Raw genomic sequence first — 71878 nt, forward strand, 5'->3', positions numbered from 1 at the left:
CAGAAGAGGACTGGCCACCCCACATAGGCTGGTTCCTCTCTAGGTTTCTTCCTAGGTTTTGGCCTTTCGAGGGAGTTTTTCCTAGCCACCGTGCTTCTACTCCTGCATTGCTTGCTGTTTGGGGTTTTAGGCTGGGTTTCTGTACAGCACTTTGAGATATCAGCTGATGTACGAAGGGTTATATAAATAAATTTGATTTGATTTTGATTTAGTACACCTGTTTTTTACAAAGCATGTGGCAAATAACATTTGACTTAGTAATTAGATATGTTTTTGGCATACATCTCCTTGTCCCTAATGTGGATAAAAAAAACATGTTTTTGTATCCTAAAAAAAAGAATACTGTGTGTAATGTTATTTAGTCGACCCACCAGCCAGCCTGTGTGTGTGTGTATTCTGTATTTACACTGAGTGTACAATACATTAAGAACACCTGCTCTTTTCACTAGGCTGACTGGGTGAATCCAAGTGAAAGTTATACTCCCTTATAGATTTCACTTGTTAAATCCACTTTAATCATTGTATATTAACGGGAGGAGACCGTTTATGGTAGTAGGTGACAGGACCACCAGTTTTAGTGTGTCAAGAACTGCAACGCTGCTGGGTTTTTCACGCTCAACAGTTTCCCTTGTGTATGAAGAATGGTCCACCACCTGTGGGTGTCAACATGAGCCAGCATCACTGTGGAACGGTTTCGACACATTGTAGAGTCAACTCCCTGACGAATTGAGGCTGTTCTGGGGGGAAAGGAGGGAAGGGGTGCAACTCAATATTAGGACGATGTTCATGGTTCGTAGGCTCAGTGTATGTGGATCAGGCGGTCCAATTCAAGGATACCCGATTGGCCGGTTGTTAATAAGACCGCCCCTGTGGTCACCTACTTCCGCTTCTGTGTCAATTCACACCGTTTTGTGGTCCTCCTGTCCTTTCAAATTAAGTCAAACATTACCAGGTGTCCCAACGCTTCAGGTACAGTAATTATATAACAGCATGTGACAGTTCTGTGAGTTTTGTGTATGGACTGTAATGTAACTACGCGCAAACTTTTGCTTCGTCTTCGTTTTTTTATGCTCGCTAGCTAGCTTTCCCCCCCCCCGGAGAGCTCTCGGAGTAGCTTTCCAGCTAGCGTAGCTGGATATGAGCATGCACCACAACACGTTAATAATTTGTTTGATTGTGTAGTTGATAGTAAGCTAGGAAGTACATACAGTGTTATAAAGGTTAACGTCGTATTGATCTAGCTAGCGAATAAATTTTATACCTGCTAGCTAGCATACAACATGGCTAACTAGCCTCTCACCCCGAAACGTCGCGTTAACTAGGTTTCTTAACTAATGTATGCCTTGCATGTTAAATAATCACGAAAGTAAGATGGCTTGTAGAAGATACATTTACCATTGTCTACAACCGACATCGCACTGACTTGTTTAGTGAATTCGAGTTGGAGCATGACAGACTACTCCCTCCAGTTGCCTGTCTATGCTGCGTCTCTGTCAACAAGATACTGAATCATATCTGCTCCATTAGCTAGTAGATAACACAGTATGGGAACGTTATTCTGACCCCTGTTGTTAACCTGGCTTTGTCTTTGATGCTGGAGACAAGCAGACCTGGGTTGATTATTTTAAATTCTTATATTTTGTGTAATTTGTCTATTTTCAAATAATGTGCCTCCCATCAACTCATTCTATTGGCTTATTTGAAAGTATTTTCAAATTTCCTATGAATGGCCTATTGTTTGAGATTATTTTCCAGTACTTTTTGGAAAATCCTTCCAAATTCTATTTTCAAATACCTGGGTTAAATACATGGGGCGGCAGGGTAGCCTAGTGGTTAGAGCGTTGGACTAGTACCCCCGAGCTGACAAGGTACAAATCTGTCGTTCTGCCCCTGAACAGGCAGTTAACCCACTGTTCCTAGGCTGTCATTTGAAAATAAGAATTTGTTCTTAACTGACTTGCCTAGTAAAATTTAAAAAATAAATTAAACATGGGAGTGTATTTGACGATCGTCAAATGCATATTCAACTAATTGTCTTTTCAAATAAAACATAATTCAATTGAAAAGTATGTGAAAGTAATTGAGACATTTGAAATGGTGTTTTTAACCCGGGTCTGGACCCTAGCCTGCTTCATCTTAATTTGAAGTACCAGCATTTTGGCGGAAATCAAGCAAACACCGGGGTCATACAGATGTTGAACAGTGCGTATCCCCTTTCCATCTGTGATGCACAGTTAGAGTAAGGATGAAACCTTGTTGACAGATAATTCCCCATGGGCATAGCCTGCATAGTAAGCCTTGACATTCTCCTGACAACCCAGTCAGGATGATAATTGCCCGCACCAGTCAATTAGCATCTATTTCAACCCAAGAATCTCCCAAAACATGGTGACTTACTAACACAACCTTCAGAGGCCATGCGTGTCAGCACTCTGCTGATCAATGAGGTTAATGCCTGGATGCAAGTCATTACCATTTTCGAGTATGAATGGAAAAGGCTCACCTGTGGTTGGTGCATAGGATATAGAGTTTTGGACTTGAACGCGTCTCTTGTTTGAGTTCAAGGGAGGGTGATGGTCCTCCCAGGTTTCAGGTGACACTACATTGTGCTGACTCACTAACTTTAACTTACTCCGTGGAGGTGTGTATCTGTAGTCAACAGCAGCAGTGTCCTGCCCTGCCTTGGGTTACCTTGTAACAGCAGCAGTGTCCTGCCCTGCCTTGGGTTACCTTGTAACAGCAGCAGTGTCCTGCCCTGCCTTGGGTTACCTTGTAACAGCAGCAGTGTCCTGCCCTGCCTTGGGTTACCTTGTAACAGCAGCAGTGTCCTGCCCTGCCTTGGGTTACCTTGTAACAGCAGCAGTGTCCTGCCCTGCCTTGGGTTACCTTGTAACAGCAGCAGTGTCCTGCCCTGCCTTGGGTTACCTTGTCATCGGTGTTAGAGAGGTTACATTCCTGAAGGCTTTCCTGAGGGGCGCCACGGTGGGACGTATTCACTCCATGTTTTTTCGGAGTATTTGTCCTTTATAGTTTGCCAATGTAGACACATGCATGACGTGTGTTTGTGGTGCCTTTGTCTGTTAGTTTGAATCACAAGAGTACCAGATAAAGCCCCACATTTCCTAGAACTGGAACGATGTAAACCCATGGGACTGTGCCTCACTATTAGTCAAAATCAAATACATTTTTATTTGTCACATGCAGATGTTATTGTGGGTGTAGTGAAATGCTTGTGTTTCTAGCTCCAAAAGTAATACAGTAATATATAACAATTCACAATATACACAACCTAAAAGTAAAATAATGGAATTAGGGAATATATAAATATTAGGAAGAGCAATATCAGTGGCATTGACGAAATACAGTAGAGTAGAATACATTTGAAGTCTGAAGTTTACATGCAATTCGTTTGGAGTCATTAAACCACTCCACAAATATCTTGTTAACAAACTATATTTTTGGCAAGTCGGTTAGGACATCTTCTTTGTGTATGACACAAGTAATTTTTCCAACAATTGTTTACAGACAGATTATTTCACTTATAATTCACTGCATCACAATTCCAGTGGGTCAGAAGTTTACATACATTAAGTTGACTGTGCCTTCCAAAAAATTCCAGAAAATTATGCCATGGCTTTAGAAGCTTCTGATAGGCTAATTGACATAATTTGAGTCAATTGGAGGTGTAGCTGTGGATGTATTTCAAGGCCTTACCTTCAAACTTAGTGCCTCTTTGCTTGACATCATGGGAAAATCAAAATAAATCAGCCAAGATCCCAGAAAAAAATTGTAGACCTCCACAAGTCTGGTTCATCCTTGGGAGCAATTTCCAAATGCATGAAGGTACCATGTTCATCTGTACAAACAATAGTACTCAAGTATAAACACCATGGGACCACGCAGCCGTCATACCGCTCAGGAAGGAGACGTGGCCTGTCTCCTAGAGATGAACGTACTTTGGTGTGAAAAGTGGGGGGGAGGCTTGCAAGCCGAAGAACACCATCCCAACCGTGAAGCACAGGGTGGCAGCATCATGTTGTGGGGGTGCTTTGCTGCAGGAGGGACTGGTGCACTTCACAAAATAGATGGCATCATGAGGAAAGAAAGAAAATGATGTGGATATATTGAAGCAACATCAAGACATCAGTCAGGAAGTTAAAGCTTGGTCGCAAAATGGGTCTTCCAAATGGACAATGACTCCAAGCATACTTCCAAAGTTGTGGCAAAATGGCTTATGGACAACAAAGTTAAGGTATTGGAATGGCCATCACAATGCCCTAACCTCAATCCTATAGAAATCCTATAGAAAATCTGTGGGCAGAACTGAAAAGCATGTGCAAGCAAGGAGGCCTACACACCTGACTCAGTTACACCAGCTCTGTCAGGAGGAATGGGCCAAAATTCACCCAACTTATTGTGGAAGGCTACCTGAAACGTTTGACCCAAATTAAACAATTTAAAGGCAATGCTACCAAATACTAGTTGAGTGTATGTAAACTTCTGACCCACTGGGAATGTGATGAACGAAATTAAAGCTGAAATAAATAAATCCTTCTCTATTATTATTCTGACATTTCACATTCTTAAAATAAAGTGGTGATCCTAACTGACCTAAGAGAGGGAAATGTCAGGAATTGTGAAAAACTGAGTTTAAATGTATTTGGCTAAGGTGTAAGTAAACTTATGACTTCAACTGTACATATGAGATGAGTAAAGCAAAAATATGTAAACATTATTAAAGTGACCAGTGATTTCAAGTCTATGTATATGTGGCAGCAGCCTCTAAGGTGCAGGGTTAAGTAACCGGGTGGAAACCGCCGAGTGATGACTATTTAACAGTCTGATGGCCTTGTGATAGAAGCTGTTTTTCAGTCTCTCGGTCCCAGCTTTGATGCACCTGTACTGACCTCACCTTCTGGATTATAGCAGGGTTAACAGGCAGTGGCTCGGGTGGTTGTCCTTGATGATTATTTTGGCGTTCCTGTGACATCAGGTGCTGTAGGTGTCCTGGATGGCAGGTAGTTTGCGCCCGATGATGCTTTGGGCAGACCGCACCACCCCCTGGAGAGCCCTGCGGTTGTGGGCTGTGTAGATGCTGTACAAGGTGGTGATGTAGCATGACCGGATGCTCTCAATTGTGCACCTCTTATTGTTTGTGAGGATTTTAGGTGCCAAGCCACATTTTCTTTCAGACTCCTGAGGTTGAAGAGGCGTTGTTGTGCCTTTTTCTTCACACTGTCTGTGTTGGTGGACCATTTCAGGTCATCAGTGACGTGTACACCGAGGAACTTGACACTTCACCTGCTCCAGGACGCCGAAGACGTTGATGACGATTTAAGGCAACCCCCCCCCCCGCACCTCTTTGATTCAGAGCGGTTGGGTTAAATACGGAAGACATTTCAGTTGAAGGCATTCTGTTGTACAACTGACTAGGTATCACATTTTCACTGTGGTCCTGTCGGTGTTGATAGGGGCGTGCTCCTTTTGCTGTTTCCTGAAGTCCACAATCAGCTCCTTTGTTTTGTTGGCATTGAGTGAGAGATTATTTTCCCGGCACCACACTCGCAGGGCCCTCACCTCTTCTCTGTAGGCTGTCTCGTCATTATTGGTAATCAAACTTGATGATTGAGTTGGAGGCGTGCATGGCCACGCAATCATGGGTGAACAGGGAGTACAGGAGGGGGCTGAGCACGCACCCTTGTGGGGTCCCTGTGTCGAGGATCAGCGAAGTGGAGGGGTTGTTTCCTACCTTCGCCACCTGGGGGTGGCCGTCAGGAATTCCAGGACCCAGTTGCACAGGGTTGGGTTCAGACTCAGGTCCCCAAGCTTAATGATAAGCTTGGAGGGTACTATGGTCTTGAACGCTCAGCTATAGTCAATGAACAGCATTCTTACATAGTTATTCCTCTTGTCCAGGTGGGATTGGGCAGTGCGATGGCGATTGTGTCGTCTGTGGATCTATTGGGGCTGTAAGAAAGTTGAAGTGGGTCTAGGGTGCAAGGTAGAGGTGATATGATCCTTAACTAGCCTTTCAAAGCACTTCATGATAACCGAAGTGAGTGCTATGGGGCGATAGTCATTTAGTTCAGTTACCGTTGCTTTCTTGGGTACAGGAACAATGGTGGACATATTGAAGCAAGTGTGGACAGCAGACTGGGATAGGGAGAGATTAAATATGTCTGGAAACACTCCAGCCAGCTGGTCTGCGCATGCGCTGAGGACGCAGCTAGGGATGCTGTCTGAGCCGGCAGCGTTGCGAGGGTTTACACGTTTAAATGTCTTACTCACGTTTTGCCACGGAGAAGGAGAGCTCACAGTCCTTGGTAGCGGGCAGTGTCGGTGTCACTGTGTTATCCTCAAAGTGGGCGTAGAAAGTGTTTTGCTTGTCCGGAAGCAAGACGTTGTTGTCCGAGACGTGGCTGGTTTTCCCTTTGTTGTCTGTGATTTTCTGCAGACCCTGCCTCATGCGTACGGCTCTTGTCTGAGCCTTTGAATTGCATCTCCACTTGGTCTCTATGCTGACGTTTTGCCTGTTTGATTGCCTTATGGAGGGAATAACTACACTGTTTCTCCACTTTCAGTTTCGCACGAATGCTGCCATCTATCCACGGTTTATGGTTTGGGTAGGTTTTAATAGTCATGGTGGGTACAACATCCCCCTATAGACTTCCTGATAAACTCAGTCACCATATCGGTGTATTCATTGATGTTATTCTTAGAGGCTACCCGGAACATATCCCAGTCCGCGTGATCAAAACAATCATGAAGCGTGGATTCTGATTGTTCAGACCAGTGTTGAATAGTCCTTAGCACGGTTACTTCCTGTTTTGAGTTTCTGCCTTTTGGAAAGGAAGCCAAAATGGAGTCGTGGTCAGATTTGCCAAAGGGAGGGCGGTCGAGGGCCTTGTAGTCGTTTCAAAAAGCTGAGTAGCAGTGGTCTAACGTTTTCTCAGAGCGAGTGCTACAGTCAATGTGTTGGAAGAACTTCGGTTTTGAGGGTTTCCCTCATCAATGAGGGTTTTCCTCATTTGCTTTGTTAAAATCCCCAGCTACAATAAATGCGGCCTCAGGATATGTGGTACCTACCTATTTTTAACCCACTGTTTTCTCTATCCTGTCTTACTCTGAAGCCATGTGCTGTATGTCCTTTTCCAAGGTTGACTCACTGCTCGCACTATCAATCTCTCCCATTCTCTCTAATTTCCATGTGGATTAGCTTTGTTGAAACTCAGGCTGACCTTTCCCCACTACAGCTGTCAATGGCATTTATTCATATAGTAGGGAAGCCAGGCCTTCACTATTCTCGTCAAATCAATTTTTATTCATACAGCACATTTCAGACATGGAATGCAACACAATGTAGTATACAGGGGGAAAAAACATTAAAACAACGGAGAGAAAAAAAATGTTAATATTTATTACATAAACACAAGGATAAAAAAAAAAAAGAATGACTAAAAAGTTAACAACTTTTAAATATGTCCACAGTTTTGGCCCCACTCTGGTTCTCTGGCAGGCTATTCCAAAGGCTGGGGGCATAGTAATCCAATCCATGTCTCTTGGTCCTAGGCTTTGGGAGGTTAAAAAGAGAAGGCCAGATGACCTGAGGGACATACTGGGTACACAAATTCAAAGCATGTCTGACATGTATTGGGGTGCACAATCGTGGGTTGACTTAAAAACCAATAGAAGATTCTTAAAATTAATTCTAAAACTCACAGGCAGCCAGTGCAGAGACCATAAAACCAGTGTATCGTGTGCTCTCCATCTTGTGTTGGTCAGTACCTGTGCTGCAGCATTCTGTATGTTTTACAGTACAGAGACCATAAAACCAGTGTATCGTGTGCTCTCCATCTTGTCTTGGTCAGTACCTGTGCTGCAGCATTCTGTACGTTTTGCAGTTTACCAATTTACTTTCTTGGGTAGACCAGACATGAGCACATTACTGTAGTCAAGCCTGCTTGTAATAAAAGCATGTTTTTCACACACACAAAAAAAAAGAACGCAGAAACGGTATCTTGCTGCGTTTTGTAAACGTAGTTCTAAAATGCTTCTTATTGTAATTTCTGCTTGGCTTCAGTCACGGCTAGCTCCTAATCCAGAATTTTTAAAAGGACACATTTTGTGCTTGAGTTGCACTTCTCCACTCGGATGAGAAAATATTTGCCGTCTTGATAAATCAGGTTCCCGCATTTGGTCTGCAGGTACTTTTTCAGGTACTTTTCTCCGGTGTAGTTGTTTTTCCTGTAGGTAAAAGGCAAGATGAACTAAAAGCAAATCATTAGGAAATGTAGCTGGCTACATTCTTTCTATGATAAACAATTTAGAAATCTGATGGTCATGCGTAGTTTTTGCAAAAAAAAAAGCTTGATTTTTCAAAGCTAATACGACCCCTTGGCATACGCTTGTCTCAAAGATTAAGCCATGCTAGTCTACGTACACATGGCCGGTACATTGAAACTGTAAATTGTTCACCGGTTATGGTTCCTTTGATCATGTCAACGTTCCTTGTCTAACTGTCAATTCTAGAGCTCGGCCTAATATTTAAGGAATATTGTATCTCATGGAACATGGGACCAACACTTTACATGTTGCGTATATATATATATATATATATATATATATATATTTTTATTTATTTATTTTTTACCTTTATTTTACTAGGCAAGTCAGTTAAGAACAAATTCTTATTTTCAATGACGGCCTAGGAACAGTGGGTTAACTGCCTGTTCAGGGGCAGAACGACAGATTTTGTACCTTGTGCTGACAAGGTACTGGTCTACCCAAAATCGGGGATTTGAACTTGCAACCTTTCGGTTACTAGTCCAATGCTCTAACCACTAGGCTACACTGCCGCCCCATGTTAATCAAACCCAAAACCCATGCGGAGTTCTCTCTGGCACCCCAGTCACTTTGTGACTAAATAACCTCAAGCTGGTCGTGTGCCCTTCAAGGCGGTGACGTCTCATTCTAATGTCTGCCCTATCAACATTAGATTTAACTTGACTTCCTGTGCTTACCATAGTGACCACAGGTACCGGGAAATCGGGGGTTCGATTCTAGAACGGGAACCTGAGAAATGGCTAACATACCCAAGGATTAAGGTGGCAGGTGCATAAATGACCCACTCCCGACTCGGAAGTACTGTGTAAGAAAACTAACAGATCAAGACTCTTTCGAGCTCTATGGACAATTCTTTCGACCTTGTGGCTTGGCTTTTGCACTGACATGCACTGTCAACTGTGGGACCTTATTTAGACAGGTGTGTGCCTTTCCAAATCATGTGCAATCAATTGAATTTACCACAGGTGAATTCTAATGAAGTTGTAGAAACAGCTCATGGATGATCAATGGAAGCCGGATGCACCTGAGCTCAATTTCAAGTCTCATCGCAAAGGGTCTGAATATTTATGTAAATAAGGTATTCCTTTTTTTCTTTTATTATACATTTGCAAACATTCCTAAAAATCTGTTTTTGCGTTGTCATTATGAGGTATTGTTGAGTGTAGATTGAGGAAAACATGTAATTGAATCCATTTGAGAATAAGGCTGTAACGTATCTGGAAAAAGTTGAGGGGTCTGAATACTTTCCGAATGCACTGTGTATATAAGAAAGCATATCGAACACAAGCAAGACACAGGCTGTCAAAATGGCTAAAACCACAGCAAAAGTTAACTTCAGTTTCGAATTGCAAAGTATAAAATGTTTTGGCCATATGGACTACCCAATAGCGTGAGTACACACTGAAACTAGCCTATCATGTGAAAACTTGTTAATGAGGTTGTGCGTGTGGAAAGCTAACTATCTCCTAATGGGGCTCCTGGGTGTGTTGGTCCTCTCCCCTTTGTCATTTTGCTCTCAGCTCACCCTTAAGAAGCCACTCTGCTTGCCAAAAGGGATTCTAATTCAAATTAGCTAGGTTGTTGCTGTAGCTACCGTTTCTCACAGTCCATGACAGACCGACCAAGTCCTCACATGCACACAGAGGTGTGTTTGTGTGTGTCTCGCATGGTAACATCTCTCCCCGGCTTGAGTTCTCTCTTCCCTTCCGGTCTCATCTCTGACTCCCACTGGCTTTGTATGTTGTTTACCAACCACACAGGACAACTATAGAGAATCTGGTAGCTGGTGTCTCCATTATTACCAGTGATGTAAAGTACTGAAGTAAAATTACTTGAAAGTACTACTTATGTAGTTTTTTAGGGTATCTGTACTTTATGCTTTTATTTTGACAACTTTTACTTCACTACATTCCTAAACCAAATGATGTACTTTATATATATATATTTTTTTTTAAAGATTTTTATTTATTTATTTGTGGCGCAGTGGTTAAGGGCGCTGTACTGCAGAGTCAGCTGTGCCAACAGAGGTTCGCGCCCAGGCTCTGTCATAACCGGCCGTGACCGGGAGGTCCGTTGGGCAATGCACAATTGGCCTAGCGTCGTCCGGTTATATGTTGTTTGTCCGGTAGGGATATCCTTGTCTCATCGCGCACCAGCGACTCCTGTGGCAGGCCGGGCGCAGTGCACGCTAACCAAGGTTGCCAGGTGCACGGTGTTTCCTCCGACACATTGGTGCGGCTGGCTTCCGGGTTGGATGTTCTCTGTGTTAAGAAGCAGTGCGGCTTGGTTGGGTTGTGTATCGGAGGACGCATGACTTTCAACCTTCGTCTCTCCCGAGCCCGTACGGGAGTTGTAGCGATGAGACAAGATAGTAGCTACTAACAATTGGTAAAATAAAAAAAATGTAAATTAAAAAAAGTATTTTATTATATTTTTTTTCTGGACTACATCATCTTGTGCCTTATTGCTTAATTACACGCTAGAACACTTTACCAATGTAAGATGATACTAGTAGCTTCCAGCTTTGTAGGCTAGCTTTCCTCGTCAGCTTCCAGCTGACGCTATCAATTCACTACACTGGTACTTTGTGATAATATGTTGACTTCAAAGCTGTTTGTCACCAAAAACCATAGTCATTGGAAAAAATGTTATGCATTCACTTCATCTCCCTCGGCCTAGTCACGTTCATCCTGTCTCTCACTGCCTGTGTAAATGACGTCATTAGGTCCTAAAGAGAGAGACTTTTATGAATGAGATTGCTTATTCTATGCAAATGTTGTTGATAAGTACAATAAAATAAGTCCCAAATGGAAAGAGAAGTGATTGTTTTTCATCAGTATGCCCATGAAATCAGACAAAACAAAACTCACTGACTCAATGCGTGCACACACTCCTACTGAATATGCATTCACCTGACTAGACCGAGGCTACATCTTGATTTTCCCAGGTAATCAATAGATTTACCATTCAAATAAATTATTACCGTTATGTTGTTAAAAACAGTCAGATTTGATGGTTTAATTGACATCGATTTAAGGCAGCCCCCGCAACCCTCTCATTCTTAGTGGTTGGGTTAAATGCGGTTGAACGCATTCAGTTGTACAACTGACTAGGTATCCCCTTTCCTTTACATTCTCAGAACAATGGACACATTTCAAATGTAATGCTGTTGACCTCAAAAGATCTGTCTGGATCAAGTGCCATTCTTTTTTTTTTTGCTGTGGTGTTTTGATGGTATAGAGTATCATAATACTAAACCTGCTATCGGTATTGAAGTTAGTTCTGGTATCGTGACCACTAGTTGGCAGTGGTCACGATCGGCAGCCTTTTAACACTAGGCTACAATATTTTTTTGTAGAATAGGAATCCGACACACACACACACACACACACACACACACACACACACACAGGAAGATTAACTTGGTCAAGAATGTTTGTTCAGAAAGAATGTGTCTAACTGCTTTATGCTAACAAATAGGCTAGTCCTATCACACTTGACTTGAGCCATTCAACATAAGTTTTATTTGAAAGAAAATAGCCCAAACTAATAAATGGAACTATCAAATTAAATAAGTAAAACAAATTAATTAAATAGCTCAGGTCTTGAAAGAGCAGCTCCTCCCCCCCAAAACAAGTGGTCTTTTTTACCCCATAACATGTGCAGATCGCAGTGGGCTCGTTTTCAGAAAGCAAATATGCTGGTTTGTCATAAAATTATATTTTGACACATTTGTTTTGATGAAAGGGGACCGACCCCCTGACCAATCGTTTTAAGATCATTAAATGTGTGAAATTTTGAAGGAATGAAACTCTTTAAACATGTCGGATCCGGTCGTTATTTCACACATTTTCACACAGACCCGAGGTCGGTGGTCACTGAGCGGGAACCAACCTGGGATCCAACCTGAGGGTCAACTACAGAATTTCGGGCCCAACTTCCAAGGGTCAAGGATGGGTTTAGCAGTGGGAGATCGGTTACTCCTCAGAAATTTGACCCAATAATTGGTCACTGTCTGCCGACTTTAGCCCTCCTCACAATTTAGTTCAAGCATAGATGGGCAAAACCATACATTTAATTTGACACGTGATTGTGCGTTGTCATCAGTTGCCTGAACTTTCTTGTCTGAGGTGAGGTGACTGCAACACTTTTTAGTACTTAAATCAAATGTGCTGCCTATCCTAGTACAGCACAAAGGCCTGAAGCTGTAGGCCATGCAAACCACCTGAGATTAAAGTATCCTCCGAGCTAAAGTCCAATCGCCCTTTGGCCTGTAGGATCAGACTGTTTTTGAAGCTTCTTATGATATTTGTAGCTACTTTCTTCAGCTGTTACCTGCAGATGAGTAATCTGTACAGCTGCCATTTCTTCCATGTTCTTCCTACGAGCTGCTTTGTTTTCTCCTCTGTTCTTCTCCCGTCTGCTCCGCGGGTACACATGCGTGCTCTTCTGAAGGAAGGGCAGCATCACAACTTTGTTCATTTGCACAATTTCTCTCTTTCGGTAGCTACTAGCTATGCTTGTGTAACTTAATTAGCCGGATTTGCCTGTCTTTGCAATTGTAGTTACACCTTTAGCTAAATGCTAACGAGCAAAAACTATGAGATTTCACTATTTGTTTGTGCTAATTTTGTTAGCATTCTGGTAATTGAGGCCCAATGGGCGTTTCTTGCGTTTTAGCGCCCCCTATGCCGTTTAATACTGTAAATCATGGGATGAGAGAAGGGCGATATGGCCCAAGCCTAGTCAACACTTATTGTGAATGTACGTGATGTTTTGGGATGCAACACTCCCTTTACTTTAGGTGCTAGTTTCTCTCGTGCAGGTGTAACCCTGTCATATTTGCTATATTTCTGTGAAAATGAGAAGCTGGAGGCGAGACTGCTGTTCGGGTAAGAACAGGTGAAGGATAAGGAGTTTCAGTTATAGTTCAGCTGTGATGTTTGGATACCTGCTACAGAAGAACAGGTGAAGGATAAGGAGTTTCAGTTATAGTTCAGCTGTGATGTTTTGGAATCCGAACTGCTGTTCGGGTAAGAACAGGTGAAGGATAAGGAGTTTCAGTTATAGTTCAGCTGTGATGTTTTGGAATCCGGTGCTCTGTATTTGTGTTGATCATACAACAGTGTGGGGAGGTAGGCCTTAAAATATTTAGAATTTTAAGGTATACCGGTATAGATTTGTACAATACCATATAGATAACGATTTATGTTAATACAGTGCTTCTTCACTGTCAGTTTTGTCGTAGTTTGGTTTTGTATAAAGCAAATCAGAATTGAGAGCCCATTAAAACCACTTAGACTGCCTTTGCCGCCATCTTGCATTATTTTCCGTTCAGCGCCGGCCGTCGGCCAATCAGCCGGGTACAGACTCATTTTCAGACGGCTACTTTTCCACTTCATATTAACTAGGCTACTTTTCATTTAAAAGTTTTAATTCGCCAGTCCGTCGAGCCCTCTCCCGCTAGAATGATTCGATATGCATCTTCTAGCAATCTGTTGATAGGATAGGGGGCTGTCAGTCACAAAGCGAGCGACGAGAGGGAGACGGTCTGCTGTCTGTCCTGCCTCCTGGTACAATTTGCGTGCGCTGTGGTTGGTTGCAAGTCAAATTTCTTTACACAGAGGAGGGAGAGAGCACAATGCTCCTAAATTTACACTTCCTGTGTAATGTAAGTGGGAACGATGAGTTAAAATGAACGACTAATTAGCTTAGTTATTGTTTTCTGTCACATTCATTCATTTTCTTTTAAAGGTCACTTTAGCCAGCCATGTGGAGTCGTGGCGCATTGTAGGCTATTTACTGTGCTTTTGATTGACAACTGAACAGCAAGTGTTGACTAGTTTTTAAAAGTTGTCAAACTGTCTGAATAAAGTCGATCCGCTACATCACTTTGCCATTCATAAATCATGCAACGTGGTTATACAGTGCCTTCAGAAAGTATTTACACGCCTTGACTGATTCATTTTGTTGTGTTACAGCCTGAATTCAAACTGGATTACATTTGAGATTTGTGTCACTGGCCTACACACACACACACACACACACACACCCAACACCCCATAATGTCAAAGTGGCATTGTTTTTAGAATGTTTCACTTAAATCCATGGTATCGCATTGGGACAAGTAAACCAAATGATTATCCTAGGTTTCCTTTCCTAGGATGTCGGGGCTTGCCAGATAGTGTCGCTAAAGTGAGCGACTCTCATCAGTCAGTGTAGCCTACCGACAGAGCGCTGGTCATTTGGCTCCATAATTTGCATATGCTACTGGTAGGCCTAGTCTTTTTGGCGATTTATCTGCAGATAAATTCTAAAAACATTCAATGAAGATGGTGAATCATCATTGTAGGAACAATAGGTAGCGGAGAGCCTCATTCTTGTCCAACTGTAATAATTAGGGCCCTTGCGGAATCCAGGCATTCAAACGGAATATTTCAAAATCTATTGACCTTATTCGGGAATCAACTAAATGTATTGAAAATGTAATTTATTTGCTCTATTTTTATCATAAGACTTGAACAGAATGTGTCAGTGATTTCTGTTTCCTGTAACTTTCTGAAGAGGCAACGAGAATGCCTCTGTCTGTGTGTGTGCAGTCCTCTGTCTGTGTGTGTGCAGTCCTCTGTCTGTGTGTGTGCAGTCCTCGTGTCTACCACTTATGCTACTGACTACCTTTCCTTCTCAATTCATTGTTAACTACAAAGTAGCCTATGCCTACCTGGCAGAATGATATAATGATTATTTGCATCAATCCAGTGGCCATTTTGTTTTGCAAACTCACCAGCCACTGTGGCAGGTAGATTTAAAAATCTGCAAGTGGAGTTGGGCAAAAAATAGAATTGTTCTTCGCAGTCCTTGGATCATGCATCTCATAAGACACATTTAGAACTTTTATTATGTAGAAATGTACATTAAAAAAATGACCGTCAAATACCGCCATACATACTTTCATATGGGGTGGAGCACAGGGCCTACGCCACAGGGCCTACGCCAACACGGCTCCTCCTCGCTTGTTGATCGTTGGTACAGTCCAAAATTCCCCAGTGAGTGTGTTTTTTGAGGCATTCCCTGAGAACAGTCAGTCACCCACCCTAGTCCTCCTACACTCAGATCACCACCCAGAAAAACCTCATGGAGTGGAGGGGCTACCAGAACTTGTTTTTGTCTTCCTTTGCAAATCATTTTGCTACGGCGTGCACTAATGAATACAATCCTGAACTGTTTATAGTATGTGTCCAGCAGGTTTGCTGTGTGAGCTGCTGCCTGTTCTGACGTGGTTGCCGAGGAGGAAGTTGCCGTGCCAGAGACCAGTGAGGCCCGCTATAGGGGCCATGTTCTAGAGGCTCACCTCCCTCTCCGATAGCACCTGGAGGTCCAGCTTTGACCCTGTACAATGAACAACGATGATGAATTCTACGACGCTGTAACAGGTGGGTGTCCCTGTCCACACGGGGGGGGGGTGTACATAATAGAATGACTTACCAGACCTTCAGAGGTAACCGCAAACCTGTAGGAGAACATGCACACAGAGGGAGAGAACATTGACAGTGTTACTCAGCATTTTTTTTAAATCACTATTATCAGGGTCCTGTTGAACAGGTTCAACGTGGAAGTTCTGAAACGGGAGAAGTTACTTGTTTCAGCAACATTCTCAAATAATATATATTTTTTTGGCCTTTTGGTGTTTTGGAACGTTGCTCTGACAACTGTCATGGTCAGGACTCAGGAGGTAGAGGTGTGTCTTTGTACTGTACTTCACACTGTGGCACAGTGCCACACAAAATGCTGTAATCTGAACAGCTTAACTGACACCTTCAACAACGCAGCGGTCTATTCAGCGTCCATGATTTTGGCTTTGCCATCAGCAGCAGCGGGGATGTGTGAGGGACAGGGGATGGAAACGGCGTGCAAGGTGAAAGCACACATTGTGGGGTGAACTGCGGAGCGCACGCTGTGTCGTCACGTTATTGTTCCTGTCCGTCTCGTATCAAATCAATTTGATTTATAAAGCCCTTCTTACATCAGCTGATGTCTCAGTGCTGTACAGAAGCCCAGCCGAAAACACCCAACAGCAAGCAACGCAGGTGTAGAAGGACCCTTATCAATCCCAGATCACATGGCTAGAGGTGTTCCGGTTGACTCGGGGCCCCAATGATTTATTTTTAAAATGTTTAAAACCTTTTCTCTTTTCCACGCCTACGATGCTTAGTTCAGTGTCAGACAGTGGCTGTCATGTCACAATGTGTATCACGTCCATATTGCACTCAGTTCTGCGGCTCCCCCTCATGTAGTCATTGCTTTCACCTGTAGCCCAATTGCAAGACTGTCTACTTTATTATTATCCGAGCATATTATATCATTTCTATATTAGGTAACCTTGTCAGGCAAGGTGAGTTGTGTGCTTTCCCTAATTTGTGGCTGACCGTTTCATGTGTGTTAGGCTTGGACTCTGATGAGTCGTATGAAGGAGCGTCGGAGGCCAGTTTTAAAGACGCAGGGGTGTACGACGTCACCCCGAGGAGCAATGGCTCCACGTCACCGGAGAACGGAATCGGGAAGCGCAGGTACGCTCCGATTCCTGCCGTGTCCTCTCCTCCCGAGGCTTCTCTCTGTCGTCTCTCTCTTGCTTTCTGTCGCTGTCGACACTCTTTCTTCACCTTAGTCTCTCTCCCTCTCACCCCTTCCACATTGTTAATAGCTTTAACCCTGGTAGAAGACTGGCCAGTTCTCATGCTCCTCTTAACTCTAACCCAGTCAGTCCACATGACGACACCCAACAGGTCAGCCTCTACCATCGCACACTGTATTACTGATAGTCATCATAGGGATACTCTCCTTCCCTCGGATTCTCTGCTAGACACTAATGTGTTGTCGCTCTGTGTGTGTTTTTGACTTTCTCCTCCTGACGTCTTTCAGGACAACGCTACCTGCCCCAATGTTCTCCAGGAACAACTTCAGTGTGTGGGGCATTCTGAAGAAATGCATTGGACTGGTAAGGGCTACAGACCATATCTAAAGGACCACTTTTAGACTGTGACGTTCTCTGGGTCTCTACTATTGCCAGTGAGTTTGATTTCATCCCACTTGTGTGAAAGTATTTTGCCTTCTAATCTGGCTCATTTTCTCTCTCTCTGTGTGTGTGTAGGAGCTGTCCAAGATCACCATGCCCATCGTGTTCAACGAGCCCCTGAGCTTCCTCCAGCGGATCACAGAGTACATGGAGCACACATACCTCATCAACAAAGCCTGCTTGCTGTCCGACTCCATAGAGCGCATGCAGGTGAGAGGGCATTCTACGGCATTAAAAAGCTCATTCAAATGCCTATTAAAATTTGGCTAAAACTAATTGAATATGTCATTGAACCAATTGCACTTTATGGCAGTGAGGTGTGGGGTCCACTTGCAAAACAAGATTTCATCAAATGGGACAGACACCCCATTGAAACCCCGCATGCAGAGTTCTGTAAGATTCTCCGACATGTCCAAAGGAAAACTACAAACAGTGCATACAGGGCAGAATTATGCCAATATCCACTAATAATACAAACTCAAAAAAGAGCAAAAGTTTTGGAAGCATCTAAAATACAGTGACCCCCTTTCATATCATTACCAAGCCCTGCAATGCCAAGAGCTGAGCAAAGAAAATAGTCCCCTCATCTAGCTGGTCCTGAGGCTGAGTTCACAAACCTGTTCTACTAACACACTGAAGCCTCAGGACCAGAACATCCAATCAATCAGGATAAACCAAATTACAACACAGTCAAAACAAAACTATATTGCTTATTGGGAAACATAAGCACAAAGCAAAACGCAGTGCTATCTGGCCCTAAATCGACAGTACACTGTGGCGAAATATTTGACCATGGTTACTGATCAAAACCTTGACAAAGTAAAGGCTCAGTGAGCACATCCTTGCCATTGAGAAGGGTAGACACAGGAAAACCTGGCTCCCTGTAGAGGAAAGGCTGTGCAACCACTGCACAACAGCAGAACCTGAGACAGAGCTGCATTTCCTGACAAAATGTAAAAAATATAAAACAATTAGAGAGTGTCATTTTCCCAAATGTGAAACCCTTATTCAAGGTTTCAAAGACCTCTCTGATGGCTACCCGTCCTGTTGGGGGAGGACGCAGAGAGCTGTGGGTTGGCAGCGCACTACATTGCTGCCTGCCATAAGTTGAGGGACAGTGTCTGACAGACCAATCAACCTGCACATGTCCTCTACTGTATGCTTATTGTTATTGTTGAATGTATGGTTATTTTGACCCTTGGTTATTGTTACTGCTGTCCCGTTGACAATTTTGATTCTCATTTTAATTTATTTTTTATATTGTAAATATCCAAAATAAGCTTTGGCAATATGTACATTGTTACGTCATGCCAATAAAGTGAATTGAATTGAAAATTGACTGATTGTAGCTGGATCACAACTAGACTGTGTGTGTGTGTGTGTGTGTGAGCCAGTGAATCCTGTGGCTGACTCCTCCCCTCCGTTCTTCCCAGGCGGTAGCTGCTTTTGCCGTGTCGGCCGTGGCGTCGCAGTGGGACAGGACTGGAAAGCCCTTCAACCCTCTGCTAGGAGAGACCTATGAACTAACGCGGTGAGGGGACAGGGCTGCAACGCTCCCATACAAAGTGACACAGAGAGGAGTTGTAAAAAGCTGTGTATCCCTGGACAGTTCCTTCCTGTCTTTGACTAGACTGCACACGTTATTGGCCTTTTTAATAGGACATCTTTACCTGCCTTCAAGCATGAATTTAACAACACTTGTTTTCCTCTGCTGACCTTATTTTCAGTAGGCTATGATAACAACCTTACTCCTTTTCACTTCCTTCCCCCTCCCAGCGAGGACCAGGGCTACAGGCTGATCTCGGAGCAGGTCAGCCACCACCCCCCTGTCAGTGCCTTCCATGCTGAGAGCCTGGTCGGGGACTTTGTCTTCCATGGCTCCATCTACCCCAAACTCAAGTTCTGGGGCAAGAGTGTGGAGGCTGAGCCCAAGGGAACTATCACACTAGAACTCCTCAAGTGAGTCAAACGTGGGTGGGCGGTAGGGGTTGTGTTTTATTTATTTTTATCTATACCTGGTCATAGGGTTTTGTTTGGTTGTTTTCTCAGTGCTTTGTCAAAGCCATTACACCTTCAGCTTCTGTAATCCTATTTTTCTTTACAAAGTCTCTCTTGTTGTGTGTGAGTCCATTGCATTGAGGCTGTGTTTGCTGCCCCTCCCCTCCTCTCCCCAGGCACGGTGAGGTCTATACGTGGACCAACCCTTTCTGCTGTGTACACAATGTCATCCTGGGCAAACTGTGGATCGAGCAGTATGGCACTGTAGAAATCCTCAACCACAGGTGAGTAAAGGACTGGATATTATAGTTTATCTTATTTTACCTTCAATTCCTGGTTTGGAAGCAGACAGATGTGTATATATCCATCACTTTCAGCATAGCGGACTTAGGGGTTAGTCTTACCTTCCATTTAAGTCAAATGTTCACTTCATCATGCATTGACGTCAATGGGAAACCAAGTGAAAATGTGTCTTAAGTGGTAGTTAGGATTCACCCTTTAATTTGTAAAGAGTAGTTGAGCCATAATGGTATGGAGTGACGACTGTCGTTGAGCCGTAATGGTATGGAGTGACGACTGTCGTTGAGCCGTAATGGTATGGAGTGACGACTGTCGTTGAGCCGTAATGGTATGGAGTGACGACTGTCGTTGAGCCGTAATGGTATGGAGTGACGACTGTCGTTGAGCCGTAATGGTATGGAGTGACGACTGTCGTTGAGCCGTAATGGTATGGAGTGACGACTGTCGTTGAGCCGTAATGGCATGGAGTGACGATGGTCGTTGAGCCGTAATGGTATGGAGTGACGACTGTCGTTGAGCCGTAATGGTATGGAGTGACGACTGTCGAGCCGTAATGGTATGGAGTGACGACTGTCGTTGAGCCGTAATGGCATGGAGTGACGATGGTCGTTGAGCCGTAATGGTATGGAGTGACGACTGTCGTTGAGCCGTAATGGTATGGAGTGACGACTGTCGTTGAGCCGTAATGGTATGGAGTGACGACTGTCGTTGAGCCGTAATGGTATGGAGTGACGACTGTCGTTGAGCCGTAATGGTATGGAGTGACGACTGTCGTTGAGCCGTAATGGTATGGAGTGACGACTGTCGTTGAGCCGTAATGGTATGGAGTGACGACTGTCGTTGAGCCGAATGGTATGGAGTCGTTGAGCCGTAATGGTATGGAGTGACGACTGTCGTTGAGCCGTAATGGTATGGAGTGACGACTGTCGTTGAGCCGTAATGGTATGGAGTGACGACTGTCGTTGAGCCGTAATGGTATGGAGTGACGACTGTCGTTGAGCCGTAATGGTATGGAGTGACGACTGTCGTTGAGCCGTAATGGTATGGAGTGACGACTGTCGTTGAGCCGTAATGGTATGGAGTGACGACTGTCGTTGAGCCGTAATGGTATGGAGTGACGACTGTCGTTGAGCCGTAATGGTATGGAGTGACGACTGTCGTTGAGCCGTAATGGTATGGAGTGACGACTGTCGTTGAGCCGTAATGGTATGGAGTGACGACTGTCGTTGAGCCGTAATGGTATGGAGTGACGACTGTCGTTGAGCCGTAATGGTATGGAGTGACGACTGTCGTTGAGCCATAATGGTATGGGTTTGTCTTTTCTCCTCATTGTTCTCATTCCTTTCCGTCCTGAGCAGTACTGGAGATAAGTGTGTGCTGAACTTCAAGCCGTGTGGCATGTTTGGGAAGGAGCTGCACAGGGTGGAGGGCTACATTCAAGATAAGAGGTATGTGGAGGTATTGGCATCATTCTGATAAACTGACTATGGCTTTCTTTTCTGGTCCAGAATTCACTGGTTCAGTTGTTAGTGTTTTGGTGACACTTTTGCCCGTGTCGTGTTCAGTAAGGTTTCTAAATGTTTTCTCCCTGCTAAACAATGTCCCTGGTGGGTATAATAAATAATATCTTCCATTTAGGAGACTCCAAAGCGACCTAGTCATGCATGCATCTATTTTACGAATGGGTGGCCCTGGGAATCAACCCGCATTCCTGGGGTTGAAAGTGCCATGCTCTACCAACTGAGCCGTACAGGACACACAATGATAGCACAGTGTCATTCTGTCAGTACAGCAGTATTTGGTTGCTGACGTCTCCTCCCGTCTCTGTCCCTGGCAGTAAAAAGAAGCTTTGTGTGATTTATGGGAAGTGGACCGAGTGCATGTGGAGCGTGGACCCCCAGACGTACGAGTCCAACAAGAAGGCTGAGAAGAAGGCAGACTCTAAGAAACAGAAGAGTCCGGTGAGTGGGCATCTCACAACATGGAGCAAATGAGATGTGTTTTTTTACATTTATTTTAGCAGGAAAGATGTAACAAGTCATACATGTCAAAAATGGGCAACCAGTGGGAAAAAAACAAAGACACGCAGACACGCGCATCAACACTTCAGAATCCAGAGAATTCATTTCAGAATACTAACGTAGAGCTTGCTTTACATCTCGCACCCAGTATAGCTTGGTCGCCCCCCAGTGGTCCACCTCCCTGCAAGTTATTTTCGAGGCAGATTGAGCCTAATAGTCTGTTTTTTTTAAATTACACTGAAGAAGGCACAGGGATGCCGAAACGTCGGTGGTTTCTTACCCAATCGATTACTGTGAGGTTATAGATATGGAGTGTGCGGCTCTTTTTGTTTTCATAGCTTGTGTTTTATTGTTTAACACATTGTAAATAGGCCTATACAACATTTACTTCTCTTGATATAACTCTCCTCTGATTTTGATTTCCTGATGATTCTGGCAGCATGCCATGACGTTATGTCAAGGGAAGAAAACAAAAATGTAGTCTATGGTAGGTCACTGTTGGTAGTCTGGAGCCTCTATGTATGTTCTATATATGGGTCTTTCAATGATGGAGCCAATGTGTGACAATGGTTTGAAACAAAAATGAAAAAGATTGCTATGCAGTTCCTCGTGTATTTAGAGAAATAAAGGTGAATTGATGCCAAATTAGCCCGTAACTCCACTGAACAACAACATAGGCCTAGGACTATGTCCTTTTAAAATGTGTCATTTCATAACTTTATCACCAGATTATATCGTGAATAGGGCCTGGCGTCATATCGAGTTAATTCAAATGTATTTAGTAGCGCGGATTTCCAAATGCCTGTATTGCAAGTATCTAGTTTTTTTGTTTTTGTTTTCATGAGTGTTTATGTCCTTGTTCTCATATCTTTTTGGTCTCGTCTCCTTCGCTTTCCGTGCTTTGCAGTATGCACCTTCCAGGACACAACAATCCCCTCCCCCCGAAACTCACAACGACAACAGAGATCGCCTCTCTGCGGTTATCAGCGACCGGTTGGACCAGAATCGTTCCTATGGACACCGAAACACATTGAGACATTATTTTACTGTAACAGAGGAGAACTTAACCTTTCTAACGCCCTCTTTGTCTTGACTCCCAAAATTACGCACAGAGCAGACTACTAAACGGGAGTATTAAGGAACATTGATTCTGGAAAAACGCTCGGTTTCTGTTGGCACAACATTACGGTGCCAAGTAGCCTAAGGCTAGCAGCATTTTAGCCACAAAGTGATATGTGCTAGCTGTTTAGTCTGTGTTTTTATAAATGTATCATGAGCTTAAAAAGCATTTATATGACGAATTGACAACTCGTTCTCATTCTGAGAAATAAGCATATGCTTATCCAGCTAGGTAGACTACTTGATCTCAACATCTAAACAAAGTGAACGGGATAGCATGCTGTTCACAGGTGTATGTTCATGGCAGTTCAACTGTTCTACCTTGTTAGCTAGCTAATATAGATCGATGTTGTCTCAGGGTTGCCATGGCTAGCTACAATTTCTAGCCTAATAACCACTCAAAACCTGCCCACTAGGCCTGAAAACTAGCCCCCCCAAAAATAAAAAAATAAGAAATAAAATAATGTTTTTGCAGCAAGAGAGGAGTTGGCGCATTTATCCCAGTTATCCATCCCTCTGTAGGAAGATGGAAAGGAGAGAGAGAGGAGATCCATCATGCTTCCAGTACATTAAGAGTTTTATTCTACTAATTAATCAATAACTACTATTTAAAATTTGATAGTCAAGTAATGAAGTTAATCTGTAACTCAGACTTCAACTTTCTAGCAAATGTTAGCTATCCTGCTACTACCTACAGGGCTCGAAACTAACTTTTCTTTTCATCACTGTCCCAGAATTGTCCCAAACTTATGATGAACTGTCCCAAATGACATTTTAAATGTTTTGATATGCCAACATGGGTCTACTCTAGGACCTAGGTCATTCAGTGATTTACAACAGAAACTAATGTGAGTAGTCTACTACTGAAATAGATAAAAGAGGACTGTCAATTGAGCCAGAAATTCACATATATATATTTTTTAAAGAAGCCAACATTATAATAATATTTATATACATTTTGCATAAATGTACATACATAATTAGCCTGCATGTAAAAGCCTAGCCTATGTTATGGTTAAATTTGTAACAAAAAGGGCATTTTCATAAAAAGCAAGATCAATGATTACTGCAAAAAGGAAAGTTAAACTATTTTGATAAGTGGGTCTTATGGTTGTGGAAGGCTTATATTTAGCCTAGATATCATTTTACAAGCCCTGAATTAATTTAGATTACTGCAGACTGTTTTTAAATGCTGTATGTTGACCCTAAACCCACTTGGCTACAATGTAATTTGTCATTCTACAATCCAGAATAATGGAAAGGAATATAGCGTTGGGTGTTGTGCAATAGTCTATCCAACACAATTGCACACAGTAGACTGTCATACCTGAGGCACAGAAATGTATGAAAACATTGTCATTACCTTGATGCATTCTCTGTGAAATCGAACAAGATGCTGCTGTAAATCAAGCAGACAACACATAATCAACATCAATTTACTAGGGATATTAGATCAAACGTGGATCACGGTACAACTGTCTTCACCGACGCAATGAATGGGACGCCAAAACTTTCTTTGCAAACACGTTTTCCCCGCACTTTAGCTGTTATTCACCTGGCAAGTATTCTGCATAATTATTGAAGAACCACGTTAATGACCGTATTGATATTGGCTTTAAGTTTAAGGTGACTTTCGGTTAGAAGCATTTGATTTTTACTAACCCAGACATTATTTTGGTTTTGTGTGCCCATGAAAACTGATTTCACGCCGTGACATAAGGACACAAAATATTACGTAGTCACAGCGCAACTCCCCATCCCGGATCCGGGATCGTGACTAAAGCCTCAGGCTCATTAGCATACCGCAACGTTAACGATTTCTGAAAATCGCAAATAAAATGAAAATAATGCGTCTGCTCTCAAGCTTAGCCTTTTCTTAACAACACTGTCATCTCAGATTTTCAAAATATGCTTTTGAACCATAGAAATTGACTAATTTGTGTAAGAGTATGCAAAGCTAGCATAGCATTTTGAGTAGCATTTAGCACGCAACATTTTCACAAAAACCAGATAACCAAATAAATAAAATCATTTACCTTTGAAGAGCTTCTGATGTTTTCAATGAGGAGACTCTCAGTTACATACCAAATGCGCAGTTTTTCCTGAAAGCGTCTGTGTGTAGGAGAAATCGTTCCGTTTTCTACATTGCGTCTGGCTACCGAAACGAACCGAAAATTCAGTCACCTACAACGTAAAACTTTTTCCGGATTAACTACATAATATCGACCGAAACATGGCAAACGTTGTTTGGAATCAATCCTCAAGGTGTTTTTTCACATATCTCTTCATTGATATGCAGTTCGTGGAAGCTTGCTTTCCTCTCTGTATCCCATGGAAAAATACTGGCAGCTGTCTTTTGCGCACCAATTTCGGCGCAGGACACCGGGCGGACACCTGGTAAATGTGGTCTCTTATGGTCAATCTTCCAATGATCTGCCTACAAATACGTCACAATGCTGCAGACACCTTGGGGAAACGACAGAAAGGGCAGGCTCATTCCTCTCGCATTCACAGCCATATAAGGAGACAATGGAAAACAGAGCCTCAAAAATCCTGCTCATTTCCTGGATGCCGTCTCATCTTGGTTTTGCCTGAAGCTCACGTTCTAGGGCACGCACAGAAAATATCTTGGTAGTTCTGGACACGTCAGAGTGTTTTCTTTCGAAAGCTATCAATTATATGCATAGTCGAGCATCTTTTTGTGACAAAATATCTTGTTTAAAACGGGAACGTTTTTCATCCAAAAATGAAATAGCGCCCCCAGAGCATCAACAGGTTAAATTAAAAAATATATATATATTTAACCTTTTATTTAACCAGGCAAGTCAGTTAAGAACAAATTATTATTTACAATGATGGCCTACCCCGGCCAAACTCGAACCCGGACGACGCTGGGCCAATTGTGCGCCGCCCTGTGGCACTCCCAATCACGGCCGGATGTGATATAGCCTGGAATCGAACCAGGGTCTGTAGTCACACCTCTAGCACTCCGGTACAGTACCTTAGACTGCTGCACCACTCGGGAGCCCAAGCATTTGCGAGATCTCGATGCCATAAAAACTGTCCAACGACAAGATCCAGGATTATTTATTTATTTATTTATAGCCCCTTTTTCTCCCCAATTTTGTGATATCCAATTGCGATCCAATTCTGATCTTGTCTCAAACTCACCCGGTCGACGCTGGGCCAATTGTGTGTCGCCCTATGGGAGACTCCTCGTCACGTCCGGTTGTGACAATCTGGCATCGAACCCGGGTCCCTCTCCCCTTAATGTATTGACATTAACAAAATTGGCAGATTATTATCGATGACTTATCAACAGCGGAAACAAGTTGTCCACCGCAGAAAATCCTCGCCGGTACCCTAGTTTCTAGAAAGACCCATATAGTAAACCAGTGAGAAAAGTATGTTCATTTCAGTATTCTGTTTGTAATAGACATGGTATACTCATGGTACACGAAGTAAACATCCCTTGTTTAAGTAGATGTTTTTTGTTGTTGCTTTTATTCATGAGGAAAAATACACATTTGGTTTTGAAAAAGGGGCTATTTATATCAGACGTGTGTCTGCGCGCGCCTGTGTGGTCTGTGTGTACCTGTCTGTATCTGTGTGTACCTGTGTGGTCTGTGTGTACCGGTGTGGTCTGTGTGTACCGGTGTGGTCTGTGTGTACCGGTGTGGTCTGTGTGTACCGGTGTGGTCTGTGTGTACCGGTGTGGTCTGTGTGTACCGGTGTGGTCTGTGTGTACCGGTGTGGTCTGTGTGTACCTGTGTGGTCTGTGTGTACCTGTGTGGTCTGTGTGTACCGGTGTGGTCTGTGTGTACCGGTGTGTGGTCTGTGTGTACCGGTGTGGTCTGTGTGTACCGGTGTGGTCTGTGTGTACCGGTGTGGTCTGTGTGTACCGGTGTGGTCTGTGTGTACCGGTGTGGTCTGTGTGTGTACCGGTGTGGTCTGTGTGTACCGGTGTGGTCTGTGTGTACCGGTGTGGTCTGTGTGTACCGGTGTGGTCTGTGTGTACCGGTGTGGTCTGTGTGTACCGGTGTGGTCTGTGTGTACCGGTGTGGTCTGTGTGTACCGGTGTGGTCTGTGTGTGTACCGGTGTGGTCTGTGTGTACCGGTGTGGTCTGTGTGTACCGGTGTGGTCTGTGTGTACCGGTGTGGTCTGTGTGTACCGGTGTGGTCTGTGTGTGTACTGGTGTGTTCTGTGTGTACCGGTGTGGTCTGTGTGTACCTGTGTGGTCTGTGTGTACCGGTGTGGTCTGTGTGTACCGGTGTGGTCTGTGTGTACCGGTGTGGTCTGTGTGTACCGGTGTGGTCTGTGTGTGTACTGGTGTGTTCTGTGTGTACCGGTGTGGTCTGTGTGTACCGGTGTGGTCTGTGTGTACCGGTGTGGTCTGTGTGTACCGGTGTGGTCTGTGGTCTGTGTACCGGTGTGGTCTGTGTGTGTACTGGTGTGTTCTGTGTGTACCGGTGTGGTCTGTGTGTACCTGTGTGGTCTGTGTGTACCGGTGTGGTCTGTGTGTACCGGTGTGGTCTGTGTGTACCGGTGTGGTCTGTGTGTGTACTGGTGTGTTCTGTGTGTACCGGTGTGGTCTGTGTGTGTACTGGTGTGTTCTGTGTGTACCGGTGTGGTCTGTGTGTACCGGTGTGGTCTGTGTGTACCTGTGTGGTCTGTGTGTACCGGTGTGGTCTGTGTGTGTACCGGTGTGGTCTGTGTGTGTACTGGTGTGTTCTGTGTGTACCGGTGTGGTCTGTGTGTACCTGTGTGGTCTGTGTGTACCGGTGTGGTCTGTGTGTACCGGTGTGGTCTGTGTGGTCTGTGTATACCGGTGTGGTCGGTGTGGTCTGTGTGTACCTGTGTGGTCTGTGTGTACCGGTGTGGTCTGTGTGTACCGGTGTGTTCTGTGTGTACCGGTGTGGTCTGTGTGTACCTGTGTGGTCTGTGTGTACCGGTGTGGTCTGTGTGGTCTGTGTGTGTACTGGTGTGGTCTGTGTGTACCGGTGTGGTCTGTGTGTACCGGTGTGGTCTGTGTGTACCGGTGTGGTCTGTGTGTACCGGTGTGGTCTGTGTGTACCTGTGTGGTCTGTGTGTACCGGTGTGGTCTGTGTGTACCGGTGTGGTCTGTGTGGTCTGTGTATACCGGTGTGGTCGGTGTGGTCTGTGTGTACCTGTGTGGTCTGTGTGTACCGGTGTGGTCTGTGTGTACCGGTGTGGTCTGTGTGTACCGGTGTGGTCTGTGTGTACCGGTGTGGTCTGTGTGTACCGGTGTGGTCTGTGTGTACCGGTGTGGTCTGTGTGTACCGGTGTGGTCTGTGTGTACCGGTGTGGTCTGTGTGTACCGGTGTGGTCTGTGTGTACCGGTGGTGTGGTCTGTGTCTGTGTGTACCGGTGTGGTCTGTGTGTACCGGTGTGGTGTGTGTCTGTGTGTCTGTGTGTACCGGTGTGGTCTGTGTGTACCGGTGTGGTCGGTGTGGTCTGTGTGGTCGGTGTGGTCTGTGTGGTCTGTGTGTGTACCGGTGTGGTCTGTGTGTACCGGTGTGGTCTGTGTGTACCTGTGTGGTCTGTGTGTGTACCGGTGTGGTCTGTGTGTACCTGTGTGGTCTGTGTGTACCGGTGTGGTCTGTGTGTACCGGTGTGGTCTGTGTGTACCGGTGTGGTCTGTGTGTACCGGTGTGGTCTGTGTGTACCGGTGTGGTCTGTGTGTACCTGTGTGTACCTGTGTGTACCGGTGTGGTCTGTGTGTACCGGTGTGGTCTGTGTGTACCGGTGTGGTCTGTGTGTACCGGTGTGGTCTGTGTGGTCGGTGTGGTCTGTGTGTACCGGTGTGGTCTGTGTGTGTACCGGTGTGGTCTGTGTGTACCGGTGTGGTCTGTGTGGTCTGTGTGTACCTGTGTGGTCTGTGTGTGTACCGGTGTGGTCTGTGTGTACCTGTGTGGTCTGTGTGTACCGGTGTGGTCTGTGTGTACCGGTGTGGTCTGTGTGTACCGGTGTGGTCTGTGTGTACCGGTGTGGTCTGTGTGTACCGGTGTGGTCTGTGTGTACCTGTGTGGTCTGTGTGTGTACCGGTGTGGTCTGTGTGTACCTGTGTGGTCTGTGTGTACCGGTGTGGTCTGTGTGTACCGGTGTGGTCTGTGTGTACCGGTGTGTACCGGTGTGGTCTGTGTTTACCGGTGTGGTCTGTGTGTACCGGTGTGGTCTGTGTGTACCTGTGTGTACCGGTGTGGTCTGTGTTTACCGGTGTGGTCTGTGTGTACCGGTGTGGTCTGTGTGTACCGGTGTGGTCTGTGTGTACCTGTGTGTACCGGTGTGGTCTGTGTTTACCGGTGTGGTCTGTGTGTACCGGTGTGGTCTGTGTGTACCTGTGTGTACCGGTGTGGTCTGTGTGTACCGGTGTGGTCTGTGTGTACCTGTGTGTACCGGTGTGGTCTGTGTGTACCGGTGTGGTCTGTGTGTACCTGTGTGTACCTGTGTGGTCTGTGTGTACCGGTGTGGTCTGTGTACCTGTACACAGGAGGAGTCTGAGGGGGTCGACGGCGACGATGCAGACAACATGCCTGAGGTCCTGGAGACGGTAGCTGTGATCCCTGGCAGCACCCTGCTGTGGAGGATATCGTCACGACCCCAACACTCTGCTCAGGTAACGCACGCCGGCGTGTAAACAAAGTTGACATTCACAAGTTGACATTCACATGCTCGTACACACACAAGTTGACATTCACATGCTCGTACACACATACAAGTTGACATTCACATGCTCGTACACACATACAAGTTGACATTCACATGCTCGTACACACATACAAGTTGACATTCACATGCTCGTACACACACACACAAGTTGACATTCACATGCTCGTACACACACACACAAGTTGACATTCACATGCTCGTACACACACACACAAGAAGACATTCACATGCTCGTACACACATACAAGTTGACATTCACATGCTCGTACACACATACAAGTTGACATTCACATGCTCGTACACACATACAAGTTGAGCGTATATGTTTCTTATGCCGGTCCCTAGTGGCCAAAAGATCAATTACCTGTGATCACCTAGGCACAGGTGTGTCTAGGATATTTCATTGCTTTGTCCTCCACACACTGATGAAGGCCTAAGCCGATGCCCGTTGGTGTATTTTAGTAATGACTTGGCCCATAAATAAAGGCTTTTAAATCTTTCAAACCCACACGAGTGCCCGGACTATAATTTTGCCTTATTCTTCTCAATTACTATTCCCTTCCAAGAGCACCTGTGATTGTTCTGGAGTACCTGAAGCACTCCTACTTAAGTTTATACACACACTTCGATTTTGATGGTGTTAATTCTGTAGGATCTTGTTTTTCCAGATGTATAACTTCACTAACTTTGCCATGTCGCTGAATGAGCTGGAGCCTGGTATGCAGGCCACCCTGGCCCCCACAGACTGCCGCCTGCGGCCGGACATCAGAGCCATGGAGAACGGAGATATGGGTAATAGTCTTTCTGCTACATCCCCACACTTGCTAGACGAGGCTGCCCTCTAGCATTCCCTTTGGGTGGTGCATTCACATGTCCTATTTGTTTTCAGATTCTGTTCTGTGTGTGTGTGTGTGTGGCGGGGTTAAAAGCCATTGAACAGTAAAATATCCACATAGCCAAAGTATTGGTCTGGTTTATTGAAGTTATGGTTGTGTGACCGTTTTTAATTACAGAATAATACAGTGGTCAGGAGGGCCATGTATCAAATGGGTAATAGAAGATCCTATGTTCTTGTTTGTGCAGATCAGGCCAGTCGAGAGAAGGAGAGGCTGGAGGAGAAACAGAGGTCGGCGCGGAAAGACCGTTCCAAGGACGAGGAGAAATGGTCCACTCGGTGAGAACTTGGGTGTCCTCACATTTCAAGATTAACATTTCTTTCATAAAATACTTGCATAATAATAAGGTAAACAGTGGTGTGTGTATATATATGTATATGTGTGTATGTGTATGTATGTATGTATGTATGTATGTATGTATGTATGTATGTATGTATGTATGTATGTATGTATGTGTATATATATATATGTGTGTGTGTGTGTGTGTGTGTGTGTGTGTGTATATATGTATGTATGTATGTATGTATGTATGTGTGTGTGTGTGTGTGTGTGTGTGTGTGTGTGTGTGTGTGTGTGTGTGTGTGTGTGTGTGTGTGTGTGTGTGTGTGTGTGTGTGTGTGTGTGTGTGTGTGTGTTTTTTTTTTTATTGGTTTTTTTAAGTAAACCATAATTGTGTTTTATCGGGTCTTCCAGATGGTTCCAGTCAGGTACAAACCCCTACACGTCCTCTCAGGACTGGCTCTACAAAGGGGGCTACTTTGATAGGAAATACTCTGACCTTCCTGATATCTACTGATCCAGGGGGGAGGTTCTATGAACACCTGCTGAACCACCCCCAACCCCCCCCTGGCACGCCCCTGTTCTAAGCACCACACGGTCTCCCGTTGGAACTCTGAAGCGGTGATAGCCTCTCCTTGTACAACACATGCGTCTGTGTTAGCACAACCCTCTCCTCCCCAGTCTCCTGACAGTGATGAAAGGGAACAGTCAACGGTGAAATCAGGGATGTGAATGCTCCTTTGACTGATAACGGGTTCTTTGGGACATCTTTGGTGGCAGCACAGGCGGAAGCAGACATGAACAGATACTGTGAGTCTGGAGGAGACTGTTTAGTTCTTGAACAGGAGTGCATTGTGGGTACCCCTCCCTATCAGACCTGGGTTGAGTACCTATTTCAAATATTCAAAATACTTGAGCTTGATTTAAATTGTTTGGCATGTGGAGTTTGCACTTTTGGAATGATTTCATTGGTTCCGTTGCGCCTGACAAGCTAAACAAAGCACACCTGGAGTATTCCACCCAGGTCTGGCTGTCCCCTATATACGTCCAGAGGACAAGCTTCTCATCACTGTAATGTAACCTGTATGTATAGATAAGAATGATCATGTGACCATATAGGCCAATCACACACATCTAGCCACATTGGCCACTGCTCAGTCTGTGAATACAGCCCCTGATTCGGGCAGTCGGCTAGTAATTCCCCCATCACACAATATTCCTTTTGTTACTCTTCTGCATGGCTTTTGGCTAGCTAGCTAACAGTGTTAGCGACCCCTGGCTCTGTGGCGGTGGACCTACCGTACGTTCGGCCCGGCTGCTGTTGTTTACATAGTCAGTCAATTTAGAGTGTTCTCGTAATCACGAGTAAGAAAATAACAATGAGCGTTACTAAGATTATAAGAAGAGTATAATGGGTACCAGAGGAGGCTGGTGTGGGAGCTATAGGAGGAAGAGCTCATTGTAATGGCTGGAATGGAGTTATTGGAACGGTATCAAACGCGTCGAGCATATGGAAATCACGTTTGACTCCATCCCAGACATTACAATGAGCCCGTTCTCCTATAGCCCCTCCCACTAGCCTCCACTAGGGTGTGAGTGTGTGTATGAATGACCGTAGTGATTTGTACAGAATCTTAAGCCATATGGTTCCTTTTAACTACAGGTAAAACTGCAAGGGTGGTTTGCTGTGCGTGCAGTCATTGGCTATGAATAAATGAATTGATAATTGTTACCTCAAGAACTAAATAATAGTTATCGCCAGAGCATGATAACGCATTTTTCATGTAAGATATACATGTATGTAAATACCTACTTTTTTTGTATAAATATAGCTAGCTAATCATCATAATACTGTCCAACCAGCTGAAAGTGCATTTGGAATTGAATGGAATTATAGCCTATATGAAGTAGAAGTCATTGTGTAATATTACCAACTTCCCTTGTAAGCATATTGTTGCCTTCCTCGCGTTAGGAACTCTTTGTGGCTTTAAACCACACACTCTCACTTCACTGATCTCTTTGACAACGACGAGCCATTATGTGTAAGTTCTTATTTATAAGAGACTGTGGCATTTAATCTTTTTTTCTTTCTTTTTTTTTTTAAACAGAAATATTCACACTCATGCAATATACTATAGGGGTATATATTTATTTTTGGGGGATTCATGTGCAGTTAATTGTACTGTGGTGAACATTTAGCCTTGTAGATTAGATCTGCATGCATGAATCAAAGTGTAAACCAACGTGTTTCTGCTCTGGAGGATTTTCAAAGCAGCAGATGACTCTCTAGTGTCGGTCTAGTGAAACATGTTATGTTGACCATTGGGAATGCTCTTCATGCGAGTGCTAACGGAATCTCTTGACGTTATACGATAGTGAAATGTAGGGGGATTTAGTTTGGATTTACCATGTTACACTGTGCATTTGAAACAACTGTCAAATCTATGCAACCAACCAATAGCGCTTAGTGTCTCTGTATACCTTTTACATGTATAATAATACACATAAATACTTTAGTTTTGTCACCGGCAGGCAAACCGACATTTAGATGACTGTATTGGCAGCTTCCTTGACTGTAGATGAGCCCATCTCATAAGTGATTGTGTCCATTTGGTTTGTGGATCACCATGGTAGAGTTTCTAAGTAAAGAGTGTAAAGATGACTTGACAGTTTAGAGCAATTTGATCTTGACGGAGTACTTGTGCCTCTCTCGTCTGTTTGCTACTTATTTTGTTATTTTTTTTCTTTTAGCCCGACACGTCACAAAATGACGTCTGTTGCTTTAACAACTGTCTTTTTTTGTTGTTGTGGAATTGCTGGTGGTTTGAGAAATGGACAACGGAATGTGGCAAAAAGATACGGCGAACCAAGAAGCCTTGCGTTGTCTTAGGTTGATTGATACGTTTTTTCCCCCATGGTTATACTTAGTGCCTAAATTTAAGTAAGCCAATTTTCTGAACCCTTTTTTTTTATTTATTTTTTTTACCTGCATTTCATTTAATATTTAAGGTGTTTTTAGGTTTATCAGATGAGTTTTTGGCCCATTTGTTTTTCTAACCCATTGCTCTATACAGTACTTTATTTTTGTCCATAACACTTTGAAATGTTTAGGTCAGAAGAAGTGTCCGTTTTTTCACCGTGTGTACAGGAAATGTATGTAAAAACTGATCACTACTTCGGGGTTGTGTCCACACACTTCATCACATTTCATCAAATTCTAATTTGTTAACTAGCAACTTTAAGACTAATGCACCAACATTAAAAAAAGTAGATTTTAACTTGCTTTGTGTGGTGTTTAATTGTGTAAGAGTACCTTCTACACTGACATTCCTAATGCTTTGTACACTCTGTTTTTCCATGACAGCTTTCACCTGGATTTTCCTGATCAGTCTATGATCCCTTATTGATGTCACTTGTGAAAATCCACTTCAGTCATTGTAGATTAAGTGGAGGAGATATGTTAAATAATTATTTTAAGCCTCGAGACAATTGTTTATGTGGGCAAGATGGATTTAATTGCCCTTTTGAATGGGGTATGGTGGCAGGCACAACAGTTTCCATGTCTATCAAGAATGGTCCACCACCCAAAGGACATCCAGCCAACTTGACACAACTGCATTGGAGTCAACATGGGCCAGCATCCATGTGGAACGCTTTCGACAACTTGAAGAGGCCATGCCCTGATGAATTGAGGCTGTTCTGAGGGTGAAAAGGGTGTGCAACTCAATATTAGGAAGATGTTCCTAATGTTTTGTACACTGTGTAAATTGTGTTTGACCATTTTGAAAATCCTTTCAAATCTTTTCCCTTGTCTCTCTGAGGTGTTTAGTACAGTGGAATCACAAGCAAATAGCATATTTTGTGAAATGGATTTATTTTTTAAATGATTTAAACAAACCTTTGGCAAGAATATTATTCCAGATGTTTTATTTTGAACTGGGAATATTTGTGTAATTTCTGTACTTTAGACAGCTTGCTAGTTTATGGGCAACATCTAATGAAATCCTAATTATAGTTTAACTTCATGCTCTTTTATTTTACAATAATATTGAACATTAAGTGAACTTCCTCAAAAGGAAAGATTCATCCATTTTTAATGTTATATCGAATTTGTGCATCACTGAGCAATGTTCTATCGATTTTCCCAGGATCATTTCATGTTTTTGGCCGATAGCACATCGCTCAGATATGCACAAATATGATAACATTCAAAATGTGTGAATCTTTCCTTTTTTAATTCAAATCCAATGTTATTTGTCACGTGCCGAATACAACAGGTGTAACAATGTTTGTTTTTTTTATTAGTCAAATTTAAATGGGATGGACAATGCAAATACTTTGGGTAGCCATTTGATTAGCTGTTCAGTCTTGTGGCTTGGGAGTAGAAGCTATTAAGCCTTTTGGACCTAGACTTGGTGCTCTGCCACCGCTTGCCATGAGGTATGCCGTGGCTGAATCAGAATTAGTTAGGTAAGATTGATAAATAAGATGTTTTATTAATTTTCATAAGTATGCTTATGTGGGAAAAGTTACTTGGGCCCCAGAGAGGGAAGAGGTCAGGCTTGTCTTATGTGAACTTATCTTTTAAACCATGTGAAGGAATGATTGAGGGGGAACCAATTATCTCTTGGCTCCACAATGTCTGTGTGCTCGTCGCTCCCTACTTTTCCCATTTGGGGGAAGAGTATGGCAGTGTCTGGAACCATTGTATGTCCGCTCTGATGTTGACCTAGTATATGACCTAAGAGGCTCACTGTCTTTTCTGATCTTGTCCAGAGGGGGGGTGTATTTGAGATGGGAGTATCTAGAATTGACAATTGATATATGCCATTGGATGAGGTAATGGTTTGGTACTATGTTGTACCAAGAACGAGATAAGAACTTCGTTTAGGAGACCAAATTGAATGATAATTTATATCTGGCTATGGGATACTCCTCTTTCAAGTAAAAGGCACTTTGTAAAGTTCCTATTATCTGTGGTTTGTCATGTCGACGAGGGGGTGGATCTTTGCAATAAAAGTGCCATTTTGTCAACACTCTCAGAGAATTGATTTATAGACACTGAATTGATCTGAGAGTCAAAAGGGCTATGGTGAAGCTCATTTTATTAAAGATGGGCTTTATAATAGAACTCTGACTTGTGTGTGGTTTGCTCTCTCAATGTTTAGTAATACAGGAAATTACCACGACGGGTAGCAGAGAGAACAGTCTGACATGGGTGGCTGAATATTGTTTACCTTTATTTAACTAGGCAAGTCAGTTTAGAACCAATTCTTATTGTCAATAGCTCCAATAGTCTTATTGTTTGCATCCACATAGTTCAATTTTTCCAAATTTGGTTACGTTACAACCTTATTCTAAAATCTATTAAATATTTTTTCCCCCTCATCAATCCACACACAATGACAGAGCAAACAGTTTTTTTATAAAAAATAAACTGATACCTTTGTAAGTATTAAGACTCTTTGAAATAATATATCCCATTTAGCAGACGCTTTTGTCCAAAGCGACTTACAAGTCGGCTGGGGCCACTACTTTTACATATGGGTGGCCCCAGCGGGAATCGAACCCACGACGCTTGGCGTTGCAAGCGCCATGCTCTACCGACTGAGCCACACAGGACTTCAATGAGACTCCAAATGAGCTCAGGTGCATTCTGTTTACAGTGATCATCCTTGCAATGTTTCTTCAACTTGATTGATTTTTACCTTGTCAGCTTGGGGATTCGATCTTGCAAACTTTCGGTTACTATTCCAACGCTCTAACCACTAGACTACCTGCTGCCCCACATATAAACTCCCACAGTTAACAGTGCATGTCAGAGCAAAAACCAAGCCGAGATCGAAGGAATTATCCATAGAGCTCTGAGACACGCTTGTGTCGAGGCACAGATCTGGGGAAAGGTACCAAAATATTTCTGCATAATTGAAGGTCCCCAAGAACACAGTGGCCTCCATCATTCTTAAATGGAAGAAGTTTGGAACCATTAAGAATCTTCCTAGAGCTGGCCGCCCGGCCAAACAGCAATCGGTAGAAGGGCCTTGGTCAGGGAGGTGACCAAAAACCCGATCCAGAGTTCCTCTGTGGAGATGGGGAAACCTTCCAGAAGGACAACCATCTCTGCAGCACTCCACCAATCAGGCCTTTATGGTATTGTGGCCAGACGGAAGCCTCTCCTCAGTAAAAGGCACATGACAGCCCACTTGGAGTTTGCCAAAAAGCACCTAAAAGGACTCTGGTCTGATGAAACCAAGATTGAACTCTTTGGACTGTTTGTCATGCGTCATGTCTGGAGGAAACCATGCACTGCTCATCACCTGGCCAATACCATCCCTAAGTTGAAGCATGGTGGTGACAGGGTCATGCTATGGGGATGTTTTTAAGAGGCAGGGATGGGGAAACTAGTCAGGATCGAGGGGAAAGATAAACAGAGCAAAGTACAGAGAGATCATGATGAAAACCTGATCTAGAGTGCTCGGGATCTCAGACTGGGGTGAAGGTTCACCTTCCAACAGGGCAACAACCCTAAGCACACAGCCAGGACAACTCAGGAGTGGCTTCGGGACAAGTCTCTGAATGTCCTTGAGTGGCCCAGCCAGAGCCCGAACTTGAACCTGAACATCTCTGGAGAAACCTGAAAATAGCTGTGCAGCGACGCTCCCCATCCAACCTGACAGAGCTTGAGAGGATCTGCAGAGAAGAATGGGAGAAACTCCCCAAATGCAGGTGTGCCAAGCTTATAGCGTCATATCCAAGAAGACTCGAGGCCGTAATCGCTGCCAAAGGTGCTTCAACAAAGTACTGAGTAAAGGGTCTGAATACTTATGTAAATTTGATATTTCAGGTTTTTATACATCTGGAAACCTATTTTTGCTTTGTCATTATGGGGTATTGTGTAGATAATTTTTTTCTATGCTTTTCAATGTAATTCATTTTAGAATAAGGCTGTAATGTAACAAAAAGTGAAGGGGTCTGAATACTTTATGAATACGCTGTATTTAGCATATATTGTGGGTTTAGAAAAATGCTTGTGTTCCTAGCTCCAATAGTGCATTAACATCGAACAATTCACAACAATGCATGCATCTAAAAAGTAAAATAATTGGATTTAGAAATATTAGGACGAGCAATGTCATAGTCCAGAGTATAAATATAAATGTGGTATATCTGAACAATAGTATATGTACAGCAATAGTTAAATAGGATAGGCCGGTATGTAAACATTATTAAAGTGACCAGTGTTCCATGATTATGTACATAGGGCAGCAGCCTCTTAGGTGCATGTTAAGAGTAAGGGGGTGGTAGCCGGCTAGTGACAGCGACTAAAGTTGAGCGCAGAGTACCAGGCCTGTGAACAACAACGTCATCGAGGTAGATAGCCACCCCTGGGACCCAGGTAAAAAAGATGGACGTCATGATCTTTTGGAAGCAGCTGGGGGCAGAGCTGAATCCAAACGCCATGCGCTTGTAGCGGAAGACCCCTCAAGTGTGTGACCCCTAAGAGGGTCAACTGGAAAGTGGCTAGTCTAATCTGACGTTTGACCAGAAGGACTGGAGCTTGTCGCGGTTGGGCCGTCTGATCCTGACCCAGTCGGAGGCGGTTATGACAGGTGGCCTAACCCACCGTAACTTGTCAAAGCGGTCTTTCATCCGCTGCTGGTTGGCTATGACTGGCCCGAGCATTGTGAGCGGGTGGTTGAACCCGGATGAGGGCAGTCTGTCCAGGGTCAGCCTTCAGGACCGGCTGCAGCTCACGAGGGATACTGGGGAGGAGTGGAGAATAAACACTTCTCCATTGAGATTGAGGTGGTGTTTTGCCAGTGCAGAGAACACACTGGAGGCGCTGACTATGGACCTTTGTGGTGGGCCCGTGAACAACGATGTCATAGGGGTAGATGGCCCCTCTGGGGCTCCGCGAAGAGAGACATCATGATATTTTGGAAGCAGCTGGGGGCAGAGCTTAATCCAAACGCCATGCGCTTGTAAGTGTAGACCCCTAAATGGGTGATGAATGCTGTGAGGTTGCGGATCCTGTGGCGAACCCTGGAGCCGTAGAATAGGGCAGTGAGCACAGGGGTATTTGTCTGGGAAGATTGCCTTGCTTGCTGCTCTAAGGTCCATGCAGGTACACAGGCCCCCTGATTTATTTATTTTTACCACCACCAGATTTGAGATCCAGGGGGATGCATCAATAGGCTTGATTTTGCCTTCTTCTAGCTGGCACCGGAGCTCGGCATCAACGTCTGTGCGCGTGGCCAGTGGGCACCCACTGGCGAGCAAGCTAATATTTCATTGAAGTTCTCTCCAACATTCCTCCACTTCACTTACAAAACGCTCTTCCCAACTGCTGTATGGAATGTTGACCGATGCGCTTGAGCAAACAGGCTGCCTGCGCACAGACATCTATAACTGCGCTCGAGGCACAGATTCCTATCCAAGTTTTAGCTGGAACTGATATACCGACCTCTTTATTTAGCTACTGAAATTAAACTAATATACTGCGCATTTTAATTGCTTAAAATCTTCAAGGTAAAATAGAATAGTCATATTTTCAGTTATTATTTTTGGATTATATATGGAAATAAATGCGATAAATAGGGTTTTGTAAATCCTGGTGGATTGCATTATGATATTGAAATAAAATAAACTCAGCAAAAAGCTCCCCTTTTCAGGACCCTGTCTTTTCAAAGATAATTCGTAGAAATCCAAATAACTTCACAGATCTTCATTGTAAAGGGTATAAACACTGTTTCCCATGCTGGTTCAATGACCCATACACAATTAATGAACATGCACCCGTGGAACTGTCGTTAAGACACTAACAGCTTACAGACAGTAGGCAATTAAGCTCACAGTTATGAAAAAGTAGGACACTAAAGAGGCCTTTCTACTGACTCTGAAAAACACCAACAGAAAGATGCCCAGGGTCCCTGCTCATCTGCGTGAACGTGCCTTAGGCATGCTGCAAGGAGCCATGAGGACTGCAGATGTGGCTAGGGGTAATAAAGGACAATAAATTGCAATGTCCGTACTGTGAGACGCCTAACACCGCGCCACAGGGAGACAGGACGGACAGCTGATCATACTCTCCATGGCAGACCACCTGTAGCAACACCAGCACAGGATCAGTACATCCGAACATCACACCTGTGGACAGGTACAGGATGGCAACAACAACTGCCCGAGTTACACCAGGAACGCACAATCCCTCCATCAGTGCTCAGATTGTCCGCAATAGGCTGAGAGGGGCTGGACTGGGGGCTTGTAGGCCTGTTGTAAGGCAGGTCCTCACCAGACATCACCGACAACAATGTCGCCTATGGGCACAAACTCACCTTTGCTGGACCAGACAGGACTGGCAAAAAGTGCTCTCACACGAGTCGCGGTTTTGTCTCACCAGGGGTGAGCGTTACACCGATGCCTGTACTCTGGAGCGGGATCGATTTGGAGGTGGAGGGTCCGTCATGGTTTGGGGCGGTGTGTCACAGCATCATCGGACTGAGCTTGTTGTCATTGCAGGCAATCTCAACTCTGTGTGTTACAGGGAAGACATCCTCCTCCCTCATGTGGTACCCTTCCTGCAGGCTCATCCTGACATGACCCTCCAGCATGACAATGCCACCAGCCATATTGCTCGTTCTGTGTGTGATTTCCTATAAGACAGGAATGTCAGTGTTCTGCTATGGCCAGCAAAGAGCCCGGATCTCAATCCCATTGACCATGTCTGGGACCTGTTGGATCTGAGGGTGAGGGCTAGGGCCATTCCCCCCCAGAAATGTCCGGGAACTTGCAGGTGCCTTGGTGGAAGAGTGGGGAAACATCTCACAGCAAGAACTGGCAAATCTGGTGCAGTCCATGAGGAGATGCACTGCAGTACTTAATGCAGCTGGTGGCCACACCAGATACTGACTGTTACTCTTGAATTTGAATATGAAGAAGCAGCAGAGACCTGACTGTATTTCTAACTAAATCTAGACAGATTACTAGACACAACAGTTGTTTGTTCTTTTTGTTCTCTTTTATTCCTTTCCTGATTTGAAATGTATTGTAAGGTCATAATTTCATTCATCACATTACATGACATGATGCACCAAGTCTAATACAATTGTTTACACGAATACACTGAAACATACACAATGTTTTACAATGGATACATGAAGTATAGCTCATTGCACTTACAACAGTGAATGTAACATCTTATTCATTTAGGGACTCTGCCTTTATTTTCTGTAGCTTTTTTCAATTAGATTACTTTTTTTTTTGTACACCCCCCAAACATGTTTGTATATGGAAGCAAGGATATCCCTTTTGAGAGTTTTTTTCTTCTCATTTTACAAACACAACATGTATAGAAACTCTACACTGACCAATATGTTTCTGAATACAACTTTTTCTTTTTAAACAGTCTGCACGAGCCAGCCACATACACAATGCTTTAAAAAAAGCAATAACTGTTCTTTTTTTTGTTTTTTGTTTTTTTTGTTACACAAAAGCACAAGTTTGGCGAGGTCGGCCGTTGTGGCTTCACTGCACACTATGGCGTCCCGTGCCTGTGATGGTGTTTTGTATGACATTTTCCATGTTGTACAGCGTGGCCTATGGTCCTGACTGGTATTTACAGTGAATATGGTTGCCAGGTGAAAGGAGAGGCCTGAGGCTGGGGAGTCGGGCGTTAGGTTGCATTAGCTCATGCATTTGTTACTTTTCACTATTTTAAAAGATGACTGCTCCCTGGTTGGTTGTGAAACATTTTCCCATAGCTTTTTATTTCTTAATTTCAACATTCCCTTCCTAAACCTGTCTGTCACCCTTTTCTCTTCATCCATAGTAATAAATACTTGTGTTGTTCACTGTGCATAGCCATCCACAACCACCCACAGTAAGGGCAGATCGTCACAGTTTGCTATGCTACTTTAAAAGCAACATTTTTGGTTGACGTAAAAAAAAAAGACATGAGTGTTTGTATTTGTCCCTGGCAAAATGCTGTGGTCTGAAGCCCATGCAATCCAGAGTAGATGTAGGACTGGATGGGACAGTAACAAGATGGCTTTCTTGATTGACCAACATTGGAATAATAAGCCCTTACTACTATGCATATTAACGTCCCCTTTCGTTTCGCCGCGGTGCATTTTGTGTGTGCTTTCCTGAGGCAAAGTGATTGAACACAGTTACAAACTCCTTCAAACATAAACATACACAAGTCATAATTGGATTTGGATAAATATCGTTTCCCTTTATTTCTATTTATTTTTTACAGCTTTATTATTATGACCTCTATTATATCTATATCTAATTTACACATATCTAATATTCCAGTAAGGGGACATTGACTATGTGTCACTAGTCTGTTCTAATGGCAGTGAGCCTGTGAGGTGCTTTTCCATGCCAGTGTCTATTGACTGTCAGCAGGCCTTTGCACCAGCTCCATTAGGTCAATATTGATACGATCATGATTCTATTCCATAAAGTCCATAGAGATATGGACAGCGTACCAATGACTCTATTCATCTGTATGATAAAATAATATTTCTGTATAGATATTCTATAAATGTAAGTCATAAGAAGTCATAAAAATATCTCCACTTTTTTAAAATGTTTTTTATATATATATTTTTTTTACATTGAACTAATTTGCCCATACTTGAAATAGCAGTTAGTGTACCGAGTGAGTTGTGGGTTAAGGGATGTTCACACTATAGCCTCCCAAGGTCCTTCAAGCCAGATGAATGGTGAGTGGATATAGCCTACAATGGTTTTCTGTGGGTCACGCCAAAAGGAAACAAGCTTTGTAGTGCCAGCAGCCTCCCATCAACGTTCAAACTACACGTATATCATATTATATTAATAGGTATTGGCAGTGTACGCACACAAGGTCAACCCCTTTGATCATGAAAAGTGCCTGTCATTACAGAAATATTTGTGTTATATATTATCATATATATTTAATATATAGTATTTGTTTTACATATACTGTATATTTATATACAGTACCAGTACCAGAACCACAATGCTTTCTTTTACTATTTTTTTTACATCGTAGAATAATAGTGAAGACATCAAAATGATGAAATAACACATATGGAATCATGTAGTAAACAAAAAAGTGTTTAACAAATAAAAAATATTTTATTTTATTTTAGATTCTTTAAAGTAGCCAACCTTTGCCTTGATGACAGCTTTGCACACTCTTGGAATTCTCTCAACCAGCTTCACCTGGAATGCTTTTCCAACAGTCTTGAATGAGTTCCCACATATTCTGAGCACTTGTTGGCTGCTTTTCCTTCACTCTGCGGTCCAACTCATCCCAAACCATCTTAATTGGGTTGAGGTCGGGTGATTATGGAGGCCAGGTCATCTGATGTAGCACTCCATCACTCTCCATCTTGGTCAAATAGCCCTTACACAGCCTGGAGGTGTGTTGGGTCATTGTACTGTTGAAAAAAACAAATCATAGTCCCACTAAGTGCAAACCAGATGGGATGGCGTATCGCTGCAGAATGCTGTGGTAGCCATGTTGGTTAAGGTAGCCATGCTCCATGATTCACGGTGGGAACCACACATGCAGAGATCATCCGTTCACCTACTCTGCATCTCACAAAGACACAGCGTTTGGATCCAAAAATCTCAAATTTGGACTCATCAGACCAAAGGACAGATTTCCACCGGTCTAATGTCCATTGCTCGTGTTACTTAGCCCAAGCAAGTCTCTTCTTATTGGTGTCCTTAAGGAGTGGTTTCTATGCAGCAAATCGACCATAAAGACCTGATTCATACAGTCTCCTCTGAACAGTTGTTGAGATGTGTCTGTTACTTGAACTCTGTGAAGCATTTATTTGGGCTGCAATTTCTGGTAACTCTAATGAACTTATCCTCTGCAGCAGAGATAACTGGGTCTTCCTTTCCTGTGGCTGTTCTCATGAAAACCAGTTTCATCGTTGCGCAAGATGGGATTTTGCGACTGCACTTGAAGAAACTTTAAAAGTTCATGAAATGTTCTGTATTGACTGACCTTCATGTCTTAAAGTAATGATGGACTGTCATTTCTCTTTGCTTATTTGAGCTGTTCTTGACATAATACGGACTCAGCCCTATTTGGTCAAATACAATCTTCTGTATACCACCCCTACCTTGTCACAACACAATTGATTGACTCAAATGCATTAAGGAAAGAAATTCCACAAATTAACAAGGCACACCTGTTATTAATTGAAATGCATTCCAGGTGACTACTTCATGAAGCTGGTTGAGAGAATGCCAAGAGTGTGCAAAGCTGCTATCAAGGCAAAGGGTGGCAACTCTGAAAAATCTCAAATATATTTAGATTTGTTTAACACTTTTGGTTACTATTCGATTCCATATGTGTTATTTCATAGTTACAGTGTAGATAACAGTGTAGATTAAAAAATTAGTTGGTGTCCAAACTTTTGACTGGTACTGCATATATAATTGATATATTTAATCTCTTCATAGAATTGGCTTAATTCTTCAGCAGCTTTATTCACTTTACGAAATAAGAAGTGCACAAACTGGCAGCCAGATATTGGGATCCACGGCTGTACTGTACGTAGAAGGCCATTCACTGTACCCAGCAACCCATGCTTGAAGCAATAAGATGGCAGACTTTTATGACAGTATTATACATTTTAAGAAATGGCATCCGATTCACTATAGCCTTTAGTGCACAAATAGAAATAGCGTATCGTTTTCGGGTGCCTATATAGTTAATCCTTTGGCAACAGGTCCCAATTTTCAGTGAGGAGACTCAAACATGCCAACAACAAACAAAAAACATTGAATCAAATTCCTGACTTAAAAGTATTGTAGCTATATACAAACAAGTCAATTTTGTTTTTTTGTAGCAGGAATGCTACAATAAAGCAGTATTTTTCTCAGGCATGACAACGATAGTGATATTCAGTTGTTTTCATCCCTAGTATTTCCCCTAAATATGATTAATTGCATAGAACGTTTGAAATGGAAAAGTTGCTGTCGACCACACACTTATGTTTTATTTGTCAAATATTGGTTTGTTTTGTAATAGGATGATGAGAAACACACGCATACCCACACACACACATAGACATCAGGAACGTAACTATACAGAAGTGACTGTTACTGAGATTTTGCCGGAGCATGCTTTATCCCAGCGTCCACACAGAGAGAGAGAGAGAGAGAGAGAGAGAGACAATATACATCAGGTTTGGGATCCCATCAGTAGGCCTCTGTAGCATCGGAGTGCCTGACCAGTCCCACCTGACCAGTCCAACTACACTGCACTGCAAAGAACAGCAGGAAGAACACTGACCTGAGAGGTTTCTGTGACAACTGTCAACATCTTGGGGTTTGCAGTTTGGTCGCAAAAACAAAAGGCAAATAACTATAGGTGACGGAACCAACTGTATCTTTGACCCTTCAGCGTCTAACGCTCCAAACACCTTGAACGTGCACAGAACTCATATCACCATATGTGAGTGTGCGCATACTAGGTTTCTCCAGTGTTCAACCTCAGTATATTTGAAACACATATATATGTACTACTTGTCAGTAAGTATTATCTCTTTTCCCTTTTGTGTTCTTTTGGATATTAAAACATTTGTAGTTAGCCAGAGAACATGAAAACCCATTGACGATGATGACAGTCAACAAAAGAATTGCTAAAGTACTTCAAAGTCAGATTCAATGGTGATTTGCACTGGTTTGTATTCAGTGCCTCTCTGCTGTCTTGCAGTGCTCACATATCAAAATGGGCAGATATTATGTGCCTTGTCTGGGCAGTAACAAAGTACAAGAATGGATTTCCAGGGTCGTATTCATTAGAGCACACTGTTGCAAAACATTTTACAATGGAAAATGAAAATTAGGGTTTCTTATTGGACAATTTCAGGTAGTCCCTCCCTGTTTCAGTCCATTGTTTCTTCGGTTTGGTGCCTAGTGAATCTGACCCAGGGGTGGCCCTGTTAAGATGTGATAGCAGAAAATTGCACAACTCAGATATGCAGACAGAGGCATCACATTCCTGACCACTGATTTTTTTAAATGACACAAGACTGTGCTCTTTACTGACTTCCTTCCACATACTATTGCATTTTCATTATTAATAATCATAAATCAATAAATAACGGAATCAATTATTATGGCAACCATAAACACATAAATGTATGAAAAATAAATCATATAAATCATTTCAAACCGAAAAGTGAAACAACATACAAAAATATTAAATGCATCTCACAGCTATTGTTCCAGCTGACATCATTATCACATTAAAAAAAAGTCTGCAATGAAAATAAGCTTTATGGACGCAACATGGAGTACAAAAATAAGATATTTAAGTCACTTTACTCTAAATAAAAGCAATGGCATGATTAAGGCGAATCCGCTATCATGTAACAGAAAATCAGGCAAATACAGAGCGAGAACAAAAAACTGTTGTGAAAAAAACAAACTAAAAAAAAAAAAAACACCAGAGATCCAAACGTTGTGGGAAGGTTCAGAAACACTCCGATCCCAAACGTTGTGGGAAGGTTCAGAAACACTCCGATCCCAAACATTGTGGGAAGGTTCAGAAACACTACGATCCCAAACGTTGTGGGAAGGTTCAGAAACACTCCGATCCCAAACGTTGTGGGAAGGTTCAGAAACACTCCGATCCCAAACGTTGTGGGAAGGTTCAGAAACACTCCGATCCCAAACGTTGTGGGAAGGTTCAGAAACACTCCGATCCCAAACGTTGTGGGAAGGTTCAGAAACACTCCGATCCCAAACGTTGTGGGAAGGTTCAGAAACACTCCGATCCCAAACGTTGTGGGAAGGTTCAGAAACACTACGATCCCAAACGTTGTGGGAAGGTTCAGAAACACTACGATCCCAAACGTTGTGGGAAGGTTCAGAAACACTCCGATCCCAAACGTTGTGGGAAGGTTCAGAAACACTACGATTCCAGACATTGTGGGAAGGTTAACCCAAACGTTCCGGGGATGTTTTTTATTTTCTAATTAATGGCTCGGCAATGGCAAAAAAAAAAAAAAAACTAGCCACATTCGGCTCTCATGGTGCAACCAAAACCTCCCGAATGGTGATTCTCCCATTCTGTAGCCAGATTCAGTGTTATGTCCACCTTGTCTTCTTTTGGAGTTTTTTTAAAATGAGTTTTATTATTAACCAGTGTCTTATGGCCTCTGTGATTGAAATGGTGAACAGTGTAAGGTCTTGGATATAAAGTTCCATGCATTCAAAATCCTAAATCCACTATACACTTCTTAGACACATAAAAAAAAAAGAATGAGTCAGCATAAAAAAAACGGTGCCTTCTTTCATTCTGGAATGTAAAGATAAAACCAGAACAAACCGTGGAGTCGTCATGCTAGTCATCCTTATTATGTTTTTTTTTCTCTTTCTTCTTCTTCTTCTTCCCTAAATTGTTATCAGCATCCAAATGAAACAGGAAGTATTTAGTACCAGAAAAACCTACGAAGCGCTTCAGTTTTCTTTTCTTTATTTCGGAGATGAAAGGAGAGTGTGTCTGAGCACAGGTGTACGGAATCAAGGATCCTAACCTGCCACCATGGCCACGCCCCCTGGGATGTATTCCGCCCCCAGCAGGCAGCAGCACAACAGCCCACAGACTAGAGCAGTGGTTCCCAACCAGGGGTACTAGGACTCCTGGGAATATTTGGCCTATCAACAGGGGGGGTACTTGAGAAGACTCATGAGATAGTAGGCCGACTGGTAAAATGCACATGAGGGGGTACTTCAGGGGTAGATTCAGATCAAAATTCAGTTACCCGAAAAAAGGTTGGGAACCACTGGACTAGAGGACAGCATCATCAGTGTGCTGGGGTGTCACAGTATTGTGGCTCCCTCCCATCCTCTTACAGAGCAGCTGGATGGAGTATTCCTTAGTACAGAGCCCATTCCCCAAAGGATAATGGCTGTTTGCGAGTTGGTGCTGAAAACCCGGACAGAGGCAGAGACCAGGGGGAACAGGCTCTCTATCCAGCTAGCCACTCTCTGGAAGGGTCCTCGGGACTTGTGACCTCAGTGCAGACCACAGCCCTAGGGTGTTCTGGGGGTCCCAGGGTGTCAGGGGCCTGGTTCTTTGGCTGTGGGCATTGCAGCCTGGTGGCCTCAAAACGATCTGGAGAACGTGAACACAAAGTCAGGTGACTGGTATCCTATGAGTATCTTACCTGAATGAAACAGTAAATACATTAAATGGATCTCCAATGAACAACTTAATTACATCATTCTGTGGAAATAAGCGTTCTAAATGAACCCTCTCATTATCTGCAGAGTTGAGCATATGATTAGAACAGAGTGAAATCCCATGATTCGACACTAGATGGCAGAAGAGCAGAAGAAAAACAGGACTGATCTGTACACTGTGCTGAGGTCTGTGCAGGTTATGTAATGTTATACTACCTCTCTATTACATTACACTCAGTTTATCCTCAGTAAAACACATTTAACAAAATATTAACAGTAACAACCATCCATCGAATATTGTGACTGTAAGGGCATGGCAGCCTACATGTAGGCTCTCTCTCACTGAATCGGACATGAACACAGCAGAAAAGTCCATTTCACAGACAGCTCGAAACACAAGACGTTCCACTGTGCATATGAGGCTCCATTCATTCCATCAGCGGCACCAATATCTGTACACGAGAACGCTAATGCTGAGAGAGACAGACTGGGGCTGTGGTCACATGAGGTGGTTAGTCATCACGGCGCGGTTGGCTGCAACACCTTGCACTACAGATACAGCATGAGGCTCTGTCTCAGGCAGCACACTGCCATTTCTGACAGCCGAACCCGACGGACTTACTGTATGTCGTTGGCGGATAATGCATCAGTCACACGCGGGCCTCAAAATCATCTTCTCCAGAAGGAAATCAACCACCCTTAAATGTATTATTTAAGGAGACGTTGGGGTCGCTTCCCGGGAACGTCTCCACTGAGATGACAGCCGTATATGATTACAGAGCATTATGGGTGCTGTAGTTGTGTTTCATGTAGCATGATGTTCAACATAAGCCAGTGGGAGTATGTGTTTAAGGAGATGTGACTGGGTGTTGTGCTAAACGAAGGCGAGTTAATCAGATACACTAGGGGAAGCTACGGTAAAGCCTGTTAAGGCGTTCTCCTTGAGCTTGTCTAACAGGACCCCAATGGGGACAGCCATTCAAAACCAAAGTTCCAGTTCTCAACACTAGGGTTTTTTATATTGGGTTCATTGGGTTGTTATGATGTAATGTACTGTAACATGGTCTCTCTCTCTCACTTTCTATCTCATATTCTATGCACTGCTGCCCCACTGTGGTAGAAGGAAGCCTCTGTGAGCGTAGTGGTCAATTCCTAAAATGTCTGTGTGTTCCTGCACAATTTGATGTGCGTGATATTCCTTCCTTCCTGCGAGTCTCAGTAGATGCCAGGTGATCCACACGGTAATGCTATCTTCAATTATGCTATGTTAAGCATGAGGGGTCTGTTCAGGTGTCACGTTACAGTAAGTTTAGATATCACATCGAAACGTATTGTGTGGAACAGTTAGTTGCTAGCCGTATTCATTACATTTACATCCCAGTGTCCCTAAAAGGCCTGACCTCCACGGGCACCATGGGAGAGCAGGGCTCCGATGTCACAATTTCACAACACAATTCAAAAACAATCAGGGAGGCTCTCTTCTGTCACAAAGGCAATGATGCTATAATATAAACTAACGCTGTTGGTTATTCCGTTTGCTCCTCCAACGCTGCTTGCCTTGGTTCCACAGCTTTATTCTTGGGCCTAGTTAATTACTCTGGAGAGGTCATATGACAATGCTGGTTTGTCATTTTCAACGTAGCCAAGCCATCATACATTACTACTGCGCGATATGAAATCTATTACGCACCATGGGGGAAGAGGAGGAGGTAGAGTGAAGAGGAGGAGGTAGAGAGAAGAGGAGGAGGTAGAGAGAAGAGGAGGAGGTAGAGAGATGAGGAGGAGGTAGAGAGAAGAGGAGGAGGTAGAGAGATGAGGAGGAGGTAGAAAGATGAGGAGGAGGTAGAGAGATGAGGAGGAGGTAGAGAGAAGAGGAGGAGGTAGAGAGGTGAGGAGGAGGTAGAGAGATGAGGAGGAGGTAGAGAGAAGAGGAGGAGGTAGAGAGGTGAGGAGGAGGTAGAGAGATGAGGAGGAGGCAGAGAGAAGAGGAGGAGGTAGAGAGATGAGGAGGAGGTAGAGAGAAGAGGAGGAGGTAGAGAGAAGAGGAGGAGGTAGAGAGAAGGGGAGGAGGTAGAGAGAAGAGGAGGAGGCAGAGAGAAGAGTTGGTAGAGAGATGAGGAGGAGGTAGAGAGATGAGGAGGAGGCAGAGAGAAGAGGAGGAGGTAGAGAGGTGAGGAGGAGGTAGAGAGATGAGGAGGAGGTAGAGAGATGAGGAGGAGGCAGAGAGAAGAGGAGGAGGTAGAGAGAAGAGGAGGAGGTAGAGAGATGATGAGGAGGTAGAGAGATGAGGAGGAGGTAGAGAGGTGAGGAGGAGGTAGAGAGATGAGGAGGAGGTTGAGAGATGAGGAGGAGGTAGAGAGATGAGGAGGTAGAGAGATGAGGAGGAGGCAGAGAGAAGAGTTGGTAGAGAGATGAGGAGGAGGTAGAGAGATGAGGAGGAGGCAGAGAGAAGAGTTGGTAGAGAGAAGAGGAGGAGGTAGAGAGATGAGGAGGTAGAGAGATGAGGAGGAGGCAGAGAGAAGAGTTGGTAGAGAGATGAGGAGGAGGTAGAGAGATGAGGAGGAGGCAGAGAGAAGAGTTGGTAGAGAGAAGAGGAGGAGGTAGAGAGATGAGGAGGAGGCAGAGAGAAGAGTTGGTAGAGAGATGAGGAGGAGGTAGAGAGATGAGGAGGAGGCAGAGAGAAGAGTTGGTAGAGAGAAGAGGAGGAGGTAGAGAGAAGAGGAGGAGGCAGAGAGAAGAGTTGGTAGAGAGAGAGCGGAAGGTAAAGAATGGTTACTTTAGCAAACAAAGGTAAACCAGAGCCATCTGTACTTGTAGCGGATGAACAGTGAGGAGTTGAGAAGTATACAGTGTATGCTGTGGGGTGGGGGAGTGGAAAATAAGGGGTCCCGGGCGGAGGTGGATGGATACACAATCTCCTGGCACACATTACCACGTCACTCAATCTCATATCCATCCACGGATACTGTTTCCGGCCAAAGAGCCTTTCCATAGTCAGAGAGCGTGCTCTGTTCTCTGTGAATATGATGAGTGTTGTTCATAACCGGATAACCCCCTTCATCTAATTCACTGATGCATTATTAAAAACAGCGGGCGAGCCAGAAAGTAACAATACCCAAACTATACTTGCTTGAGTGTAGAGTGTTTTGTTTAAAGGAAAAATCCACTAAACATTTTTGTGACCATTTGCTTCATGAAAGTGACATTTTGCTTCTTGAGAGTCCAATATCTTGTGCTGCGCTTGATTGCTGACATGCAAAACATTTTGGGGATGTATCAACAGTGGACTAATGAAGAAAATACCAAACGATCGATTTTGAGTGGAGTTTTTCTTTAACTCTTTGTCTCCCGATGCTTTGTGATATAAAGGGACTGCAGTTGAACCACAAGATACTCTGCTGTTCAGTTACAAACTACTGTAATCAAATATGGGATGTTCCATTCTCTCTAGAAACTGGTAGAAGAGGTAGAAGATAACAAAATAGTGCTAACACTGCCAAAACGAATGACACAATGCCACAGACAGGTGTAGGTAGAATTTGCCCTGGATTTCATGCTATCTCATTGAGTCTTTCGATGTGCCTTATATTAACCCTCGGAGGTAAGATCAAAACTCTTCATGAAGGTTGTGTCACATACATTTGGACATCGAACGCCATTCGGCAGACTCTTCTATAGCCCTGGTTGCCCATTGAAACGTGACCTGCGGTTGGCCCTAGAGAATCACACTGTCAATGCCAGTGTATGGCTGTTAGAGTAATATGGCTGTTACAGTGCACTCATGCAGAGGCTGACAGAGAGCCCATGGGTCAAGGGTCAGGGTTCATGAAAAGGTTAGCGCAAGGTGCAGTGCTGTTTTGCAGTAAACAGTATAGACCTACTATATGTAAACAATAGCAGGAGTGACTTGACTGCAACATATTAAGAGATGAAAGAATCTAGAATCTACCTTGGATGTGAACTAAATATTTCCCACACCATCACTGCATAATTAACTATATTAGTAAATAATGATGATTGTTTTGTGATGATTCTTGTGTCATTAGTGTATCACTAAGAGGTGCCCACCATCCTACTTTTTCTAATCTTAGTTGTGCTCGATAAGTCTGTGTGCACTACTTACTGTCTGGCCTGCCAGAGAAAGCAGCATTGTTTCTCTGCAATCGTGGGCTCAGGCCTGGGACACGCAGCATCCATTGATTCCTGTCCTCATTGGCGGAATGAGGGTGGGAAAAAAACAATCAATCTTGAGCTGATTGATCATGATCATGTAAGGTTCGCTAATCTGCAACTTGAAATATACACAATACTGTATGTACTACTTACTAATAAGTTCAGTGTCATTTATGTTACTACACTACAATAAAGCCATCAGGTCTCTTTGGAAAATAAATACTTTACAAAGTTGTTTTTTTATGTAATATTCTGAAAATGAGGAAGTTTTAGACAGGGAATAGAGATTTTGTACTCACCAGTGAGCTCAGATTTCCTCTATCGATGGCTATATCTTTCCCTCCCTCCCTCTCTCTCTCTCTCATAGTAAAACAAAGCAGGGGTCTTCCTAGGTTTTTCTGGTACAAAGCCTCACAACGTCCTCCATAACATTTACAGACACCTGAAATCACACGATCCGTCAGACTCCCACTTGTCACTTACTGGGGTGAGCTGTCATCATGTTCTAAAAGCCTTGTTCGGAACACAGGAGAGACACTCAAACCTGCACACAGCGCCTACAAAACAATGTGCACAAAGTGGTCCGGGGGAAAGGCGGAACCACCCACACAAAGTTAGAATCAATAGTCTTTTTACTTGGTAACGCAGGCGAACACTTACCATCATCTCAACACCTCACCACAACGAGGTGAACTTCTTGCCGAAACCGGAGATAGCTGTTGGAGGGAGGGAGGGAGGGAGGGAGAGAGAGAGATTAGGCATATTGTAGCAAGGAGAATGCACCGTAAAGGTGACGTTGATGGAATAACATGAAAGTTCCACAGAGAGAGAGAGTAAAAACGAGTCTGAGATCCAGCATATCACCTTCTCCTAGTTTTCCTGCTGCCTCTGCAGGGTTTCCTGGTAGGACCTTAGAGAGGAGACTATCCCCCTCCATCCCTGGATGACCTGTTGCCGCGCTCCCGATGCCACTGGGTCTAGGGGCGGCCTTGGAGCCTGCAGGGAGAAGGGGGGGGGGGATGGATGATGATTAGAAACTGATTCTCTGAAAATGTATCTACAGTATGAGAAAGAATCTTAAAATATAGTTGAATCCTGATTAGTATACACCTTGTTTGGTGTACTTTTCAATTCAAATACTTTCTTTTTAATCCAGTTGATGCCATACTCCGGTTTTGTGCACACTATCACAACAGTCTGAAGCCATTGCATTTATCTGGAGATGACCACACCAGCTTTTGACATAAATCTGATACCCAATTTGTGCTTTACAGACTGTTTCTGACCCGGGTCTCTATTTCCACAGAACTGTCTATGCAACTGTTAGCGAGGTGATGGGACTGTATAGACTATAGCAGGTATTCTCCCAGGGGTACGCGCAATGCCGTCGGGGGTACGCCAAATAAAAATGTGATTCACATTTCAATTTTTTTTTTTAAGAATCGAACAATCCGTTTATATTTTCCAACAAATCTATACATTTGGGTGAGGTTTTTTTCTCGCCTGAGTAGCATCGTTTCACGGCCAAAAATAACATTCAACCATCGAGTGTTCAGCGAAATAACAACACAATGTCAAATACAGGTAGCCTCGTCAAATAATTAACATCCAATCACATTAACCGTTACTCTCTCGCGGGAACTCCACTAACAGGCCATATGTAGCCAAAATTAGCTGCTGCTCATATTGGTATCTGTACTGATGGCGCAAAACCCATGACAGGGAGACATAGTGGAGTAGTAATGCCCGTGCAAGCAGTTGCTCCTGACGTCACTTGGGTACACTGCATCATCCACAGAGAGGCTCTTGCTGCCAAGGTAATGACTGACAGCTTGAAAGACGTTTTGGACACTACGGTGAAAATGGTTAACTTTGTTAAATCAAGGCCCCTGAACTCTCGTGTATATTCAGCACTATGCAATGATATGGGCAGCGACATTACAGAGTTATGTGCATCCTTTCAAGCACATCCTTCTCATCAACCTGTGGTGGGTTATTCACAATTTTCGAATTCACAAATAAGGTTTAAAATGTAAGATGGTTAAATAAAGAGCAAAATGATTGATTATTATTATGTTATAATTTGTTTCCTGGTCCTATAAGAGCTCTTTGTCACTTCCCACGAGCCGGGCTGTGACAAAAACCCACACTCATTCTTGTGTTTAATAAATGTGTGTGTGTATGTGTGTGGCAAGCTTACAATGATGGCAAAACACAGCATTTGAGAGTGCGCTGACCCTGGTGCTAAAGGGGGCATGCAGCTGGAGGTTGAATGTTTGAATGGGTACGGGACTATAAAACGTTTGGGAACCACTGGACTAGAGCATGTCAACACAGACACAATTGAACCGTGACACGAAAATGGCTGAAATGATTTAGCATGGTCCCTAAAGATCCTTATGAACTTTTACAACTGCACCACCGAGAGCATCCTGACTGGTTGTATCACAGTATCGTGTGGCGACTGCACCACTCTCAACCTGAAGGCCCTACAGAGGGTGGTGCGGGCGGCCCACTGGGGGTGAGTTCCCAGCCATCCAGGACATACATGCCAGCATTTCTGAAAAAAGGCCCAAACAAATGTCAAAGACTTCAGCCACCCGAGACATGGACTGTTCTCCATGCTCCCATCCAGCAGGCGGTACCGGTGAATCAAGGCTCAGATAAACAGACTCCTAAACAGTTTCTATCCCCTGGCCACAAGACTGTTAATAAATAGCTAACAACTACTGCTCTCACTCACATCTAAGCTGCTGCTAAAATGATTATTGATTTGATTTATTACCACCGCTAGTAGCCTCTTCTATTACCATTAATATCTATCTATTTATCCTACTACTGGTCACTATTATTTCCTTTTACATGTATATATTATCATTAGTATTTTACCACAAGTATTTATATATTCCTGCCACCAGTCCCTTTTCAGCCCTGTTTACAATGTACAGTACCAGTCAAAAGTTTGGACACCTACTCATTCAAGGGTTTTTCTTTATTTTGCCTATTTTCTACATTGTAGAATAATAGTGAAGACATCAAATAACACACATGGAATCATGTAGTAACCAAAAAATTAACAACAAAAAAAGTGTTAAACAGATTGTTCAAAGAAGCCACCCTTTGCCTTGATGACAGCTTTGCACGCTCTTGGCATTCTCTCAACCAGCTTCACCTGGAATGCTTTTCCAAAAGTCTTGAAGGAGTTTTTCTTAGGATAAAAAGAAACAGAAAAGAGCTAAGCACAGGCAAACCTGGTTCAGTCTGCTTTCCAACAGACACTGGGAGACCAATTCATCTTTCAGCAGGATAATAACCTAAAACACAATATACATTGGAGTTGCTTATCAAGACAACATCGAATGATTCTGAGTGGCCTAGTTGCAGTTTTGACTTAAAACGGCTTGACAATCTATGGCAAGACTTGAAAATGGGGCCTCCCGAGTGGAGCAGCGGTCTAAGGCCCTGCATCGCAATGCTAGAGGCGTTTCTACAGAACCGGGCTCGATCCTGGGCTGTATCACAACCGGCCGTGATCGGGAGTCCCATAGGGCGGCGCACAGTTGGCCTAGCGTCGTCTGGGTTAGGTGAGGTTTTGGCCGGGGGGGCTTTACTTGGCTCATCGTACCCTAGTGACTCCTTGTGGCGGGCCGTGCGCCTACAGGCTGACCACGGTCGTCAGGTGAACGGTGTTTCCTCCAACACATTGGTGGCTGGCTTCCGGGTTAAGCGGGCAGGTGTTAAGAAGAGCGGTTTGGCGGGTCATGTTTCGTAGGACGCATGACTTGACCTTTGCCTGCTGAGCCCGTTGGGGAGTTAAAATTGGGGAGAATTATTATTAAACAATTTTTTAAACAAAAAAAGTCCTTGAAAATGGCAAATTAACCGCAAGAAGCCAGAATAGATATAATATTTGCCTTAAAGAAAATCATTTAAAACCTTGCTTACATTTGTGTATGATTACATGTACAGTTGAAGTTGGAAGATTACATACATACATACACCTAAGTTGGGTGAATTTTAGCCCATCCTCCTGACAGAGCTGGTGTAACTGAGTCAGGTTTGTAGGCCTCCTTGCTCGCACACGCTCTTTCAGTTCTGCCCACAAATTTTCTATAGAATTGAGGTCAGGGCTTTGTGATGGCTACTCCAATACCTTGACTTTGTTGTCCTTAAGTCATTTTGCCACAACTTTGGAAGTATGCTTGGGGTCATTGTTCATTTGGGAGACCCATTTGCGACCAAGCTTTAACTTCCTGACTGATGTCTTGATATGCTGCTTCAATATATCCAAATAATTATCCGTCCTCATGATGCCATCTATTTTGTGAAGTGCACCAGTCCCTCCTGCAACGAAGCACCCCCACAACAAGATGCTGTTGGGATGGTGTTCTTCGGCTTGCAAGCATCCCCCTTTTTCCTCCAAACATATTGATGGTGATTATGGCCAAACAGTTCCATTTTTGTTTCATCAGACCAGAGGACATTCATCCAGAAAGTACGATCTTTGTCCCCATGTATAGTTGCAAACCGTAGAATGGCTTTTTTATGGCTGTTTTGGAGCAGTGGCTTCTTCCTTGCTGAGCGGCCTTTCAAGTTATGTCGATATAGGACTCATTTTACTGTGGATATAGATACTTTTGTACCTGTTTCCTCCAGCATCTTCACAGGGTCCTTTGCTGTTGTTCTGGGATTGATTTGCACTTTTCGCACCAAAGTATGTTCATCTCTAGGAGACAGAACGTGTCTCCTTCCTGAGCGGTATGACGGCTGCGTGGTCCCATGATGTTTATACTTGCGGACTATTGTTTGTACAGATGAACGTGGTACCTTCAGGCGTTTGGAAATTGCTCCCAAGGATGAACCAGACTTGTGGAGGTCTACAATTTTTTCCTGAGATCTTGGCTGATTTCTTTTGATTTTTCCATGATGTCAAGCAAAGAGGCACTGAGTTTGAAGGTAGGCCTTGAAATGCATCCACCGGTACACCTCCAATTGACTCAAATTATGTCAATTAGCCTATCAGAAGCTTCTAAAGCCATGACATCATTTTCTGGAATTTTCTGAGCTGTTTATAGGCACAGTCAATTTAGTGTAAGGAAACTTCTGACCCACTAGAATTGTGATACAGTGAATTATAAGTGAAATAATCTGTCTGTAAACAATTGTTGGAAAATTACTTGTGTCATGCACAAAGAGGATGTCCCAGCCGACTTGCCAACACTATAGTTTGTTAACAAGAAATTTGTGAAGTGGTTGAAAAACGAGTTTTATTGACTCCAACCTAAGTAAATTTCCAACTTCGGCTGTTTCTCTCTCTATATTATACGTGAGAGGGGATACCCGGGAAAAGATTTCTAGAATTGAAATCACTTGGAGCTGATTTCCTGTTGTTTTTACAGTCTTTTATGTCCAAAATTATTGCCAAATAAAACCGCCCACGTGTAAATTTGTCTTAGAGACTTACTCAAAAAGACTCAATTACGGTAATTGCTGCCAAAGGTGATTCAAACATTTATTAATTCAGGGGGCTGAATACTTATGTCATCAAGATATATTAGTATTTAAGTTTTCTAATGTTTTTTTTACAAATGTTAGAATTTTTCTTCCAATTCATTGACAAAAAAAGACAATTAAATCCATTTAAACCCCACCTAGTAACACAACAACATTTGGAAAAATTCAAAGGGTGTGAATTCTTTCTGAAGGCAGTATTCACACAGTACAGACACTCACCACCTTGCACACACCCACCCATCCACCACTTATGCTGCTGCCATACTGTTTAGTATTATTATTATTATTATTCAGCCTGCTACCAGTCGCTTTCTCCTAATCCCTGCTGACATGTTCATATCTACCTCTAATGCTCCAGTATCCCTGCACATTGTACAGTCGTGGCCAAAAGTTTTGAGAATGACACAAATATTAATTTCCACAAAGTTTGCTGCTTCAGTGTCTTTAGATATTTTTGTCAGATGTTACTATGGAATACTGAAGTATAATTACAAGCATTTCATACATGCCAAAGGTTTTTATTGACAATTACATGAAGTTGATGCAAAGAGTCAATAATTGCAGTGTTGACCCTTCTTTTTCAAGACCTCTGCAATCCGCCCTGGCATGCTGTCAATTAACTTCTGGGCCACATCCCGACTGACGGCAGCCCCTTCTTGCATAATCAATGCTTGGAGTTTGTCAGAATTTGTGGGTTTTTGTTTGTCCACCCGCTTCTTGAGGATTGACCAGAAGTTCTCAATGGGATTAAGGTCTGGGGAGTTTCCTGGCCATGGACCCAAAATATCGATGTTCTGTTCCCCGAGCAACTTAGTTATCACTTTTGCCTTATGACAAGGTGCTCCATCATGCTTGAAAAGGCATTGTTCGTCACCAAACTGTTCCTGGATGGTTGGGAGAATTTGCTTCGGAGGATGTGTTGGAACCATTCTTTATTCATGGCTGTGTTCTTAGGCATATTTGTGAGTGAGCCCACTCCCTTGGCTGAGAAGCAACCCCACACATGAATGGTCTCAGGATGCTTTACTGTTGGCATGACACAGGACTGATGGTAGCGCTCACCTTGTCTTCTCCGGACAAGCTTTTTATCCGGATGACCCAAACAATCAGAAAGGGGATTCATCAGAGAAAATGACTTTAACCCAGTCCTCAGCAGTCCAATCCCTGTACCTTTTGCAGAATATCAGTCTGTCCCTGATGTTTTTCCTGGAGAGAAGTGAATTATTTGCTGCCCTTCTTGACACCAGGCCATCCTCCAAAAGTCTTGCGTGCAGATGCACTCACACCTGTCTGCTGCCATTCCTGAGCAAGCTCTATACTGGTGGTGCCCCGATCCCGCAGCTGAATCAACTTTAGGAGACGGTCCTGGCGCTTGCTGGACTTTCTTGGGCGCCCTGAAGCCTTCTTCACAACAGTTGAACCACTCTCCTTGACGTTCTTGATGATCTGATAAATGGTTGATTCAGGTGCAATCTTACTGGCAGCAATATCCTTGCCTGTGAAGCCCTTTTTGTGCAAAGCAGTGATGACGGCACGTGTTTTCTTGCACGTGACCATGGTTGACAGAGGAAGAACAATGATACCAAGCACCACCCTCCTTTTGAAGCTTCCAGTCAATCAGCATGACAGAGTGATCTCCAGCCTTGTCCTCGTCAACACTCAGACTTGTGTTAATGAGAGAATCACTGACATGAGGTCAGCTAATCCTTTTGTGGCAGGGTTGAAATGCAGTGGAAATGTTTTTGGGGGATTCAGTTCATTTGCATTGCAAAGATGGACTTTGCAATTAATGGCAATTCATATGATCACTCTTCATAACATTCTGGAGTATATGCAAATTGCCATCATACAAACTGAGGCCACGACTGTACTTTTGGCCACGACTGTACATTTGGTACTGACACTGACCCTGGAAATAGCTTCCTCTCATATTTCTTATTTTTTTAGTGAAAAAAAAATGTGTTACACAATTTTGATATTGAACACTGCACTGTTGGGGAGGGTTTGCAAGTTAAGCATTTCTCTATACTTGGGAATGTGACAAATGAAACTTGACGTTGAAATGAACTTTCCCCCTGTGTTTCCAAAGTTAGGGATATCCATCAACCCTCCAAAGCCTTCTCAGAATTAATGCCTGGGATTAAACAGGACACCCGTGATACCTGATTACGTAACACTCTCTTTCTCTCTCTCTGTGTGTGTGTGTGTGTGTGTGTGTGTGTGTGTGTGTGTGTGTGTGTGTGTGTGTGTGTGTGTGTGTGTGTGTGTGTGTGTGTGTGTGTGTGTGTGTGTGTGTGTGTGTGTGTGTGTGCGTGCGTACATCTGTCTGTCTTCCTGTTGGTCTGTCTGTTTTGTCTGTGGGAGATTGACTAATGTATGCCTACACTCAAAACAAATGCTTGGTTAAAAACAATCCAATTTGGGTTATTTGGGATCCCAGTGCTGGGTGAATAATGGAAAGAACACAGGCTGGGTTATTTTGACCCAGCCAGTCGGGTTATACCCGAACATTGGTTAATTCAACCATCAGTTGGGTTTTTATTCACTTTCATGCTGGGTTGACGCAGCAGCTGGGTCTTTTTTTGAAAAGTAGTCCCTTATTTTCAGGAATCGTGGTCTATTCGGCGTGCGGCTGGGTCAACTCAGTGACCCAATGCCTTCAACCCAGCAGTTGGCTCATCCCAACAACCCAGAATGTTTTAGAGTGTAGGAGAGAACAAGTGTACTAATCATTCCCAGTGAAATGTTCAGTGGGTAGAGCAGGAGCAGTTTGAGTGCATACAGGGGTGTTTACCTATTCCTGTGAGTGGGGGTTGAGGTGTTTTTGCAGGTTGGGCTGCCCCTCCTATAACAGCTTTGGCCCCTATGGCAGTCACAGGGGGTGTGTTTGCGACAGGTGCTTGCTGGAAGAGTGAGACAGAGACAAAGAGACGAGGAACACGGTTAAACGTGGCAAACTGACTGTACATGGCTCATTTTGTTCTGATGCGCTGAAAAATGGGATTCATATCATGTTAACCACCTACTGTAAAATAACATGCCAAAACTTCATTTGAAAGACAGAATGATACAGAATGAGTATTATCAATGCCAGAGATCATTGGGCTGGAACCAGTTTCATGCTTCCTCCCTGCAAACCAACCAGCCGTGCATCTAAGCGTGCATCTAGATTTACAAACTGGGAATATGATCTCTGTAAGGGGTTAATGGAACAAATATAACACAATTCGCTTAGCATTGTGGACGTTTGCCAAATAACAACACAGCATTCACTTTACCCGGCAAACGGATACATTCCATTCATTTCAACCCTCAATTAGCATTTTGAATAAATGATGTTTAATCACTCATCGGTCCTTTCAGAGAGAACAGGCGCCATGACAGTTCAATTGAATGTGGTACGGGATGAATGTGATTGGATGTATATGATTCTCTAACAACTGTATTTCTATTTGGAGCATAGAACCTCCTTTCAGAACCATATCTCAGTCTGCACAAAAGAATGATGATCATACACAATATGGAATATTTCATTTTACGTTATCAGTATAGACTACAGCACAGAGATCCTATAATTTCTATAATTCAGGTTCTCTATGGCCTAGAGTACAGGATTAGATGCAAAACACAACACACAGCCAAAAATCTTTTGCATGTTGTATATTTCTGAATATTATAAACATGTTGATGTATTCAGAGACATAAGAAAACAAACGGTAACGGGAAGAGGGGGATGATTTGCAGTGGAAGACATTTTGGGGGATGAATCTCTCTCCTCCATCTGTGGGACTAGACAGAGGCTGTTACACTGCCACTATCTACAGCCACAGTGCTAATCACAAGACCAGATAAGGTCTGCCAACAGGATTTCACACACATTTAAATAAAACCTCTTCTCACAATGATGTGCTAGGCCTTATCAGAGAGACAGAGGGAGAGGAGGTAGAGAGGGGGATGGAGAGAGAATGAGAGAGGGGGGAGGTGGAGGAGAGAGGAAAAGGAGGAGGGAGACGAAAAAGAGGCAAGAAAGAGATGAGAGGGAGAGATGCCACCAAAGACCTCTAAAGCCGCCTCAAAGCGTGAAATAATACTCTACACACATTTACAGTGATTCTCATGTAGATGGTAGATTTGAATAATCATGACACTTTCAATCCAGAGTCACTGATTGTTTATAACCACACTTGCAATGCACTATGTCACAATCCTGTACTCACCGCAGATGGTGGCAGTTGCCCCAGTGGGCCTCCTGCCTGTGGCTGGCGACCGGCTTGACCAGGACCAAGCTGACCAGGCTTGGCCTGTAGACCCTGCTGGGCTTGGGCCAGGCCCAGAGGCTGCTGGCCCCCAGGAGTGGGGCCTGCAGGGGTGGTGCCTGTCTGTCGTGCCGCCAAGGTCTGGGGCTGCTGCTGCAGCTGGGTGCGTTGGCCTTGCTGCAGCCCGTCCTGCTGGGAGGTAGGACCCTGTCCCCTAGAGCCCGGGGGCCCACCGGCGGATCCTGGCACACGGCCAGAGCTGCCCTGGCCCCTGGAGGAGGAAGGAGGGTGACCCTGGAGTTCTTGCTGCTTCCTGGAGGAAGTCCGCCCATCGTGCGACGATGAGGACTTGGAGGAGCGGCCCTGGCTGTGGTGGTGGCCCGACGGGTCCCTGGAGTAGTCCGATGAGTGATACCCCCCCTGGGAGCGCGGGTCACCCCTCTTCCCTGACGAGGACATCTGGCGGGAGTCGTGGCGCATGGACGGGTCTTTGGGGTGGCCCTTGGAGGAGCGTGAGGTGCGCGGTTCGTCCGAGTGGCGGGACGAGGCGGAGTGTCTCCCAGAGCTGGTGCTGCCGTGGTGGCGATGGTCTCGCGAGGTGGAAGATTGGCGGCTGTGGCCATACTCGTCCTGGGGCCACAGGTCCTCCTCTGGGGGCTCTTCATAGTCGTGGTAGGTGTGCTTGACGTGGCGGCTACGGCCGGACGAGGAGTGGCCACCACTGCCATAGTGGCGGGAGCTAGAGCGCAGGTCCCTGGGCTTCTCAAACCAGTCCGTCTCTTCCTGGCCAAGATGGTAGGCTTTGGAAACCAAGAGTAGATCACAGTCAATCTCCAAGTCTGACGGCGACAGAGGCATGCAGACTGAGGCCATGCAAAAGAAGAACAGGAAGGTGAGAATAGAAAGAGAAAGGAAAACAAAAAAAACTAAAGAGAAGTCAAGATTTACACCCATGCATAATGCAAAAACAAGACACACATAAAACAAGAAAACAAATGTAAAACACTGATGAAAAAAAATCACAAAATAAGTTCATCACAACAAGTAAATGAAACAACTTTGACAAGACAACGGTTTTGTGTGAAAAAAAGTTGTGCATGTCTCAGAATAACATGCAAGTGAAAAGAAAGTTGACGAACTAAGTGAAGAAATTGGACGTGACTGCTCATGCAGACAGCACAGACAGCAGTCAGTCAGTCGGGACGTGAGCAGCCAGAATATGCCTTGAGACACAAAACCAGCACAGCATGCAACGACTCTCTCTCTTTCTCTCATCTAGCCTTATCTTTGGTTGGGTGGGGGATGTTTATTCGTGGGCAGAGACCGGCATTCAGCACTCATTTACCTTCGCTGTCCGAAACAGCGCAATGCATATCGTCTATAATGTAAGAATTGTCGGGCTTGTAGACATGTGTCCGGGGCAAGTCTCTCATGTGATCCTGCACGTCAGGCATGGAGTGGCTGTAGTCGTACTGGCCATAATACTGACTACTACGGCTGTCGTACAGCTCTGGGCCCAGGGAGGAGGCCCTCACATGAACACCCATGGGGCTGAGAGGGCTCTCCTCCGAAGAATACTGAGAGCGCATCGGGGGTCTGCCCCGGCTATAGCTCGCCCTGTACGATGAGCGCTCCTTGTCCCCATCTCTCTCGTAGGAGCGGCTGCGGTAGCCGGCGTAGTCCCGGGACGAGATCTTGTCCATGCCGTAGCCCGTGGAGCGCGAACGGCCCGAGGTGTAGTACATACGCTCCTCCGGATAGGAGTATCTCTTCTGCTCGTAGGCGCTCTTCCTCAGGCCGTGGGCCATGTCGTCCTGCAGCTTCCTGGCCCGCGACGCCACGCTGAAGCTGCCGCCGCCCGACGGGCTCGCGGTGTAGGAGGCCAGGTCTGCCTCCACGTCACGTGCTTCCTCGATGGGGGAGAACTTGGAGATCTTCTGCTCCTCGCCTTGCTTGCGGTGCTTGCTGCGCTTGGAGGACATGACGGCCGGAGCCAGGCTCTTGGAGGCGTGCTTCTGGACACCGGGGCGCTGTGCACCGTGTTTGGTGTAGTCGTCATAGTAATAGGAGGACCCCCCACCCATGCTAGTGCTGCTGCTGCCCACTACTCGGCCGTATGTGTCTGACCCACGTGGGTGGTAACTGCTCTTACCCCTGCTGTGGTGCTCATACAGGTCTTCCTCCCTGGTCAGCTCGTCCTCCGGCCTGCCGTAGGAGCTTCCTCCTCTCGCTGGACCGCTCTCCCCTGCATAGCGTCCACCGTGGCCGTCGCTCCGGTGCATGTCCACTGTGCCGCCCAGGCCCTCCTTGGTCAGCTCGCTGATGTCATCGCACATGACGTAGTTCCTTGGGACATTCTGCTCCAGGCTTGCGGGACCATAGAGACCGTCCTGTGCGTAGGTAGAGGGGCTGTCAACTGAGTGCAGACGGTCAGATGGAGTGCCATGGCCATAGCTGTTGGCCACTGTCGCAGTGTATTGGCCGTAGGAGCTGGCTGTAGTGGTGGTGTAGCCATAGGTGTTAGCTGTGGTGGTGGTATACTGACCATACGTACTGGCCGGGGTGGAAGTGTACTGCTGCCCGTATGTGTTGGATACTGTCGTGGTGTACTGGCCATATGTACTGGAGACTGCCGTAGAGTATGGCCCATAAGTGTTGACCATGGTGGTACCACCAGTATACTGTCCGTATGGGGGTGCCCCACTGGAGGAGGAGTAGATGGTGTCTTGGGCCGTGGTGGTCACCCCTACAGTGGGGTTGCTTACAACCTCATAATTGGTGGGCATCTTATGCTCCAGGTCAGTCAGCGAGGTCTGTCTCGGTCTCTGGTGGACAGTGAGGATGTCTACCTGGGGCTGGTAGGGAGTGATCTGCCCAGGGCCAGCTGGGTAGGACACCTGACTGGGGTATGGAGAGGTGTGGGTGGGGTAGGGAGGTTGGCCAGGCTGGGCATGCTGGAATCCCTGGTGGCTAGGCTGTTGCTGTTGCTGAGGCAGTGGGTGCACACCCTGCTCTGTCGGGTAGGGGGGATGGCTCTGTGGGAATGTGTGGGAGAAGGAATGGGTCTGGTAGGATGGGGGAGGATGTTGGGTCTGCAGGGGGGTGGGCTGGGGGAGAGCCGCTGCCTGGGACACTGAAGGGTAGGGGGGCTGGTTGAAGGCTGCAGTCTGGTAAGGGGTGCCGGGCTGGGGAGCTGGAGCTGGCTGGCTCAGGGTGTGGTAGGACTGGTAGGAGACGAAGGAGGAGGTGGGAGGAAACTGGGCGGCTGTGTTGAAGTCGCTGGTGAACTGGCTCATTGGTGCTGTGCTAGGTCTGGTCAGCACCCCGTTGCTCTCGTAGGAAGCTACAGCGGCCGCCAGCCGCAGGTTATTCAGCTCGCTGTCTGACATGTAGTCTCGCGGGTCGCCCATGCAGCGCAGATAGGCCATATCCCTCCTCTCCCTCTCCTTCACCAGGGTCTCCTTGCGCTGATGGATGCCCAGCTCTAGGTAGCGCAGCTTGGCATCAATCTCCTTCTCCTCCTCCTCCAGCTCCTGCTGCTGCTTGCGGAGCTTGGTGGACTCCTGCTCCACAGCCTTCAGCTCGTGGGTGAGGTCCTTCAGCAGGCTGGCTTTGGCTGCCAGACCTGGCCTGGTTCCGGCCCTCAGGGAGGGCACGGACGGCATGTACATCTGGGGGAGGGCCGGTGTGATGATGGGGAGGTGGCTTTCCTCTGGAGGGGGGCTGGGCAGGGTCCTCTTCACCTTCCTCAGGGCACTCTGCTGCAGGGCGGCCAGCTGCAGGAAGACAGGGGGCAGGGCCATGAGAGCAGGGGTTAGGGAAAGAGTTTGCACAATAGAGCATCACACATGTAACAGAGATATGTATTGGACGATACGAAATACAAGGTACATTCTAAAAGTGTGATTATACATTACATTACTTAATGTGCCTGTGCAAAAGAGAAAAGCAATAAACAAATAGCTGTAAACTGAAACTTGATAAATACTGTATCAATATTTTTGCTACCTTTAAATGGCATTGCTACAGTTACATAACAGTACAAATGTCTATAATTGAACATTTCCACGAACATTTCTCTATTATGTAACATCCTCAGCCATGCCACAACTGTGCATGCAGCACTAGTGGGCAAATAATAAAACTAGTGGTAATTAAATTTAGATTCCATTGGGAGTCAAATGAATCACAGCCATAGTCTCAAGAAAGGTCTGGGAAGATAGCCCCAGTATCTGTCAGCAACATGAATGTCTAATTAACTAGGACCATTTCATAAAGATGCTCCCACAATAGCAGCTCTACATAAACTCAGCAAATGTTTTACAATCGTGCACTTCTCTTCAGCAATTCTAACATAATCTATTAGTAGGGTATGAAATAAATTCCCTCTCCACTCTTAAGTTGTCTTCAAATCCTCAATATTTCTGAAATCAACCAACTTCAAGTCTGTTGTTTGTCATCCAATTCAAAATGAATCTACTCCCTGTTTATTTTCAAATGCTATTTCAAAATTCAAAACACAGGTTTATCATTACTCTACAAGAACTGCCACAGATCTCCACACCCCTTTATTCCCATACAAGATTAGGTCAATTCTCCATCACCTACAGAGGTCCGTTTTTTTAACAGTCTCCTTGACCACCTCAAATACCATATCAGCTCCTTCAACAACTCCTTCAAATATAAAATGAAAAAATATTGAATCCTTTCCTGCCTATCAGTCACTTCTTTTGATTATGCCTTTTACTTGAATGTCTTTTTTCTCTCTCTCCCCCACCCCCCACCCCAAATCATGAAGTTTACCTTGTTCGTTGTGTAAATATCCAATTATTTGTTTATTAGTCTTAATAACCAGGATACTTTTTATTCTATAAATATTCAAAAGAGGGAGGTGCCTTTACAAGCCTCTCTGGGTTTTTGAAGAACTTCTCCTGCTCTTTCCAGTTGCCTTTTAAACTCATCATATTATTTAGTATTTTCTTGTGTGAAAAATAATTAACAAAGAAAGCATTGTTCCCAAATACGATAGATGGTCACTTAAATTTCGGAATTGTTTCAATCTGTATATAGGGGGGGACAAACATCAATCCGAAATTTGCCACCATAGCAAGTGTAACAAACAGCTGGAGTTCGTTTTAGATGAATGGCGATATTATTGACAGCATTCGCCTATGATGACGTTCAAAATTGCTTGCCAAAAAAACATCAATAACTTTCCAATGTAGATATCATTTGACTGTGTCCACTTAAGCTGTGCATTAATAAGATGTTGGAGGACATATGTCTATGGTGCTTTTTGAAACTAGAGATCTATCACAGTGTAACTGTGTGTTAGTTGTGTTGTTTTATGTTGAGTATACACTCTTAGAAGTAAAGGAGCCTGGAAGAACCTTTCGGGGTTCTAGAAATTGCCTCTCCGTGAACCGTTCCAGTGGAAAAAGGTTCCTCGAGGAACCCCTATGTAAAGGATCAAACCGGAACCTTTTTGTGACGAGAGGGGTTCAATTTAGAGCCTTTTTAAATATATATTATAGAGGTGGCAGAAGAAGATTGAAGTCGTGGCTTTCACATAGCTATTTTGGGCCACCCGTTAGAGTAAATGTAATTCCTGCTCATGAAGTTAAGTTTGTACACTGTTTCTTGAATATTTATGCATATTACATATTCTATTACAATATTAACATTACTGATTACATATAGTAATAAAATGGTAACTCTTCCAGTTTTGGGATTTGCACATGCTCTTGAGGAACTCATACACTGATGTAAGCCTCGTTGAAGCTGTTCAACCTTAACATGTGATGACAATACAACAGAACAGATTAACAGAAATTACATTTACTTCCACGGGTGGCCTAAAAAGATCTATCTGAAAGCCACGCCCTTACTAAGCCACTCCTCCAGTCCAGGGTTCCTCCAGGAACATTACATTGAAACATTAAAGCAGTGGTGTCAAACTCATTCCATGGAGAACCTAGTGGCTGCTGGGTTTTGGGGTTTTCCTTTTAATTAAGACCTAGACAACCAGGTGAGAGGAGTTCTTTACTAATGAGTGACCTTAATTCATCTATCAAGTACAAGAGAGGTATGAAAACAGACATTCGGCCCTCCGTGGAATGATCTAGACACGTGCATTAAAGGTTCCTCCAAGAGCCCCTCAATTTACCACGGGTGCTAATATTGACTAGCATTGGTTCCTTGAAGAACTGCAGCGATTCCTTGAGGATCTCCAGAGTTCCTCAAGTCACCACTAGTTCTAAGAGTGTAGCATCGCATGGTACTGCACTGTATGTTTATGGGGCCATATTTTAATATTATGCTGCCAATTTGATACATACTACAGTAGAATGCATACAGTACTTAACAGTAAAAAGACAACTGTCCATGTGATCTTGCGATTTGAGTCTTTCGGTCACTGCATGTGTACAGAAATAGCTGTTGAGGATCAAAGGATTGACCTTATGACCTACCTGGCTCTGAAGAGCTTGCTGCTGGTACAGGTTTAGCCTGGCCTTGGTTGTCTCATCTGTAGTGGGGCTTAGGGGCTTGGGGTCCGACATGGACCTCTGTGTGCTCTTAATGGGCCGGGGCATGCTGGGGTGGCGCTGGGGTGACTCGACCGTGTAGGCTTTCTGCTGGGGGGTGACGTGGGCCTTGTTCAGCCCGCCGCTGGAGAGGGACGTCTCCAAGAGGCGGTGGGGGGAGACGGGGGAAACAGGGGAGTAGAGCACCTGGGGGGACTTGGGGGCTGACGGATCAGGCTGGAGAGGGACTCATTGTGGAGGTGGTTCATGGGCTGGGTCTGGTAGCTGATCTCTAGGGGGTCTGGCCTCCTCCTGTTCTGCTGCTGGCGCGGGTCGGCGGACCCCACCAGCTGGATGCTTGTGGAGTAGGGGCTGACGGTGGTGGGCACGCTGAGCTGAGGCACCACCACGCCCTGAGACTGGGCCTCAACGTCTGTTTGGCAGGCTAGGCTTTGGCCCTTCTGGGTCCTCTCAGGGCCTGAGATGTAGTGGATAATCTCAACTTTGTTCGGGTCTGGCACGGTGACGTGAATAGCCGGGGACACCTTCCCCAATTGGTTTGTTTCGGTCTGACAGGCGCTATCTCGAATGGTTTGGATGGCGATGCTGGATGAGGTGGCTGTCTTGGAGGCTGTGTCTGTCTTGTTTTCGGCCCCGGGATCCGAGTGCTTAGAGAAGCGAGAGCGCCTGCGCCTCACAGGCTGCTCCCACTCCACTTTCTCCTCATCATCATCGGTTTGGACACTGCAGTCTACACTGCGCCTGTTGCGTCTGCGCCGGGACATGATGTACCTCTCCTCGCCATCCTCTTCGTCTGTCTGGACACAGCTGTCCACGATCCTCCGTGCTCCATAGAACTGGATGCTCTCGCCCTCCACTCCGTCCCTCAGCCGGGGCATGGAGGTGGAGTTCTGCCTCCTCATGTTGGTTCTGGTCTCTATATGCTCTTCATTGTTCCTTAGACACATGTCCGAGGAGGAGTTGGGCAGGGAAATGAAGCCCACTTGATCTCCATAGGGCAGCAGGGTCTGGCCGTTCTGGTCCACCTGAGCGGCTGCGGCGGCTGCAGCAGCAGCTGCTGCAGCAGTCTTCTGCCTCCTCTGCTCCTCGAGCTGCTGCTGAAGCTGCTGCTGCAGCGACTGTATCTGGTCGAGCTGGGCTTTCTGCTGGGCCAACTGCTCCTTCTGCATCACCAGCTGGCTCTCCCTCTCAGCCTGCTGCTGCTGCAGGACCTGCTCCTTGATGGTCTGAAGCTCCTGAATCTCCCTGTGCACTAGCATCTGCTCCTTCTCGCGGTGCCGCTGCAGCTCCATGCGCTCCCTCTCCAGCTCCTCCTGCAGACGTAGCTGACGCAGCTTCTCCAGCTCCACACGCTCCCGCTCCATTTGCAACAGCTGCTCATGCTGGCGCTGCATCCTTTCCTCCGTCTCCGTCGCAGTGTTGACTGGGCTGCTGGAGGGTGGGCCAGACGGAGGGGGCTGGGTGTTGCTCTGGGGCCCAGTGTAGCTTTGTGTTGGAGGGTAAATGTGGGCTAGAGGGGGCTGGCTCTGGGGTGGAGGCTGGCTCTGAGGATGCCCTTGAGGTTGCATGTGGTGGGGCTGGGCTGGAGGTTGGTTCTGAGGCTGGACCCGGGGCTGCCCTGGGTCCTGAGTGTGGAGGTGAGCCTGGGTCAAGTTCATGGGTTGCTGCTGGGGCTCTGTTGGCAAGCTGACCGGGGCTGATGTATGGGCAAAGAGAGGTTGAGATGATGGATCAGATGTACCTGATTTCACAGAGGGCTTCCCTAGGTAGACTGGGGCATCCTGGGTGGTGGTGATAGCAGCAGGCATGCTCACAGGGGCCGACGTGGTGAATGGGAAGATGTTGGGAGCCGGATAACGGTATGGAGCCTGCCCAGACAAAGGCATCCTTGGGTTCACAGGCATCCTGGTGAGACTGGCAAGAGGCACGGGTGTCATGTTGGCAGTGGGTAAAGGCCTGTACACTCCCCTCAGTAGTGGGCACAGCACTGAGGCAGGCTGGGTAGTGATTGGCAAGGTGGATGCGATGGGCGTATTGATGGTGGAGTAGGTCATTCCATCAGCAGACCTCATGGCAGACGGGTACATGGCTCGGAGGCTGGCTTGCCTGGCATTGATCATGTTGGTGAGCGCTTGGGTTTGAGAGATTGGCTTCCCATCAGGTCCGTAGAGCATATTTTGTCTCATAGAGTTAAGCCTGCCACCTGGACCTGTTCCCCTTCCTACACCGTACTGCACAAGCTCCGGATTGCTCCCATAGCGGTCCATTAAGTTGAGGGCAGCGCACATTCGGCTGATCTCTCTGGCAGTGGTGGCACTGTACTGGGCCAGGTTGGACTCCTGGAAGTTAGCGAGGTCTCGGGGCGAGTAGCCGTAGTCTGAGCTAATGTTTGACAGGGAGTTGAATCTGCGTATGGGCAGGGCAGTAGCAGTGAGGTCACCCCCATGGCGTAGGTCAGTGTAGGAGCCGTACTGCATGCCCAGTCCCAGGAAGCCTCCCTCATAGGCATGCTTCATGGTGCTGAGGTCCACGGCCAGCTCTCCGATATGTGGGTCTATCTTGGAGTGGTAGGACTGGAGTCCAGCCTCTGCTAGGTTGGTGTCAGACATCGAGGGCTGTAGCCGCCCAGGGTACGGTAGTGTGTAGGCTTTACGCCCGTCCATAGAAATATCCTGATACTGGCCCTCCTGGTCCGACTCGTAGGAGAGTGGTGGTGCAGAGGGTGGTCTTGGCTCTTGAGTGGCCACTGTCTCATCAACATTTTGCTTCTGGGAGAACGGACCACCAACACAGCTACCTCCGAATGGGAGGCGGTACACTACATCACAGCAGGCCGGTTGGTTCTCAGCTTTGATCTGCCCCCCTGTGAGGTCCATGGCATCCTGGCTCTTTTCTGTCTTCACCAGCTGGGTCACTGGTCCTCCCTGTGGGGCTCCATTCATCTGGACCATCATGCCATGAGGCCCACCGCCTGCCAGGTTCATCACACCTGCCGGGATTGGCTTGCTCTTCAGTTCCAGCGGACCTCCTGTGCTGTAGATGTCAGGGGCGACGGCGGAGGATATAGCACTGACCACGGCTGGGGAGTTGCTGGATTGGCTGACCAGAAGGTCCTTTTTGAGCAGAGTCATCTGGCCTGGTAGGTTGTACCGACCTAAGGAGGACTGCTGCTGCATCTGATGGTGTTGCAGGAGCTGCTGCTCCAAGAGCTGCTGCTGCTGTTGAAGCTTCTGTTGCTGCTCCATCAGCTGCTGCTGCTGGATGCTCAGGTCCTCCAGCTTGGCGTCAATCTTGGGGATGGATGGGTCAGTGGGTGGTGGTTTGTTCTGTGACAGGCACATGGCTGAGCCCAAACCCTGGCCCAGGTCCACTCTGTTTTGTAAAGGGTCCCCGTAGACCATGGGTTGTTGGGGCTGTGATATGAACATGGAGGCAGCCACCGTGACGCTCACCGTGGTTGCGGTT

General features: G+C 44.9%; 2 protein-coding genes and 1 long non-coding RNA gene across 5 annotated transcripts in view; 1 reads left to right on the plus strand and 2 right to left on the minus strand.

Moving 5' to 3' along the window:
• The first annotated feature begins 863 nt into the window (after nt 1–863).
• On the plus strand, nt 864–33998 carry LOC135504562 (oxysterol-binding protein-related protein 2-like). Of its 3 annotated transcripts, none has more exons than XM_064923267.1 (14): nt 864–969; nt 15589–15776; nt 16787–16910; nt 17263–17338; nt 17492–17626; nt 18850–18947; nt 19193–19375; nt 19591–19698; nt 21073–21162; nt 21552–21675; nt 29367–29492; nt 30214–30337; nt 30629–30719; nt 31135–33998. In XM_064923267.1, exons 2-14 carry the CDS (start codon nt 15740–15742, stop codon nt 31235–31237), a joined length of 1419 nt encoding a protein of 472 aa, XP_064779339.1. In that variant the 5' UTR covers nt 864–969; nt 15589–15739; the 3' UTR covers nt 31238–33998. The 3 variants fall into 3 exon arrangements, with proteins under 3 accessions (XP_064779339.1, XP_064779340.1, XP_064779341.1); XM_064923268.1 differs by having other exon boundaries at nt 869–969; nt 15575–15776; XM_064923269.1 differs by having other exon boundaries at nt 872–969; nt 15586–15776.
• Nucleotides 33999–46675: 12677 nt separating this feature from the next.
• LOC135504563 (uncharacterized) lies at nt 46676–52449 on the minus strand. Its single transcript, XR_010450143.1, has 3 exons — nt 52398–52449; nt 52049–52133; nt 46676–47857 (listed from the first exon to the last, which is right to left on the minus strand). It is a non-coding gene; the product is annotated as an uncharacterized LOC135504563 (long non-coding RNA).
• A 19-nt stretch (nt 52450–52468) lies between these two features.
• Nucleotides 52469–71878, minus strand: part of LOC135504564 (protein bassoon-like) — a 228213-nt gene continuing 208803 nt past the window's right edge. The window contains 8 exon segments of the mRNA XM_064923270.1: nt 52469–52540; nt 52759–52814; nt 52963–53094; nt 60407–60515; nt 61833–62668; nt 63214–65644; nt 68339–68610; nt 68613–71878. The exon segment at nt 68613–71878 is cut by the window's right edge and continues 3119 nt beyond it. Of these exon segments, the coding sequence (XP_064779342.1) occupies nt 52774–52814; nt 52963–53094; nt 60407–60515; nt 61833–62668; nt 63214–65644; nt 68339–68610; nt 68613–71878 (7087 nt within the window). The 3' untranslated portion in view covers nt 52469–52540; nt 52759–52773.

Source organism: Oncorhynchus masou, chromosome 18 (assembly GCF_036934945.1).
Source record: "Oncorhynchus masou masou isolate Uvic2021 chromosome 18, UVic_Omas_1.1, whole genome shotgun sequence".
In the NCBI taxonomy this organism is placed as follows: domain Eukaryota; kingdom Metazoa; phylum Chordata; class Actinopteri; order Salmoniformes; family Salmonidae; genus Oncorhynchus; species Oncorhynchus masou.

Coding starts and splice junctions, on each gene's coding strand:
- LOC135504562 (XM_064923267.1), top strand. CDS start 15,740: ATGAACAACGATGATGAATTCTACGACGCTGTAACAG. Junction 19,376..19,590: donor ATCACACTAGAACTCCTCAA/GTGAGTCAAACG, acceptor TCCTCTCCCCAG/GCACGGTGAGGTCTATACGT. Junction 30,338..30,628: donor CATGGAGAACGGAGATATGG/GTAATAGTCTTT, acceptor TTGTTTGTGCAG/ATCAGGCCAGTCGAGAGAAG.